The 55,526-nt window shown below is 47.4% G+C and overlaps 2 protein-coding genes across 18 annotated transcripts in view; one reads left to right on the top strand and one right to left on the bottom strand.

Moving 5' to 3' along the window:
- Asic1 (acid sensing ion channel subunit 1) overlaps window positions 1-1,269 on the bottom strand; it is a 27,574-nt gene extending 26,305 nt beyond the window's left edge. Inside the window, exons 1-2 of one of the 2 annotated variants that reach the window (XM_076556752.1) lie at window positions 1,121-1,269; window positions 1-239 (exon numbers count right to left, since the gene is read on the bottom strand). The exon at window positions 1-239 is cut by the window's left edge and continues 139 nt beyond it. In XM_076556752.1, coding sequence (XP_076412867.1) covers window positions 1-223 — 223 coding nt within the window. In that variant the 5' untranslated portion in view covers window positions 224-239; window positions 1,121-1,269. The remainder of the gene's footprint in view (window positions 240-1,120) is intronic. The other variant, XM_042264602.2, reaches the window with a different exon arrangement.
- An 18,462-nt stretch (window positions 1,270-19,731) lies between these two features.
- Racgap1 (Rac GTPase activating protein 1) lies at window positions 19,732-54,474 on the top strand. 16 transcript variants are annotated; one of them, XM_076556809.1, is made up of 17 exons: window positions 19,732-19,914; window positions 29,206-29,293; window positions 32,326-32,531; window positions 34,303-34,439; window positions 36,009-36,078; window positions 37,763-37,816; window positions 39,671-39,751; window positions 40,244-40,361; window positions 41,174-41,304; window positions 44,904-45,068; window positions 49,148-49,243; window positions 49,322-49,520; window positions 51,434-51,539; window positions 51,700-51,832; window positions 52,114-52,237; window positions 53,150-53,255; window positions 54,273-54,474. In XM_076556809.1, the coding sequence occupies exons 2-17, from the start codon at window positions 29,209-29,211 to the stop codon at window positions 54,346-54,348; spliced, it is 1,887 nt and encodes a 628-aa protein (XP_076412924.1). In that variant the 5' UTR covers window positions 19,732-19,914; window positions 29,206-29,208; the 3' UTR covers window positions 54,349-54,474. The 16 variants fall into 16 exon arrangements, with proteins under 16 accessions (XP_076412924.1, XP_076412931.1, XP_076412926.1 ...); XM_076556816.1 differs by having other exon boundaries at window positions 19,735-19,914; window positions 32,340-32,531; XM_076556811.1 differs by having other exon boundaries at window positions 19,756-19,914; window positions 29,209-29,293.
- The last annotated feature ends 1,052 nt before the right edge of the window (window positions 54,475-55,526 follow it).

Raw genomic sequence — 55,526 nt, 5'->3', positions numbered from 1 at the left:
TGACGTGGTGGTAGCAGAAGTAGTACTGAACACGCTCGGTGCACACACACAGCAGGACGGCCAGGGAACTCAGGAAGCACAGGGCCCACAGTGCTCGCTTCAGAGACAGCCGCTCATAGGAGAAGATGTGGGCAAGGCCGTGCAGCGTGGAGCTGCTGGCGAAAGCCTGGATGCTCACCGGCTGGACACCACCCACCTCCTCCTCCTCGGTCTTCAGTTCCATCCTTGCCAGGGGGATCCTGGGGGAAGGAGAGGGGAGACGAGAGTCTGTCATTGTCCTGAGAGGAAGGTACATACAGGGCCCTTCCAACTATGTCCATCCAAAATCCTTTTCCGGAGGTCACTGCTCATCCAAGGGAGGACTTCCCCGGTGTGCAGGCTCCAGGGCGGCTTGACGGAAGAACCGTCCAAGACGATAATCATTTAAACATAAAAGCTCAGGGTGTCAGCTGAGGTCGGGAGAATGCTCTGCAAGGGAGGCTTCCCAGACTATGGGAGACCCCAGATACAGTCACTAGAGTGACTGAGGGAAGTCCTGATGCACCCAAAGGCAGGCACAGGAGTTCCCTCCAGATGTGAGGTCACTCTGGGACAGGAATGTACCCTAGCCGAGATCAAACTCCCCATGATGGGCTGAGCCAGGGGTCAGGAGCTCTTCTCTTAATCAAGGGTATCCCCAGGAACAGGCTGTCACCCTAGGAGCAAAACCAGGGCCAGAAAAATCTCCAGAGGTGGGCACATCTGGGGAGGGGCCCAGCCTGAATCCTCACCTTCTGTGTCTCCAGTTCTCAAACAGGCACAGGCGCAGGCTGTGTGTGTGTGTGTGTGTGTGTGTGTGTGTGTGTTTGGGAGGGGGTGGCAGGCTGCCTGAGGTGGATGTATGAAGGAAGGGGGGGCGCGGTTCCCTATGACAGCCAGTTGTCCCCGCCCCGAACGCATCCCCCTCCAGTCCAGCTTCTCGTCGCAGTCAGATTCCCGGCTAGGCACCCCCACCTCCCCGCGCCCCCTCCCCATCCGCCTAGCTTCTCCAGAAGCTGGGGAAAGCTACAGGGGAGGAGAGTCTCGGCTTCGGGGCGCTGGGGAGCCCCGCGGCCCAAGGCAGCAGGATCGAAAAACCCACCTGAGGGGGCTGGGGAAAGCCGGCCGCCGCTGCAGGTCCTGGGGCGCAGGCCGTCCGTGGGCTCAGCGCCGCGCCGCGGAGGGGCTCATGGCCCGGAGCCCGAGGCGCCGGCCACCGCGGCACCCGCGCAGAGCCCTGCAGGGAGCGGCCCGCCCGGCCGGCTCGGCTCAGCTTGGTCCGCCGCCCGCGCGCGGTTGCTCGCTCGGCTCGGTCCGCCCCGGGCTCGGCGCGCTGGCGCTGCGCGGTGCTCTCAGCCCCGGGATCTGCAGGGATCCATCGTCCGGCCGGGAGGCGGCGGGAGGGGAGGAGGAGGGGAAAGGGTGCGCGTGCGCGCCTACGAGTGTCTGCGAGGGTGTCTCTGGGCCGGTGTGCGCGGGTCCCCGGGCCGGGGAGCGGAACCGAGGGCTCCCCCCGCTGGCTCGCCTCCTCCCGCTGCTCTCAGCAGCGCTGCCTCGCTAGGATCCTGGAGCCGGTTCTCTGCCTGCGAGGCCCTGTAGCTTGTATGTGTGTGTGTGACTATGTGTGTGGTGTGTGTGTGTGCGCGCGCTCGCTCGCTCGCGCGTGTGCGCGCAGGGAGGAGGGTGTCTGCCCCCAGCGTCCCCCTCCCCACGCTGTCTCCTCCGGATCGAAGCTCTTGCCTCTTGCTGCTGCTTCCTCGGGGGGCACATGCACACGTGTACACACACACACACACACACACACACACACACACACACGCTCGGAGTCACAGTCACACTTGACTGATTCAAGCACTTGCCTGTGTGGAGATACAGACACATAGAGACCAGAGTCTTATCATGCCACTCAGCCATCCACACATCACATACGCCCACACATCCCTGAACCCTGATCCACACAGGAGCATTTACCTGTTTGTACACATTCACTCACCTGCTCTTGTTCCTGCTTCCCACCTACATGTGACGTACACACACATGCACATATATAAACACAGCCTTCAACACCCAGACTCCCTGGATTGCTTAAGGAGCGTGTGTGAGGCGCCTCACTGGCAGATCTCTGAAGCAGGAGAGAAGGAAAGAGACATACCCAGAAGTGGGGGCAGGTGAGACAGAAGTAGGGAGAGGGGGGAATGGAATAAATGGGTATAAGATGAGGAAAGCCTGAAAGGGGTGCCTACTCTGGGACGGAGCAGAGATCTGGGCACTGAACCTAGGCCTGGGGGGTGTTCCTGCAGCGGTGGCCTCTCTCCTTCCCAACCTCCTTCTTTCTTCGAGGCCTTGGGGGGCCCTCCCTATCCAATTAGCAGAGAAGGAGCAATCAAGGGGAAGTTGTTAATTTGCTGATGCTCATTAGGGGCTCTTAGCACTGAGGCTGTTGAGGTCTGATGGTGTCAGATGATGATGGTGTGTGTGTGTGTGTGTGTGTGTGTGTGTGTGTGTGTGTGTGTGGTGCAAGACCAGAATTCTATCTGTATCGGCTCCTTTGCTCCACTTACAGGCTGGTGAAGCCCTGAGAGAAGGAAGGCAAGAAGCAGGTCTTGGGGACATGGCTCTGGGTTCAAGTTGGAGGGATGAACCTGCAGAGAGGAGGAGCTGACAGAGAGGGGAGAAGTGGATGAGAACTTGTGAGGGGTTGGGAGTAAAGGGTACCCCGGGAATCAGTGAAGAAATCTGGAGATTCCATAGAGAGAGTGGGGCTTGCAGCTGGGGAGAGATTGAAAACCATTCAGCAGGATCCAGAGCACCAAGCTGCCAAAATAAAGATAGAATCTTCCATTCAGCCTGGGGAGCTGTCCAGCTTCACAGGCGGTGCTGGTGGGCTGCCATGCCCCTGGGCAGCCACTGGGTGCCAGCACTCCCCCAGATACTTAAACTCCGCTCAAAGGAGATGGGGGGGGGCTGGCATTTGGGAGTAGGAGTTGCCCTAGGAGGGTCGCAAACTGGGTCTGAGGAAGCAATGACTCTATCTAGCACTGGGTCTAGTCTGGTTCCAAGCTCCCAAATGTCCTCGGGGGAGGGGAGGACCATCTTGGAACATCTGTAATTCCTCCACTCTCCAGCCTTCACGAGCTGGGTGACACGTGGAGCCTCTTCTAATGGCTGCAAATTGCTTCAATCACCTGGGATGGTACCGAGGGAGCTGGGAGCGGCGGGGGTGGAGGGAAGGTGATGAGGTGAGGTGGAGGCAGGCGAGGACTGATTGAGGCCAATGAACAGCCTCAGGAGGAGTCTGGGGCAAGATAAAAGGCATGAATCAGATTTCTGGGCTCCAACACCTGCTCCTGCCCCTCGACAGCACAGGCAGGACCCTTGACCTCTCTCAGCTTCAGTTTCCTCATCTGTATGATGAAGAATGTATGGATGTATGTCAAGGACTACATTAACCACTGAATGAAAAATGCTCAGTATATTGGTCCCAGTTAGTCATCCTCAATAACAAATGTTACCAGCAGTCTGATTTGGATCGGCAGGTAAAACCACCAGTGCAGCCACACCAGGACAGCTTTGAGGTGGTTCTTAATTAGTTCTTAGTTAATTCTTAATTCAGGTTGCCGGGGAAGTCTTCCAAATGGACCCGCCTTAGATCACTTACATCACACCCTCAGTGGGTGGGGTGCAGATGCCCAAACTTTTTGTTTTCTTTTGAGACAGGGTCTCATTGTGGAGCCATGGCTGGCCTAGAACTCACTATGTAGACCAGGCTGGCTTCAAATTCAAAAAGATCTTCCCTCTTCTGCCTCCTGAGTGCTGGGACTAAGGTGTGAGCTGCCATGCCTGGCTAGTCATGGTCAAAGTTGTTTTGTTTTGAATTATGTTCATTTTGTGTGTATGGGTGTTTTGCCTGCATGTACTTGTGTGTACCACATGTCTGCCTGGTGCCTGTGGCGGCCAGAAGAGGGCATCAGATCCCTTGGAACTGGAGTGGTAGACAGTTGTAAGCCAACATGTAGGTGCTGGGAATTGAACTCAGGACCTTTGGAAGAGCAGCCAGTGCTCTTGGCCACCACTGAGCCATTCTCCAGCCCCAACCAAACTTTTTAAGACCTCTAACAGCGGTCAATCTTGAGAAACTCCTCAGAATCAGCAGGTCTGAATCAAGACTTCATGCGATGACCACAAGCCCCAGCCTCGGGAGTTTGGTTCTTACACCTAGCCTAAATTCCTCACTCTGTCATTTGCCGAGATGAAATGTAACCCTGCACACACCCCCTCCCGGCCCTGTTCACTGCATGGAACATCCGCTGAAGCTTTTCCTGGGTCAGACCTGGGGACAAAGGTAAGCAATGGTATCGTCCCCGCCTTCAAAGCTGCCTCTGGGCAGCAAAGCAGTTTGCTGAGACCTGACTCCAGAACAAAGGTCAGCTGTGGCATGGGGGTGGGCTGGCCTGCAGAGGGGTAGTTATCCTGACCGGGCTTCAGGGAGCAGGACGTTGACGGTGCCGAGGCCTTGTTGGGTGACACTGGAGGGATCCAGAGGGGGTGATTAACGAAGACACCCTAGTCCCTCTGCTTCTCGGAGCCCGCCCGCCCGCCCGCCCACCTGCTCTCACCCAGACCCTGACAGACCCTGCTCCACACTGGTGACATCTACTCCATGGCCTTCCTAGACCTCATACCTCTTTGCCCCTGGAGCGCAGGAGGGAAATGGGTTCCTCCCTCCACTAGAGAGGATCACCAGCCTTGGACCCATGCAAGGCTTTGCCATCTTACTGACCTGGGTCCCAGTCTTAGGTGTGTTACACCAGTATTGTGTGGTCCTGGCCCAGAAATGTGGTCTGAGCCCCACTTCCCCCCCCCATAAGCTATAAAAGGCAGTGAGCGCCTAGGCTGATGGAACAGCGTGTGCCTGGCTAACAGTAGGTGTCCCATCGATGGTGCCAAGCACCACCATCATCCCCGAAGGCTGATGGGGCAAATTCCCCACGGACCCTTTCCTTGCGTACGGCCCCATCTGCTCTGCGTACAGAAGCATCCTCCAGCCTGTCAGAGATGGGTGAGGAAGGGGGGAGGGCAGAGGGGGGACAAGGCCCCCTGGGACTCCTAGGCAGCTCTTCTCGCTCCCCCGTGCGTGAAATCACACACGCCCCAATCTGTCCACATCCACTTCGTTTGCTAGCTCAGCAAAGGCAGAGACGATTAAGAAGTTAATTAGCAGGCAGTAAGGAAGGGGCTAGGGACCCATCCTCACACTCCTTCACCCTTCTGTGCCCCCCACCCATGACTTCATCCCCACTCCGTTGTCTTGGTTTTCTGGTTCAAATGCTCCTTTTGCCCCCTCCCCTTTCTAGGCTTCTCTGCCGCCCCTCACCCTTTCTAGCTCATGCTATGCTCACTTCTGACCTGTTCCTCTCTCCTGCTCCTCTTCCTCCTCTCATCCACGTCCCAGCCTTCTCTGCGGTTCAAGGCTTGCTCTTCGCCCCCCCTTCTCCTCTCTCCCACCTAACTGGTTCCTGCCCCCACTTGAATCTGGGACTCATGAATGCATTCCACATCTACCACAGGAATCAGCACGGTTGCCTGCCGGGTCCCCTGTCTGCCCCCACAGCCTTGGAGGATCCTCCTCTGTCCCTCATTTCTGACTTCTGGCTCACTGGCTGCTGGAGGGCTCTGATTTGTGTCAGTGCCGGGGGCAGGACGGGACATGGGGCAGGAGGTGTGTGTCGGGGGTCGGGGGGTGGATTTCCCCCATACTGCTGCCCCCTGTCTGCACAGCCATGGTTAAGCTTGAACTTTTCTTGCCCCCTCCCCGCCCCCTGGGGGGCGGTGGCCCGGAAGATGACCACCTCTTTTCTGCCACACATTCTGATTTATGTGTCAACATGTCATCTTCTGAAGCCACAGCTTTACAAGGGAAAGATCATTAAAGAGAAGAGGTCGGGGAGGAGGTCCCGGTGGCCTTTCCCTGCCTGGAAAGGATAGGTCTTTGAGGAGTGAGCGCAGAAGGGAAACAGAAGACCTCTCGTGCAGGTGCTCTGCCTCCCGAAAACTTCCTTGGTCAATTCCCCGCCTAGCACTGAGTTCCAGGTCCCTCCTGTACCACCTCACCTTCTTTCTCTACTTGAGGTGCTGTGGCTGCTTGGGGATAGGTCTGTCCTCTGTCTTTTTGTATCTGCTTCAGGTGGGGTATCCCCGAATAAGCAAGGGTTGCCCTGATTTCCAGAGGCGAGAACACCGTGGATGAGGTGGGCCTAGAGAAGGATGCTCCAGTCTTTCTCTTGCTGGCCGGCAGTGGGAGCACAGGGCCCAGGGTACCCTCTGGGGGAGGGACTGCATTTCTGACAGTGAGATGCAGAGACCTGGCGTGAACCTGGTAAATGCAGCTGGGGAAACAGCATTTAAGGAATTGAATAAATGAAGAGCATTCTTGGGAGTCCTGGCTGGGTTAGGCAGAGTGTGTGTGTGTGTGTGTGTGTGTGTGTGTGTGTGTGTGTGTGTGTGTGTGTGTGCGCGTGCGCGTGCTCGTGTGTGTATATGAGTATGCCCGTGCGCGCGCGTGCGCGCGCGCCCTCTTTCCCTTCCACCAGCTTGTCCTTGGGGCGCTGGGGTCTCGGAGCTGTTCCCAGCAAAGCACAATCCTCCACCACCTAGCAGGACTTCTCCAGTCCGCTGCCCTTCCCAGCGGGCCCCCTCCTACCCTAGCCAGAGCCCGTGGAAGGCGCAATCTCAGCGCCCAGGGCGGCCAGCGAGCCGGAGGAGGCAGAGGCGGTGAATAATTCATGGGGCTGGGAGGCCCTTATCTCCCCGGCCGGCCCCACCCGGGGGCCCCTGTGCCGGGCTGCAGTCCCTCGGCTCTCCGCTTTATCTCGACGCCCAGCTTGTAATGCAGCCCTCCATATCACAGGCAGAAGGGGAGATTAATTTTCTGGTTTTGCATGGGCGGGGAGGGGGAGAGGGCGAGGGGAGGTGCCGGGGAGCAGAAGCTGGGATCTTTCCGATTTCAGACTCCAGCGGCTTAATCCTCTCCCAGGCCTGCAGGAACCGGAGGAAGAGGGTGTTGCAAGCCAAATTTCATCATCGGCGGCAGCCCCAACAGAGGGAGGAGGAGGCGAGGGGCAAACAGACGGCAGAGGCAGCAGCGCTGGCGCGGAGAGGGGAGCTGTTTGGAAACAGGGTGTCGGGTGGCCCTCAGCCTCGCTGCGCACAAGGCTGCCTTGTGGCGAGCTGGGACTCCCTGCCCATGTGGGGCACGCGTGGGCACACCACATGGGCACACGTATGTGACACACAGAGCTGGGGGCACATGGGCATACCTCTTTGTAAGCTGACACCATCCTGATGTCTGCCTTGCTGTGCTGATAGCATCCAGAAAGAGTCTAAAGAAACGTTGACTGACTGATGTCTGAGGAATGTTGACGATCTGAGCAGACACAGCGCCACATGCTCCTAGAATCTGGTTCTGCCAGCTTCTTGCCATCTGCCCCGTGGGCCCTGGCACGTGCCAACTACTGGCTCCCTTCCTTTTTTTATGTGCTTTCGTGGTCTGCATAGGACAGTGAGGGTCTCTGCTACTTCAAGACCCAGAGCTAAAGGAACCTACCACCTGTTAGCTGAGCACGGGCAGGGCCCTGGGCAGGCAGGCCCGTGCTTCCTGCCTTCACAGAGCTGAGTACCCAGGGGAGATGATTGACACCTGGGTAACTGACTCCGTGAAAGAAAGGATGCGATGCTAGGTAAAAGAGCTCAGGGGAAGGGCCGTTGGTGAGAACCGGGGAAGCATTTTAGAATGTGGTGTTTATGAGAACTGGGGAAGCATTTTAGAATGTGGTGTTTATGAGAACCAGGGAAGCATTTTAGAATGTGGTGTTTATGATATACAGTTCTGTTATTAGTCTGAACTGGTATTAATGGTGTGAGAGGGAGGTGAGGCTTTTTCTGGAAGAAAACAAAAGACAATGATGGGAGATGTCAGGGTGAAGACATAATCGTTTCGTCCATTTAGTGGGTGATGGGAACAGTGAGGGTCAGGGGCTAGGGTCAAGTGGAGGAACTGAGATCTGCCCTGAGGTTGCAGGCTGGCCATTGATGTGCTGTGAGCAGGAAGTGGCTTGGTCAAAATGGTACCCGTGGGAAGGAAAAGACAGGGCAGTGTACTAAATGTCGTGGGAGAGATTATCTCATTGACACCCTTAGACGTCGAGGTCATCCCATTTACACTCGAGAGGTGATGTCACCTCACTGTATAGACGAGAAAACTGAGTCACAGAGGTGTTGGCAATAGAATGGAAATCAATGAAGGAAACAGAGATTGAAACAATAAATTATTTAACAACTCCATGCACTTTCAGGCATGGAAAAAAAAAAGCTCCTTTTTTATACTTTGATGTTCAATTTATTAATATTTATTCAATTATTAACATTCCTCTAAATAGTCTCATACTACTTACACAACCAATAAATCAAAAACTTCTGCAATTAGCACATTTTATTTTTCCAAATATTTAAGCATTGATTGCAAATGAAATCAAGCTCTTCATAAATCCATCAATTTTTCTCAAAAGCTTCAAACATCATTAAAAGCAGAGAAAACATCCATTACAAAATCAACATCGTGCATTTAATTTTCTTTGTATGATGTTTCTAGTGCTACTTCCTTTGTTCTTATTGTATTTTCCCTTTCCTTCCCGGGCAGAGGATTTTCCTAACTTACACTAGAGAGGGCGGGTTTACCTTTTCCTGCAGGCTGGGACTAAGGGATGAGATTAGGCAGATGGGAGAGTTGGGTGGGTGCACAAACCCCAGGGGTGGGGGTCTTTTAAGGACTTTCTTCTGGAGTTCATTATACATCCATTCCCCTATTCCATCAGGCCAATCACAGGCTCTGGTATTTTCATGTATGACCCTAATCTTTTTCCCCAAATGATTCTGGTTCTGAGGGCCTTATCTTTACTGCGCAGCCCACCGGATAGTACCATTCTGAAGGGGCCCTGGTCTGGTTAAGCTGAAAGCCCTTGGTCAATTGGTTAACTGGAACTCCAGCCTTTCCTTCTCAACTGCTAAGACCTCCAGTATTGTCATCCAGGGCGCTGAAGCAAGTTTCTAAGATGAGGTATTAAGGGCTTAAATTAGGACAGCGGTGATGGAAATAAAAAGAACTTAAAAAAATTTTTTTTTTCTTATAGAAAGTCCATGAAGGTAAAATTGACTTCTGCTAACTGGAGGATAATATTTGCCTCATTGAATCAACAAAATGCATGGGAAGCCCTTTGTACCTTCCAAGCACCACTAAATCCTTTTTTTGTTTGCTTGTTTGTTTGTTATCATATTATCATTATGAAATGGCTAAGAACAAAACCACACGGGGTTTGTGCAAATGTAAGTGTGAACAAAAAGAAGGCAGATGAGGTGTCGCAGAGACCAAGCGGGTGGGGGGAGCAAGAAACAGTAAGGTGTGTTACGGAGGCCAGAAGTGGGTAGGCCTGCACTAGGTGGGGCAGTCTGGGTGTGTCAAGAGACAGGGAAGGAAAAGGGATGAGTGAAGAGGTATGGCGGGTCGATAGGATGTGCAGATGGGGCCACAGAGGAGCTGGTGACTAAAGTCGTGACCTTGGACCTGAAAAGATGCAAGACAGGAAGGCAAGGGTGGCTCCGGGATCCTCTGCCGCTCAGGACTAAGGGTCCTTCTGTGGCCAGTGTGACTCTTCCTAGTGAGCAGAAACTGTGTGTGCCATATGGTCCTCAGCCTGCTGGCACAGCAGCCACCGCCTCCCGCTCCATCTCCAGCCTTCCCCGAGATTCTGAGATGTGGAATTGCAGCAGCTTAAGACCAGCAGGAACTCACCCAGGCGTGGTGATACATGCTTGCACTACCAGGATTTGGGGGGTGGAAGCAGGGAGATCCCGTGTTTAAGGTTAGCCTAGGATACAAAGGGAATTCAAAACCAGCCTGAGCTATAGAGCAATATCCTGTTTCAAAGTACCAAGTGCTGGAATTGTAGCTCAGTGGTAGAACACTCCTAGGTTCAACCCCCAGCCCTGAAAAAACCAAACCCAAATCAGACACACACACTGAGGCTGGAGAGTAGATGTCACATGTTTAGGGGGACGAGGCTGGAATTGGGATTCCGAACCCCAAGCTGACATCCTTTACTTATCACTCGGCGTGGAGATCTTACTGCACAAGGCTGTCTGAAAACCCTCTCCCATGTGACGAAGCTTTTGTTTTGTTTGCCAGGCTTAGAAATGCTGGGGCTGGGGAGGTAGTCAGGAGCGGATTTGGTGATGAGGCTTCAGTAAAGGCGAGTCCACTCCTAGGCTTAGCCAGGAACACCTGTGGTGTTGCGGGGGCCAAAGTAATAGGAGGCAGAAGTGAAAGGAGATTGGGGGCTGGAGACGAGGCCCAGCCTATGGCTCCCCTTAAAGTGTCTCTCTCTGTCTTAAAGTGTGTGGGAAGACTGAGAAAGGGAAGATGAAGGGATGGTGGGTGGGAGATGTCTACAGATGAGTGACAGCGGGAGACCAAGGGTGTGAGGTTCCAGTATAGTGTAGGGAGGCGCCTTTGTCTAACGGGAAAGAGCCACAGACAAGCCCTAAGTGCAGCATCCCTCTGTCCGTCCTGGGCCTCTGGACGCGTTGCCCTCCCCCTCTGTCTCCATTTGGTCATGACTTAGCTCATTAATTGCCTAAAGGAGGGGAGCAGCCCAGAGCAGGGGTGACTGGCAGAAGTAATGGATTAGATGGACTCTTGGGGAATGGACTGGACTGGAATGTGGCATGGGCTGGGGTATAGCAGAGCCCATTCAGATCCAGTTTGGAGGAAGCATTTTTCAACTGTAATGCAGACACCAAATGCTTTCACTTCCAGACACCAACCCCAATCCAATCGATACCATTAGCTCCATTTTCCTTCGGGTCGTGGTCACCATTATTGCCATTGTGGTAGACATTCTCTAAGATGGGTCCCAGTGACCTCTGCCTCCTGGTATTTTATGCTGTGTATAATCCTATCCCTTTAGGTATGGGCTGTTATTAACAACTTTCTTTCTTTCTTTCTTTCTTTCTTTCTTTCTTTCTTTCTTTCTTTCTTTCTTTCTTTCTTTCTTTCTTTCTTTCTTTCTCTTCCTTCCTTCCTTCCTTCCTTCCTTCCTTCCTTCCTTCCTTCCTTCCTTTCTTTTTCAAGACAATCTTTCTCTGTGTAGCTGTCCTGGAACTCATGCTATAGACCAGTCTGGCCTCGAAGTCACAGAGGTCCACCTGCCTCTGCCTCCTGAGTGTTGGGATCAAAGGTGTGCGCCGCCACCACCGCCCAGCTAAAAACTCATTTCTACTTGAATTTACTTTTGCATTTATCTATTTATTTATTTTGTGGTGTGTGTGTGTGTGTGTGTGTGTGTGTGTGTGTGTGTGTGTGTGAAGGTCAGAGCCTGCCTCTCAGGAGTCGGTACTCCCATCCTTCTTTACAGGTTCTAGGGACTGAACTCAGGCCATCAAACTTGCGTTCCTGATCTAACTGGTCTTGAGCTTTGTTATTCAATTAAAACAAAAACAAAAACTTAAAAAAAAAAAGCCTTACAGGCTTGCCTATAATCCACTTTTATGGAGGCATTTTCTTTCTCTCTTTTTTTCTTTCAAGATTTATTTATTTATTATGTATACAGTGTTCTCCCTGCATGCCAGAAGAGGGCGCCAGATCTCATTATAGATGGTTGTGAGCCACCACATGATGGTGCTGGGAATTGAACCTGGGTCCTCTGGAAGCACAGTCAGTACTCTTAACCTCAGAGCCATCTCTCCAGCCCTGTGGGGGCATTTTCTTAATTGAGGATCCCTCCTCTCAGATGACTTTAGCTGATGTCAAGTGGACATAAAGCTAGCTAGGACAGGGTGGTAGGGAAGGCCTCACGGAGGAGAAGCGCTGTAAGGCTTCCTGAAGGCTTTTACTCAGGCCTTAAAGGAGCAATACAATCACCACAGGGGACTGGCAGGGGAAGACACTAGACTCCATGATGCTTCAGGTGAAAACTGGAGTGAGAGGATCCAGAGGGGAAGGAAGCTGTGAGAAATGAGATTGGACCAGACAGCAGGCTCTGGAGACACAGCACTTTATAAACTTGTACACAGCTCTAGGCTTCCCAAAGTGCTGTTCATGAGGGCCAGCCTCTTCAATGGGTGGGTGGGAAGGTTGGGGGGGGGCGGTGAGCTGCTGCGGGTGTGGCTCAGTGGTGGAGAGGTTGCCTGGTATGCATGAGGCCTTGGCTTCAATCTCCAGCATGGGGTTGGGATGTGGGAGGCCCACATCCAGCTGGGATAAGTCTGTGCAGAGAGAGGCCTAGATGCTCAGTGGAGACAATGTGGGGCAATGGGATCGGTCGGGGTAACTGGCCTTGGGTTCTTCCAGCTGGTAACAGTGGACCCCACAGTGTTAGACTCTCTGCCAATTTTATCCCTTCTCAGGCTGTTGTGCTGTCCAGATATTGTATGAGAAACACAGTAGCCAGACAAGAAATCCTGATCTTTGGGGCTGGAGAGATGGTTCAGTGGTTAGGGCCACTGGCTGCTCTCGCAGAGGACCTGGGTTTGGTTCCCAGGACCCACGTGACAGCCCACAACCATCTGTAACTTCAGTTCCTGAAGTGTGAATCAATTTAGTCTTAATAAATAAAGACCCGGATCAGAGAAACAGAGCAGCAGCCACTAGAGAGTTCTTACCTCTATGAATCCTCAGACCAGATGGGCAGGATCCTGTCTCCACCTCCCAAATGCTGGGATCAAAGGGGTGAGCCTCCACTGCTCAGCTCTGTTTCTGCTTTAGACTGGTTCATTCTCGTGTAACCCTGGGTGGCCTTGAACTCCTGATCTTCCTGCTTCCTCTTCCCAAGTGCTGGGATGTCAAGTGGACATAAAGCTAGCTAGGACAGGGTGGTAGGGAAGGCCTCACGGAGGAGAAGCGCTGTAAGGGTTTCCTGAAGGCTTTTACTCAGGCCTTAAAGGAGCAATACAATCACCACAGGGGACTGGCAGGGGAAGGCACTAGTCTCCATGATGCTGTATTTGTCAGAACACTAACAAAATATCATACAAGTTCCAGTTTTTCTGATGCTCTCTTCTGGCTTCTTTGGGCAATACACACACGCAGTGCATAATCATATGTGAAAGCAAAACCACACACATAACATAAAAACAAATGTATCTTCTTTTAAAAATGAAGAAAAAGAAATCTAGATCCTGTCCCCTAGCCCCAGCACCTCCAATGTCCCTGGAGGCTGGGTGGAAGTTGTCTCATTCCATATGAAGGTAGGATGACTCCAGAGGGAGCCAGGACCCTGTGCACATGAGGGCTAGGTGAGTTGGGAAGCATTCACAAATACCAGCTCCTTCTAAGACCCCTGCCTCTGGAAGATCTTTCAGGGTCTGTGGGAGGCGAGCTGATAGCTGCCCCCTTCAGCATAGGACTGTTTGGCAGAGAAAGGACCCAATTTCAGGACCCTTTCCTCAGAGAGACCATGTCACTACGGAAGACCAGGCCAGAATCAGGGATCCTAGGACCGGCAGGGCCCTCTGGAGGCGTGGTGGTGCCCAGGCCAGTCTCTAGCAGGAGCATGTCCTAGCTAGAGTCCTCACGATGTTACCCCTTCCGTATCACCTTCTAGATACTTCCACCTGAGTTCACCCAGCTCTTGATCTCCTTCAGCCCCATTTTACAGATGAACAAGTGACAGCTGAGAACGAAGACTGAAGCCGAGTGAGGCTTCTCTGACCCCAGGTCTCTGGGTGCCAAATGTCATCTTTTTTTTTTCTTCTACTCAGTGGTCCCTGGCGTGAAGTCTCAGTGACTGTCCTGGGCTGAGAGGCCACGGGAAGTTGGAATCCCAGCCTCCCCTCCAGGCCCCAGAGCGCTGTTCTTTCTGCTTCATCACACCTTGCTGGGTAGAAAAACTGCTTTGGGGAAACAAGTTTGGCAGAGGAGAGGGAGCAAGAAGAAGGGGTGGGCGGGAGGAGGGAGCTGGCAGCCTGCGGGTAACTGCAGAGAACAGGGTCGATAAGGATATAGGAGGACTGGGACACCGGGGTCCCCAGTTGGCTGGGGCTGGGACCAGCCCTTCCCACTGTCATGCCCAGGCCTGAGGCTGCCGGCTGCCAGTGTTCTCTCAAGACCCCTGGAGAGCCCGAAATCAAATATTCCTCCTCCCCTGCTCAGGCAGCCTTATTGCCATTGACAGCAAATGTATTGCTCTAATCTCTTCTCATTTGGCCAGGATGGGCTCCATTCTGACCTCCCGCCCAGCCTCGGAGGCTTCACGGAGGTGGGAGGGAGGTAGAAAGGAGCAGAAGGAAGGGTGGGAGGGGGACAGGAAGGCCTAGGCTGTCAACGGGGTAGCTGCAGTGATCCCAGACTCCTCGTCATGGCCTGCTCTCCAGCATGCTGAAAGCTCCCAGGGAAAGCCAGTCCCTCAACCCAAGGGTCTCCCTGTGGAAGTAGGGTGGATAGTGAGGTAGCAAGCCTGACACGTCAGGACAGCAGACCTCTGCAGAGCACGGTGTGTGTGTCTGTTTGTCTGTCTGCCTGCCTGCCTCTCTGTGTGCCTGTGTCTGTCTGTCGGTCTGTATCTACATGTGAGTACGTGTTTAAGGGATATCTGTCTGCCTGCCCCACTGTCCTCTGCCGCCCAGAGAAGCCTGGCCAAATGTGTGACTTGCTGCTCCTTTGCCGGTCTGTCCTTCTGGTCTTCTCCGTTGAGGCATTCTGTAAGGGTCAGATGTGGGGTGAGGATGGGACACATAGACAGGAGAGTGATAGCCTGGGGACTAGAGATGGTATCTGAAGCCCAGATAAGGGGTGGAGAGGATTAAAGGGGAGCCAGGCTGGGTGTGCTGGCGCACATCTTTATTTCATTCTAGCTCCTGAGAGGCAGAGACAGGTGGATCTCTTTAAGTTCAAGGCCAGCCTGGTCTACACAGTGAGTTCCAGGCCAGCTAAGGTACAGAGAAAGACCCTGTCTCAAGAAAAACAAGGAGCATGCATGCACACGTGGGTGAGGTTAGACAGAGTGATTGTGGGAAGAAACGTGTAGCTCAGAGGCAGCAGAGGTGGGGTGCTGGTGATGTATGAGGCAGGAAGAGCAGATGAGCGAGGTGTGGTCATAGATGTGGCCTGGCGGCAACTGAAGAACAAAGGGGAGCAGGCCAAGTCGGTCACTTGCTCTACCTGGAGAAGCTGGAGGTGGGGTGGTTGGGGACGGGAGGTCTAGGCTTTTCATTTGTCCTGCTAAAATTAAACCTGAGCTTGTGTGTATGTGCGCGCGCACATCTGTCTCTCCCAGCACAGTGTAGAGTCCTGTCCATCTCTTCGTGGATCTTTAGGTTGGGTTGGAATGTTTTCTGTATCCTTTTAGTTTATTGGTGAGAGGAGGCCTTCGATCTGTGGTGTGTGAGTATACATACCAAAGTCTCTCTTTGAAGTCCCCTGGCCCCTTCCAAAAGAAACCTTTGATGGAAATGGCCGAACTGGACCGGAACCTGAGGGTTCAGCAGCAGAGGGAGGGGAATAGAGTCCTTCTGGCTCTAAGCTGTGCCTCTTATTGCCAGGCAAGCGTGTTTCCATTTTCAGAAAGGCATCCCTGGCTTGTTACACAGCTTTCCAAGTCCTGTCCTCCTTCCTTCCTTCCTTCCTTCCTTCCTTCCTTCCTTCCTTCCTTCCTTCCTTCCTTCCTCCCTCCCTCCCTCCCTCCCTCCCTCTCTCTCTCTCTCTCTCTCTCTCTCTCTCTTTCTTTCTACACTCCCCACACCATGGTCTCTCTATTATGTAGTCCTGGCTGTCCTGGAACTCACTCTGTAGATCAGGCTGGCCTCGAACTCACAGAGATCTACCTCCCTCAGGCTTCTGAGTGCTGGGATTAAAGGCTCTCAAGCCATGCTTCTCAAGTTCCTTCTTGTCTGAGGATGGCTGAGGTGGAATTTGAGAAACTCTACTTCCCGGTTTCTGAAGTCTAATCAAAGGAAGACAGAGACACAAGGTAATAAATAGCTGGAGCCGAGTGGCGGTGGTGGCACATGCCTTTAATCCCAGCACTTGCGAGCAGAGCCAGGCGGATCTCTGTGAGTTTGAGGCCAGCCTGGGCTACCAAGTGAGTTCCAGGAAAGGAGCAAAGCTACACAGAGAAACCCTGTCTCGAAAAACAAACAAACAAAAAACTAGCTGGGCTGGGGCTGGGGTTCGTTTGGTGAAGTGTTTCTTTAGAAGAGGCCCCTGGGTTCCGTGCTTAGCAAGGCCTGAGATGGGTTGTCCAAAATCATTCTTGGCTGCCTGTGAGTGAGTTCAAGGCCAACCTGAGCTACATGAAACTGTCAACAACAACAACAACAAACAAAACCAACTAATATTCTTGGAACACAGTGGATGGTCAATTTGCATCTTCGGAGACCCAGAGAAGGAGCCTGGAAAGAGACCGAAAACAAAGGAGAAGGAATGGAAAGGCACAAGCCAGGTTTGGCGGGGGCGAAGTAAAAAGACAAATATGGGAGGCAGAGCCAGGCGGATCTCTGTGAGTTCGAGGCCAGCCTGGGCTACAGAGTGAGTTCCAGGAAAGGAGCAAAGCTACACAGAGAAACCCTGTCTCGAAAAACAAAAAAAAAAACAAAAAACAAAAAAAAGTCAAATATGCACTGACCACAGCCCAGCATGTAGGCGACAGTGCCTCTGTCTGGGCTCCTGGCCTGGAGGGGTTCGGGGTGGGGCGGGATGGGGCTGCCCACAAAGGTGATCCAACAGGAAGGACTCGGGCCCCACGACGACGCTCTCCCTCACCCTGAGGCCCCTCACAGACTTAGCCACCCACCATCGCACCACTGTGGTCTCCAGAGGCTGAAGGACCAGGTTAAAAGCCTGTGCCTTCAATAAGTGGCAGAGCCAGGATTGAACTCTAGGCTTCCTAGAACCAGAACCTTTGTTTTTTCCGGTCCAAGTGGAGCCCAACATGCTCCCTATGCAGAAAACTAAGTGGGGTGAAAGGATTTTAACAAACCCCTAGTCCCCCCCCCCCCCGCCTCCCCCCGCCCCCTGCTCGCTTCTGCCCCATACCGGCAAACACACACACACATTGCATTTTTTTTCTCAATACACTGGTGCAGCAGGCAAAGGGGGTTGAGTGGGACAGTGCCGGTGGAGAGGACCCGCCCCCAGGCATCCTTTGGACCATGTAGACTGGGTGGTGGGGTGGAATACTGCCACCATGTGGTTGAGCTCAACTCACCTGCACTCGAATGACTGTTTATTGGGGCTGCCCACAATGGGAAATGTGGTTAATCAAAGGCGTACTGTAGCAGGAATCCTAATTGGTCTTAATAGTAAAAACCTGGAGCCAGATATCGAGGTAAACGCTGGAAGATCAGAGACACAAAGGAGCAAGCCACAGCCACCTCTTGCCTTGCCAACTCCTCAGCCTAAAAAGGGGCTGAGCTCCTGTCTCTTCCCACCTTATATTCCTCTCTCCGCCCAGCCATATCACTTTCTGTCTCCACTTCCTTAGTGCTGGGATTAAAGGTGTGTGCCTCCCAAGTACTGGGATCAAAGGCATGAGATCCTAAGTGCTGGGATTAAAGGGGTGAGCCTCCACTTCCTGGCTCTGTTTCTCTTTGAGACTGGATCAATCTTGTGTAGCCCAGACTGGCCTTGAACTCCTGTTCTTCCTGCTTTCTCCTCCCAAGTGCTGGGATTAAAGATGTGTGCCACCATGCCTGGCCTCTATTGTTAATTAGTGGCTAGTTCTGCCCTCTGATCTCCAGACAAACTTTATTTGTTAGAGCACAAAGTATTACCACAGTGTACTACTGCTGTCCTTCTGAAGCTGATGGCCCAGAAAGCAAGGTAAGGGACACTTACTGAGCACTTACTCTATACTTGGATATGTGCTAGGTTTTACAAGGACATCTGAGTTATTCCTCTGAATGATCCAATGAGATAAGACTTAATGACGACTGAGGCAAAGCTCAGTTAGCACGTGGGAGGCCATACAAAAGTAACTAGTAAAAAGAACCACACAAAGACGAGGTGACTCATATGGGGGCACAGTGCTTATAGCAAAGGAACAGAGGCAGGTAGCATAGATTCCTTTGAAGAAAGCAATTAAAGTTCAAACCACCCGAAGAGTAGGTGGAACTTAGTCAGATGGGGGGGGGCAGGAAGAGTGTTGGGGCAGATGGAACAACAAAAGTAAAGCCCTGGATGCTAGGAGTACTTGGTGAACTTTGGGACCTGTCATTGGGAGCAAGTTAAGAAGGGTGGCTGGAGATTGAGGAAGGGCTCTGCTCTTTAGCAGGGAGGAGAGGTGAAATGAAGCTATTAATGTTTTTTTTTTTTTTTAAAGATTTATTTATTTATTATGTATACAGCATGTATGCCTACAGGCCAGAAGAGGGCACCAGGTCTCGTTACAGATGGTTGTGAGCCACCATGTGGTTGCTGGGAATTGAACTCAGGACCTCTGGAAGAGTAGTCAGTGCTCTTAACCTCTGAGCCATCTCTCCAGCTCCACTATTAATGGTTTTAAGTAAGGAAGAGTCGTAGTTGGATCTGCTGTTTGTTTTAGGCTGGTCTTGATCTCTCAGCTTCCACTTCCCAAGTGTGGGGATTATGGGTGCATGCCACCACGCCCATGCTGAACTGCCTTTTTAAATGTCACAGTTGTAGAGAGCTCAAGGAGGGGTACAGTTTTCCAGGTTAGACTACCAAAGCAGACCAGGATGGTTACTGTAGAGAAATTAGATGTGGGCCATCCTGGAGCTCACTATGTAGACCAGGCTGACCTTGAATTTACAGAGATCCTCCTGCCTGTCCCGGGAGTGCTGGGATTAAAGGCGTGCGCTATCACAGGGACTGGCTGTTTCTAGTAAGCTCTATCTTGCCAGTATTATGTCAAATTGCTGGTAGCCATTCCTCCTTGATTAGTAATTCAGGAAGGAAGGGACTCCAAGACAGAGAAATAACAAAAGAAGAAAAAAAAAGATAGAGAGTACATTAACAGATTAAGAATGAATAGTTTGCTGATACTCGGTCGTAGTGTAAAGTGCATTTCTGATGTTGGGTCCAGATCTTTTCAAAGTTCCAAAGCTCTGTACCAGCATAATGCCAGATTTTAAGTGCATTTATTATACGGGGATTATAACACTTCGTTTTGTATTTCTGTTTGTTTCTTTGAGCTGTCTCCCCCCATTCATAGCGACTGGAAAGCAGAGACCACATGATCAAGCAGAGTGTTTGCCATGAAGTTGGCATACTTACTGTGCATCAAATAAAAGTCTGAATGAATGCTTGAATGAATGAAGGGATAATTATAGCTCAGAAAATATGGTTAAAATGATTGCTACTCTGTCTCCTTCTGGAATTCTTCCTATTCTACAGTAAGACCCGAAACTATTCAGTTATTAGTTTCCAAGAGCCCTATTTGCCTGCCCGGGGAAAGAAGGAGGCAAGAATAATATGCAATTAGTCAACAGGTCATTAGAATAATTACAGGAAAGGGAGCCGGAGCCAAGGGCGGGGAACCTACACGGACCACAAAACACCCCCTACCCCCGCAAAACACATCACAGCGCCCCCACCCGAACTGTGCCCTTAGTCAAAATGGCCCCCTTTTGGCGTCTCCCTAACGTCACGCGCATGCTCACTTCCATTTTTTTGGGCGCCCGCCCCCTAGCCCCGACGCGTGCGCCGTCGTGAGGCTGAGGTCGGCTGTGATTGGTCGGTGCGCGATTTTGAACCGGATCTGGCGGCGCGGTTCCACACTGCCGTTAGCGAGGCGCGCCGCGAGCGGACAGCAGCCGTCCTGGGGCGCGGCGGCCGGAGAGTGAGCGCCTCGGGCCGGTCGGGGCTGCGTGTGCGCGGGACCGGGAGCCTCGGTAAGCGGGGCCGAGGCCGCGAGCGGGCGGGCGGGCGGCCGGGACGGGGGCCGCGCTTGGCGTGGCGTCCCGAGCCCAGTCAGGGGCGTCCTATCGAGGCGTGGCCGCAGGGGCGGGGGTGTGGTCCCCCTCCCCCGAGGTGGTCTTCGCGGCGGGCACCGGGCTGGGGGGTGGCTGGCGTGGAGCGCCCCCTCACCCTTTGGGAGGAGCCGGGTTCTCCGAGGGAGAAGGCCCTGGGGTTTGGGGGGGCGCCTAGGCGGCCCAGAGCTGTCGACCTGATTGTGGAGAATCGGAATGCTGGAAATTCGGACCCTTGACCGTCTCCGGTTGTCTTTAGTCCGCCCTTCAATAACAGCCCATTGCCCAGCGCCGCCACTAATCTGCCATCCTGGAGCAGGTCTCTGATGCTGCCAGATAACCGTCTTGGCTTAGTCACAGCTTCCCCCAGCAGGAAAGCTAAGGCTGTGATATCGGGTAGCATCCCAGTAGTGTGTAGGAGGGTCACTGGAGTCACCTTTTCAAGTTCTGTCACTCCTAAGCAAACTGTACCCTATGTGAGTATATGTGACGGGTGTCTCATGTAGCCCAGGCTGGCCTTCTGTAGCCAAGGGTAACTTTGCACTTCCGGCCCTCCTACCTCTGGAGTGCTGGGATAGCAGCCATGACAGGGTAATTTGGGGATTACAAAGTGTGGCTCACCATTCCCCGTATTTGCTGTGCTGAGGACAGAAGTCAGGCGCTTATGCATGCTAGGCAGGCGTGGTCTGAGCTAAAGGCCAGCACAGCTGCACACTTCTTTAAGTCCAAGTAAGTTTGACTTCTGCTTCTCCTTAGAAATGTGTTGACTGATGAGGCTGCTGTGCACTTCAGGCCAGTGGGCTGCAGTGAATCAAGGAAACCTGCTGTATCAGTTTTCAATGTTGCCTAGTGGTGATCTTTAGCTTTTGGGTTGGTGAAAGGTGGTAGTCTTGTGTCATGTGTCCGTGTCCCCCCCCCCCCCCCCCCCCCCCGTCCCTCCCCAGATGGTTTTTCTGTGTAGCCCTGGCTGTCCTGGAACTCACTCTGTAGCCCAGGCTGGCCTTGAACTCAGAGATCTGCCTGCCTCTGCTTCCTGAGTGCTGGGTTTAAAGGCATTGGCCACCACGTCCAGCTCAAAGGTAATAGTAGTCTTTTCATTCATGCTGAAATTTCATCTGATGTCACAAGGAGGTGCTGGTGAATTAGTGGAGCTAAACATCACCTGAGATAGTTTGACTCCAGGTCTGAGACAGTCTGTCTGATGCTCCACAAACACAGGAGTTCTAATCAGCCTTATAGAATCCTTAACGTTGGCTTTAACCCCCTGGGAATTTCAGTTGACAAAAGTCTTGCTGTGTTGTCCCAGCTGGCTTCCAAGAAGGACTCTCCTGCCTCAGCCACCAGAGTAGCTGGTTATAGAGGCATGTGCCATTATGCTTGGTTACTCCAGTTTTAGGAAATATTTTGGCAGTATTTATCAAGAGCCATTTAAGGCTTTTATACCATGATACATTAATTAAAAACCTGTTCCAAAGACTCTCCTTAAAGACCTGAAGAATACTGGTCATGAGGTTCACTCATTCAGTGAGTGTCAAATCACCTTCCAAGTATCAGGCTGTGTTCTAGATGCCAGTCTCTCTGCAGCAAACAAAACAGACAGAAGTCTTTGCTTTGCAGACAGTAAGCTGAGTATATTAGATGGAGACAAGTGCTTTGGAGCCAAATAAAGCTGGCATTTCTGGAAAGTTGCAGTTTTAAATAGGGTGGTTAGCAGAGACTTCACTGAGAAGTTGTGAGGATTCCTGAGTGTGTGTGGGGAGGAGGGTTGGGATGGGGGTGGTTATGACGATGCATGGGACGTACCATGCTAGAGACTGCAGCAGAGAGTAACTGAGAAGCTGTCAATTATCTAAATCCAAAGGGAATGACAAGACATAGTAGCCCACCAACTCTTCAGTGCTTAATTGAAATGAAGTGCTAATAATCAAAACATGAAATCGTGTGTGCCTTGCAGTGTAGCTTTGATAGTGTATGATGGACAAAGGGTGGAGTCTGGGGGGTAAGGTTTTTGTTTCATGTTTAAAAGGTGTCATCCCCCCAACACATATTACCATCATGAGACAGAGTTTTTATGTTTGCCTGAGTGTTACAGATAACGAAGTTGATTGAGATCATTAAGGCTTTGGGAATTGGTGAGACTTGTAGACTCTAGACTTGCAGACCCGAAAGACCTAGTGGGAAATGGAACACCAGTGTGCTGAGCTGAAAACATCACAATTCAGTTTTCCCTTCCCTCACTTTAGTCCTTACTCAGGTTGAGCCCAGGACATTCTGTTTATCTTCCTGCAGTTGATTTGTTCATAGGAACAGCTGGACTCATGGTAGTGTTTCTTTGCCTTTGATATGAAGCAGAAGCTGGACACTTAGGGAAATGAATTGTTCTGAAGTGCTGTTGAAGGAACTCATCCTCTGTCGAGCTTGTCTTTGGGAGTGCTTTTCCTTGGCAGCAGGAAACCTACATTGTTGATTTCTTGGGAATCTCTAGAACAGCAATGTGTATAATAATGTTTTTCATTAAAACACTTTGTTGAAAAGAAAAAAAAACATCAATTGCTTTGTCTAATACTACATAACATCTAAAAAACCTGATATATAGTTTTCTTAATAATATTGTTTGTAGGACTGGTATAGATGCTTTTCCCAGGATGCCCTGCAGTAAGACCTGTAATGTCTCTTCTTCGCTGGGTGATTGAAATTAAATTGGGGCCTCAAAGCAATAACAGCAAGCTGAGACTTTTTCTCCTGGTGTTGCCAAATTGCTCCCTTAGGGATCCTCACAGATTGGGACTGTAACACCATGACTTCCCCACCTCTGGGGCTCCCCATCAGTAACAGCTGAGACTCTGGGCACCTTTCTGTTTAGAGTGCTCTGTAAACTGATTTCCTTGCTCCCCACACAGGGGCCGTTGCTGCGTTCTCAAAGGCAGCAGCCGCTGCTGTGGGGGTGACAGCTGCTTTACAGCTGAGAGCAGCGCTCTGCACACGACTGTTTCCTCCCACATTAGTGCGTCTCCTAGCCGTGAAGCTAAATCATAAAGGGGGAGGAGACACACAGGAGGAGGAAAATGTGGCCCAGCAGGAAAATTAAAACCATTCTCAATTGACACTGAGAAGGACGAGTAAGCTTTAGCTCTCCGAGTTACAACTTGGCTGAGGTATTGAGAGTTAGTAGTGATGTAGTGAGATATTTTTGTCACCTATAAATAATTCCTGAGAGTCGCTTCTGTAGAATGTTAGAATATAAGACCCCCTAGCATATAAAGAGGAGTATATTTTACTGGAACCAGATTTTAGTTCCCCTAAGCAAACCTATATGGGGGGGGGGGGGGAATCAACTTTATTTAGAAGTAAGAGCCTCATCAAGAGCAGCTTGGGTGACCCCGTCAGAAGTTTGTCATCTTTTTTGGTCTGGATTCTAGCTGACTTCTGTGTTTACACACATATACACATGCTGACTGACATCTGTGTGCACACACATATACACATGCTGACTGACATCTGTGTGCACACACATATACACATGCTGACTGACATCTGTGTGCACACACATATACACATGCTGACTGACATCTGTGTGCACACACATATACACATGCTGACTGACATCTGTGTGCACACATATACACATGCTGACTGACATCTGTGTGCACACACACATACACATGCTGACTGACGTCTGTGTTTACACACATATACACATGCTGACTGACGTCTGTGTGCACACTCATATACACATGCTGACTGACATCTGTGTTTACACACATATACACATGCTGACTGACATCTGTGTGCACACATATACACATGCTGACTGACATCTGTGTGCACACACATATACACATGCTGACTGACATCTGTGTGCACACATATACACATGCTGACTGACATCTGTGTTTACACACATATACACATGCTGACTGACATCTGTGTGCACACATATACACATGCTGACTGACATCTGTGTGTACACACATATACACATGCTGACTGACATCTGTGTTTACACACATATACACATGCTGACATCTGTGTTTACACACATATACACATGCTGACTGACATCTGTGTTTACACACATATACACATGCTGACTGACATCTGTGTGCACACACACATACACATGCTGACATCTGTGTTTACACACATATACACATGCTGACTGACATCTGTGTGCACACACATATACACATGCTGACTGACATCTGTGTGCACACACATATACACATGCTGACTGACATCTGTGTGCACACATATACACATGCTGACTGACATCTGTGTGCACACACATATACACATGCTGACATCTGTGTGCACACACATATACACATGCTGACTGACATCTGTGTGCACACACATATACACATGCTGACATCTGTGTGCACACACATATACACATGCTGACTGACATCTGTGTGCACACACATATACACATGCTGACTGACGTCTGTGTTTACACACATACACACATGCTGACTGACATCTGTGTTTACACACATACACACATACTGACTGACATCTGTGTTTACACACATGCACATACTGACTGACATCTGTGTTTACACACATGCACATGCTGACTGACGTCTGTTTACACACATATACACATGCTGACTGACATCTGTGTTTACACATATATACACATGCTGACTGACATCTGTGTGCACACACATATACACATGCTGACTGACATCTGTGTTTACACACATATACAATGCTGACTGACATCTGTGTTTACACACATGCACATGCTGACTGACATATGTGTGCACACACATATACACACACTGATGTCTGTTTATACATGTATACAGGTCTCTGCTCTGTGTGACTGTTGTGATTTGCAGGTGTCTGAGAAAATCTGCAGCATATATGGTCGATACTTTATGACATTTAGTGTGTTAGGGTGGAAAGAGGATAGACTTTGACTCCACACCTGCCTTTCATGTGCACCCAGTATTTAGTCACTTCTTGTTTCTAAGTTGTCTATAAAGTGGCAGCTTAGTTAATTAGATTCATATGAAGACAGATGTGGAATGTCAAGTTTAGTACTCAATTCACAGCAAAGGCATATATTAAATATTATGTAGCACTATTTTAAAAAATAATCTTTGCTTCTGAATTTAGTGGAGCCTCATGTGGAGACAGTCTAGACTACTTAGGGGGAAATAAATGGAGTTGTGAATCACTATCCCAGAATCTAATTAACAACTATCAGACCCCAAACAACACAGTGATACACTTCATATTTTTATAAGCTTTATTTTTATTTATTTATTTATTTATTTATTTAGAGACAGGGTTTCTCTGTGTAGCCCTGGCTGTCCTAGAACTCATCCTGTAGACCAGGCTGGCCTCAAACTCACAGAGATCCACCTACTTCTGCCTCTTAGTGCTGGGATTAAAGGCATGCGCCACCACTGCCCATGTTGCATTGGGATTTTAAACCACTATCTCCTAGTACACATGGAGGAGACCAGCCTGAGACTGCATACACCAGCTACAGTGTCTTGTAGAGTGTGTTTTTGGAATTGGGTTTGTTTTCAAGAGACTGCCTCTTTCTTCAGCTGGGCAGAGTGGCTCCCACCTTATAATATCACCACTTGGGAGGCTGAAGTAGGATTGCTGTGAGTTCAAAGCCAGCCTGGGCAGTCTCAAATAGCCCTCCTCAAAACAGTACACCAAAAAACCCACAGCCAACCAGCTCTAAACCTTACTCCTTGGAGTATACACTGAACCCAGAGTAATCATGAACTAAAGAAACTTGAGAAAACATAAAGTTTCTTTTTTTATTTCTGCTGTTGTAACAAAGTACCGTAAGCTGTATAATTTATGAAGAACAGACATTTATTTTGTGTGCGTGCACACAGGGACCAGATGTACCTCTAGTGTTCTCTTCAGGAGCTGTCCACTGTGGGTGCTTTGCTTTGTTTGTTTGAGATAGGGTCTTATATGTACCCCAGGCTGGCCTTAACCCTGAGATCTGACTGCCTCTGCCTCTGCCTCCCGAGTGCTGGGACTGAGTGATGGAAGGAAAGGTATGCACCATCACGCCTGGCCCAGTGTTTTAGTTTTGGGACAGGGTCTCACTGAGACCTGGGGGTGAGCTCTGAGGGTCCTTCTGTTGCTTCCCCAGTGCTAAGATTCTAAATGCACAGCACCTGCTCAGCTCAGAATTTTTTTCTTTTACATTCTGTGTGAGTGTGTGTGTGTGTGTGTGGGGGGGGGTTGCGCGTGTGCCATAGCATGCATGTATTTAACTTCATCGTATGTGTAGGATTGAGCTGGGGTTGTTAAGCTTGTGCAGAAGGGTCCTTGTCCTCTGTGCCACCTTGCTGGCCTTACATGGCTTCGTACGTGGTGCTGGGGACCAGACTCAGGCCTGCATGCTTGTGCAGTGAGCGCTTGATGGATGATGGAGTTATCTCTCTAACCCCCAAACAGTCATCCTTTCTTAGAGTTTAGAAAGTCCAGGATGGAAGTGCCCTCAGATTGCTTGGTAAGGATTTCCTTTGTTTCCTTGATGCCTTTTTGTGACCTTATGGCAGAAGAGCAGTAGGCCCACCAATTCCTTCAGGCCCTCTTGCGGGGCACACTAGTCCCGTAGCATTCTAGTCCTGCTGCACAGGGGATTCAGCTTCAACATACACTTTGGTGGGGCACAAATCATAGAGAGGCTTAGGTCAGGTCAGGTCTTATTGTCATTAAAGACAACATTTTTGGTTGTGTTTTGAGACAAGACTTTGGCGTATAGCCTCCTGGCCTGGAGCTTGTGGCCATCCTGCCTTTATCTCTAGAGCTGAGCTTGTAGCACAGAGCACCACGCCTGCTTGAAAATGCGGTTTTGCCTGGTGTGGTGGTTCACACCTTTAATTCCAGAGGTAGGCAGCTCTCTGGGTTCCAGGCCAGGTCTCAAAAACAAGACCCCCCCCCCATTTTCAATATCATAGTTGCTAAAGAATCTACTCTCCTGAACCCCTTTGCAGGAGTTTTCATGTTCCGAACTGCAGGATATACTTACGATGCTGAGATAGGAGAGATCAATATCCTGTGTTACAGCTGCTGACTAGTGGCCTCTGTTTTTACTGGGAGCCAGAGGAGATCATCATTTGAATCGATCCCGAGTCTTCTTCCTGCTTCTGTTCTGCAGCACCTGTGTGTGGACCTCTCCGTGACTTCCACATGCCTTCCTGCTGGCCGCAATGCCACTCTTATTTTGTTCTTCTTTGGAGGAAGATGTTTGTAATAAGTCGCTTAGTCTGGTTGCTTAGCAGCTTGCCATGGTTTGTTGCTTGGAACCAGATACGTTGCCGTTTGAAGAGCACGGTTCCAGCCCTATTCAGGTTACACTGCAGACAGGCTTGGGACTGATAGAATTTTTATTTTATTGCTATTAAAGCGGTTGTTTCATGACTACAAATGAATATTTCTGTACTGTTTAATGGAAATTATTTTTATGCTTCTGCATTCCTTTGTTTTATTGTGGGGTTGTGTTTGTTTCTTCTTTTCTTTTTTCCATTTCTTACCGTCGTAGCATGGTACACTCTTACAAATATTTGCAAAATCACTAAAAGTTCTATTAAAATAGAGTTCTGAAGTTTTTACTTAGCTACATAGAGTAACTACCTGGACAGAGTATCAGGGGTGAGAGGAGCGTGAGAGTCCTCTAATGTGTTTCTAAGAACATTTCATTTTCAAGTCAATAAATTTGACATTTTCTTCCCTTAATAATTTTGGTCACATTTAGAAATGTCTTTCCTGACAACTAAACAAAGAACTTATTTTCTAATCTATTCCTGTTGAAGTCTATTTGGAACAAAGCTGCCTGGAAGGTGGCCTAAGTTTTTAATGTGATATTAGCAGGTCTTTGGGAGGAAACACAAAGCCTGAAATTACCTATCCAGAACCCACTAGCAAATGGTTTTTCCTTTGCCCTTGTCGTTGTGAAGGTGGCTATTGTCTCTCGGACGCCAGAGTGGTATAACATAATCTTCACCTGTACTTAGTATGAATTTATTAGACACAGTCCCTGCATGCATTCCAGCAGAGAACCCACACTACAGAAATAATTCTCGTGCTGCTGAGCTGGCAGTTTCCCTACTTAATCACTGTGTGATGTCACCTGTGCCATTGGTGGGAAATGTGCTGACCATGTCCTGCCTTTTAAGAGACAGTTGTGACAGGATGTTAGCTAAAAGTGAGACCAAAAATAAACATTTCAAGGTACATTGTAGGTTTTCAAAGTCTGAGAGATTAAAGTAGCAAAAAAATGTTGTTCAATTAGATTTGAAGAACCACATTTTGTTTGTGGTTGGTAGTGTTTATAGTCCACAGACATGTTCCTTCCTACTGAAGGCAGTTAGCACGGCATCATTGTAAGGAATGAGGACTGACCTAGAAGTAGACAGACGGAAGATGTGTGTTGTCAGTGGTTTCCAACGGTTTTCTAGTTCAGTGCAGCTCGGGCACGTGCTTGCAATCCCAGCATTTAGAATGTTGACACAGGGGGCTGGAGAGATGGCTCAGCAGTTAAGAGCACCGGCTGTTCTTCCAGAGGTCCTGAGTTCAATTCTCAGCAACCACAAGGTGGCTCATAACCATCTATAATGAGATCTGGTGCCCTCTTCTGGCCTGCAGGCATACATACAGGCAGGCAGAACATTGTATACATAATAAACAAATAAATCTTTAAAAAAAAATAGAATGCTGACACAGGAAGATTGTGAGTTCAAGACCATCTCAAAAAATAAATAGGCAGCCAGTGGTGGGTGCATACCTTTAATCCCAGCACAGGTGGATCTCTTGAAACAACCAGGGGGCGGGGGGTCAAAAAATGAAACAAAACAAAGACAGTAACTTTTTTTTTTTAGATTAGGATCACAAAATTGGTTCAAGATTCTTGAAATGGCAGCTGGGAGGTTGTGGTGCACGCCTTTAATCTCAGCACTCGGGAGGCAGAGCCAGGTGGTTTTCTGTGAGTTTGAGGCCAGCCTTGTCTACAGAGCAAGTTCCAGGACAGTTAGAGCTGTTAAAACAGAGAAACCCTGTCTTGAAAAACAACAGAAACCAACCAGCAAATAAACAAAAGATTCTTGAAATGGTGGCTGCATGTAGGAGGGCCCAGGTATTGGTCACTGATAGGTTTACTAGACTGTTAGTGAACCTTTTGTAAGGGGGGGAAGGCAGCTTCCTAATGTATATTTGATTTCTTGGCAGAAGATGGATGCTACAGTGGTGAATTTGTGGACTCTGTTTGAGCAGCTTGTGCGTCGGTTGGAGATTATCAATGAAGGAAATGAAAGCAGTAAGTCATTCTGCACTGGTCTGTGGAGGGTGGGGAGGGAGGGTGCGTGATATGAAAAGGGAACCCGGCAAGTTTCAGCATTTGGTTTTTATAATGCTGGATTGTGTGGAAATCTGAAAGTGGGTGTTCTTTCAGGTTCCCTAAAAAGACAGTGATGGCTACAGCTGGCCAAAGTGTACTGAGCACTCATTCCAAAGGACCATTAATATTTATTCTATATTACTTTTTTTTAAAAAATTTTTTATTCTGGTGTGATCAGACACCTCACAGCCTGGGAATTGAACCTGGGTCCTCTGGAACATCAATCAGTGCTCTTAACTGCTGAGCCATCTCTCTTTCCCTCTATATTACTCTTAAAAAAAACAAAACAAAACAACAAACCTGTGTATGTGGGTACCCGTGGAGGCCAGAAGAGGGCATAGGCGTCTCTGGAGTGGCAGGTACTGGTGGTTGTAAGCTGCCTGACATGGTGCTGGAAACTAGCTCAGGCCTTCTTTACCACTAAGCCATCCATCGTGGTTTTTTGTTTTTGTTTTTAATAATTATTTTTATTTTATGTGCATTGGTGCTTTGCTTGCATATATATCTGTGTGAGTGCTAGATCCCCTGGAACTGGAATTACAGACCGTTGTGAGCTGCCCATGTGGTTGCTGGGATTTGAACCTGAGTCCTCTGGAAGAGCAGCCAGTGCTCTTAACTACTGAGCTATCTCTCCAGTCCCATTCATCATGTTTTTAAGTGAAATTTACCCAGCCAGCTTGCTTGATTGCTTGTTTACCAAGGGGCTCTTTCCATAGAATCGTTGATATTAATTACCAGTTTCTTATTTATTCCATGAACTGGGGAAATCTGGATTTCCAAGCATGTTGCTTTCTTGTTTTACTTTTTTAAGAGGGTGGGTCTCATACTGTAGCCCAGACAATTGAAATCATGGCAATCCTCTTGCCTCAGATTCCTGACCACAAGCACAAAGCTGTCTCATACATCTCTGTTCTTACTGCTCCCAGGCAAGCTGGCCTCTGTAGCTAGAGTTTTCCTGCCTTGCCCACAGTCAGGACAAATCTCTGTCACCCGCCAGTCCCACAGCCACTCAGACCCAACCAAGTAAACACAGAGACTTATATTGCTTACAAACTGTATGGCCGTGGCAGGCTTCTTGCTTACTGTTCTTATAGCTTAAATTAGTCCATTTCTATAAATCTATACCTTGCCATGTGGCTCGTGGCTTACCAGCATCTTCACATGCTGCTTGTCATGGCGGCGGCTGGCAGTGTCTCCCTCCGCCTTCCTATTCTCTCAATGCTTCTCTCTGTTAGTCCCGCCTATACTTCCTGTCTGGCTACTGGCCAATCAGTGTTTTATTTATTGACCAATCAGCAACACATTTAACATACAGACCATCCCCCAGCAGGCCTCCAGTTCACTGACTGTCACAGGTTTACCTAAAGTTCTGTTCTTCCTGCCTCAGCCTCCTAAGTTCTGGCTGTCCTGGAACTCACTATATAGACCAGGCTGGCCTTGAACTTACAGAGATCTGTCTGCCTCTGCCTTTAGTTCCCAAGTACTGGAACTAAAGGTGTGTACTACCATACCTGGCTTTAATTTATTTTATTTTTTAAATATTTTAGTGCATTGATATTTTGCCTGTATGCATGTCTTTGTGAGGGTGTTGGATCCCCTGCAACTGGAGCTATAGACGGTTGTGAGCTGCTGTATGAGTGCTGGGAATTGAAACCGAGTCCTCTGGAAGAGCAGCCAGTGCTCTTAACTGCTGAAACATCTCTCTAGTCCTAATATTTGATTCTTGACATTTTCTTTGCCTAAGATAACTTTCATACTGTCCTATTATGCTACTGATATAAGTTCCCTTATGACTCAGTTTCCCTCCCCGCCCCGCCCCCCAGGATTTTCTCTGTGTAGCCCTGTCCTAGAACTCCCTCTGTAGACCAGGATGGCCTCAAACTCACAGAGATCCATTTGCCCCTGCCTCCCAAGTGCTAGGATTAAAGATGTGCACCACCACTGCCCGGCTGACTGGGTTTCTTTTGAATGAATTGGTATACCAAGTTGGAAGTTTAGTCAGATTAAAATTGCTTGCATGTTGTATATTTTTGTATATCGTTTAAATTTGTATAGGAAAATGCCTTCTCTAACTCAAAATCTGCTGGCTTTAGGTGAGTGTGGCTTAGTTTCACCTGTAAGCAGGGTTTGACCAGCAGTAAATAGACTCACATGATGTTGGTGGAGACCGATGCCTGGGGACAGCTGAGGTCAGCCCAGAAATTGAAGGCACTTGTGCACGTTGTAGAGCAGTCGACAGCACCAGCCAGGGATGGACACAAGCTCCACGCTGCCTGGGAGTGAGGCTGTCATCTTTGCTCACGTTTGAACAGAGTCCCCCTTCTGCTTCCAGTGACTTTCCAAGAGCTAGTGTGATCATTTCTGCTTTTACACTGGAGTATTTACTTCCCCTCAGGGCATTGTTAAACAGCAAAAGCAATCGGCTCTTTACTTTCTGGTCAATATTTGTATAATTATCACTGAATAGAATTACAGGCCTTAGATATCCGTAATATTTATCTATATCTACTAGAGCATATTGTAGCAGTGATACCTGAATTTGCTGTTTAACTCAGGTTCAGCAATGTATGACTGTAAAGGAGGCTGGTTTTTGTTTTATGTGACTGTCCTGGTGTGTGACAGCTGCCCCAAAGGTATCCCTCTTTGATTGCCTTCTGTTCAGGAGCTTTCAGCATTGGTGACATCTGGAGCCAGGTGACTAATGAGTTACATACTCCATAGCAGATGCCCTGGTGAAGCCTAAAGTGTATAGCCTATTGAATCAGGAATTGCTTCCCACTAAGCTCTCGTCCAAAGTGACAAGACAGGGTTTGTTCCTGGTCATTTTCAGCCCTGTTTGACTGTAGTTCAGACTGTAGACTTTCTATTTGGGATGAAGCTAACTGTAGACCTGTTTATTTGAGCAGTTGAATTTTTGTTGCTTGGATTATTAAGTTTTTACCTGTCCTCAGTTGAATTCATCCAGGTTGTGAAGGACTTCGAGGATTTCCGGAAGAAATGTCAAAGAACCAACCAGGAGCTGGAGAAATTCAAAGATCTATTGTTGAAAGCAGAGACTGGGCGTAGCGCTCTGGACGTCAAGCTGAAGCATGCTCGTAACCAAGTAGATGTAGAGATCAAGCGGAGACAGCGTGCTGAGGCTGAATGTGCAAAGCTGGTGTGTATTGCTTTGCGTATTAGACTGGTGATGGCCTGGGAAGACAGTGTTGATAATGTTTTTATTTACCCAGTTCCCCCTTATGTAAACAACTGAAAATTGTTTGGCATCTTGCCTGTGATTAGAGATGAAACTGTAGCCTGTGGCCTCTGTTTTTTTTTTTTTTTTTTTTTTTTAATTTTTTGGGGTTTTTTTTTTTGTGTGTGTGTGTTCTTTCTTTCTTTTTTTTTTTTTAATGAATCATTTATTTTTATTTTAGGTGCATTTGTATTTTGTCAGCAGGTATGTCTGTGTGAGTGTCAGATCCACTGGAGATGGAGTTACAGACAGTTGTGAGCTGCCATGTGGGTGCTGGGAATTGAACCCAGATCTCCTGGAAGAACAGCCAGTGCTTTTAACCTTTGAGCCATCTCTCCAGCCCCTGGCCTCTGTTTTTTTTAAGTTTGAAATTAATACTTATTTTTTCCTTTAGACTTGAAACTGGTTTTCACTAGACAGATTTCAAATGAGAGTTAAAACAAAATGGACAAGGATGTAGTGCGGTTGGTAAATTCTTGCCTGGCACGCACAAGGTTCTGGGTTCCAGCAGTCCAAATTTTTTTTTTATAAGAATTAAAGTGGGGTTGGGGATTTAGCTCAGTGGTAGAGCGCTTGCCTAGCAAGTGCAAGGCCCTGGGTTCAGTCCTCAGCTCTGGAAAAAAAAAAAAAAGAATTAAAGTGAGGGAGAATAATAATGAAATTCTAGAATAGTTATGTATCATAATTTATTTGCTATTCTGCAGGGGTGGGTGGGTATCTTTTGAGACAGGATTCTGCTGCATAATCCCTGATGGCCTGAAATTCAAGCATGATCCTCCTGCCTCTGCTCCCTGAATACTGGGTTTAGAGGTGTATGCCATCATGTGCAGGCTATATTGTTTATTCTATTTTTTTTTTTTTTTTCTGAGACAGGGTTTCTCTGTGTAGTTTTGCGCCTTTCCTGGAACTCACTTGGTAGCCCAGGCTGGCCTCGAACTCACAGAGTTCTGCCTGGCTCTACCTCCCAAGTGCTGGGATTAAAGGCGTGTGCCACCACCGCCCGGCTATATTGTTTATTCTAAATACCAAGAATATTGCTCTCCTTTTTTGAGTTGGTGGCACTGGCCTGCTGTCATTGATACAGCCAAAGCAATGCTAATGCTTCATCACTTCTTTCTAGCTCCTGGTAAAGGGCTAGATGTATTCAGTGAGTTGAACAGTGTGACTGGTATATATGTTATTTTGATGTGACAAGATGCGTCTTGGCGCAAAGGAGAGCTTTACTTGAGGGGACTAATCCATCTTAACTCAGTGTTAGATGCCTCGGTAAGCCCAAATTGTCTGCATTACAGCTTTGTATTTATTTTATGTATTTTGTTTCATCATTTGAAAAACATGTGACTGCTTTGATCCATAAAAGAAGCCAATAACTGTTCGGATAAAATAATCCTTGAAGTATTTCTGCTGTGTGGACTCTGTTCTGGAACTCTTGTTCTATACCACTCTCCTCTTGGATTAGCAGTAAGATCTGAAAATCTCATAGCAGACCCCCATTCTATATGGAGTTGATTTTACTCATCAGAAACCAGCCACAGCCTGAGCTTGATGTGAATTAATATTCTCTTGCTGTAAGGCCTTCCTGAAGGCACATTTGCATAATGTTGTATTTTAATGTCTTCTGTCTAGCCCATAAATTTGAGGTGAAGCTTCCTTCCCTGGCTAGTTACGATGTTTCCTCTGCTTTGGTCTGTAGGAACAACAGATTCAGCTGATTCGAGACATACTCATGTGTGACACATCTGGCAGCATCCAGCTAAGCGAGGAACAAAAATCAGCTCTAGCTTTTCTCAACCGAGGCCAAGCATCCAGTGGCAACCCTGGGAACAATAGGTGGGGGACCGCATCTGTTGTCACCTGATCACAGCAGCCCGGCTGTCACAAGTCCCATTATCTGACCTCTTAAATGTACTGCTTCTGGAGTGTGTGCTGAGCCAAGCAGAAGCGCCTCGGGGTGGGCGGGGGAGGGAGGGTGCAGGCCTGCCCCCGCCCGCTCGCTTTCATTATTTTTAAGCTTTCCTCAGGCTGCTGTTTCACCATGGGTACAGTTTTGGTGTTGGTGTTAAATTACACATCAATAACTAATCCTGTCCATTGCGGAGACAGCAGAGGTGAAAGTGGCGTTTCAGCAGTGCTCACAGTGTTTATTCTCCAGAGAGCTCTGCAGCTGCTGGGGGCTAAGGCCAGACAATCACTTGGGGTCCATAGTGTCGCTAAGATAGTCTCAGCCAGGCTTTGAGTGAAATGCTCCCACCCGGTACAGTAAGTAGGAAGAGGCTTACACTCTTAGGGTTGTTTGTTTTGTTGGCTGATTGGCCCATGGGGAATCTTGTTTGGTTTGGTGAGATAGGGTCTTATTTAGGGTGTAGCCCTGGCTGGCCTGAATTTCCTGTTTATTTCAGGCTGCCCTTGAATTCATAGAGCTCTACTTTAGCCTCCTGGGTGCTGGGGTTAAAGCTGTCATGCCACTATGCCCAGCTCAGGTGGGATCTTTAGAACTAAGAAGATATGTGAACTTGATTTCTTTTCTTTCTTTCTTTCTTTTTCTTTTTTTATAAAGATTAAAAAAATTATGAGTATGTGTGTGTGAGGATAAGCCATGTGTGCAGGGATACCCATGTAAACCAGAAGAGGATAGTGGATCCCCTGGAATGAGAGCTGCATGTTGTAGGTAGTGTGAGCTCTTAATCACTGAGCTATCATTTCTCACAGTCCCCCCAGCCCCTCCTATTTTTTGAGGTAGGGTCTTTCATATCCCAGGCTGGCCTTGAACTCCTGAGCTTGTGCCTCTCAAGTGCTACATTATCTGCATGGACTACTATATTCAGGTTAGGCTTAATGTCTTAAAAAGTCAGTGCTGGGGCCTGGGGATGTAGCTCAGGTAATAGAGAACTTGCCTAGTGTGCTTCGGTTCCCAGCACTTTGTAAACTGGGCTTGGGGGTACACCTGTAATCTCAGTGTTTGGGATGTGGGGGCAGGAGAGTCAGAAGTTGATGATCATCTCCAGTTCCATAGGAAGTTCATGGACAGCCTAGTCTAGAGGCTAGTCTAGTCTCAGACAAAAATATCAAACCTAAAGTCCAGTGCTGGGTAATACTGTAGGAAGTGTCAGACTTGATAGGAATCGAATCGAACCTCAGTCTGCTTCCTTGTAGTACAGCAAGAAAAGCCCCCATAGCCCTGGCTGGGATCCTCACTTGCTGCTGACGACACTGTGCTTTTCTGCACGCACAGCACTCTGTGGAAACCATGGAGAGCAGCTCCCTGCAGCGAGGACTGCAGCTTGTGCGTGTCTGTGAACTTGCTCATGTTATCTGACCAGTGGGACTTTTCAGGGGACTGGTGGCTTTTCTGTTTTATGATGTTCTGTGTCTAACATTGTGTTATTGTTTTTAATCCAGACTGTCAACCATTGATGAATCTGGTTCCATTTTATCAGATATCAGCTTTGACAAGACTGATGAATCACTGGTAATAAACATTTGATCTCTGGAGTTATCTGCTTTTGTTAACCTGCCCTGTAGGAGCGTCTCTGCTCCTGTCCTTGGCCATCCTTTATGACTCTTTCATTGTTGATTTGTTACAGATTCTGAGCTAGCAATTTAAAATATAAATCCACCCAAGCTATAAGATACTGACTTAAATATTTATTTTCTGGAAGTGAGAATGTAAAATTCAGGATTTGCTGTGAAGTCCAGTTTATCTGAAGGGTCTCTGTGAGGTACCTCTAGTAATAGATTATGTCTTAACTTGTTAAAGCCCTAGCTAGGGGTAAAAATCAGCAAGATTGACCAGGCAGGGTGTTCTATTTTTAATTTTTGAGATAGGATCTCACTATGTAGTTGTAAGCTGTCCTGGAGCTTGCTGTGTAGACCCAGGTTAGGTTTATTTGCTGCTGCTACTGCTGCTGCTGCTACAGTGAGTAGATTTGTACTTTATTTCCCAATTAGTGTGCTTCTTGAGGGAAGCTTAGCCATCCTTCATAGAAGGACTTGAGCCAGAAGGATGGGAATTTAAATTTCTGGGCAGTGTGTTATTCTTTGATTAAACAATGGTTGCCATGTCTAACTTGTTACCTTGCTTTTGTCGATAGCAGGACTGTGAAATTTCTGTATAAATGGTAATGTTGTTTCATATACTACTGGTAGTGTAGTCTTTAATGCTCAGGAGACTGGTAGTCGGCTGGCAGTTCATCATTTCTGTGGGAGTCTGAAACCAGCAAACAAACCAGAGCACAGGACGTTGTTAGTGTTTGTTTTTGATGGCAAAGCAGGTAGCAGGTACTTAGTACAGTCCCAGGAGTCTTCGCTCAGGGTCAGTGTTTAACCAGAGAAGCAAATGGCCATTTTAAGGATATAAGTGTTAGGAAGCCACCTTTGAAATAAAGAATTACATAGAGTAGGTCTGGGGTATATAATCAAACCTATCAGGTGAGTTTTGAGGAAAACCTCTACTGTGATAGCTGTTATAGTTGGGGCTGATCAACAGCAGCTAAATTATTTGAACATGAGTTGGGGAAGTTCAGTTCATGTTGCCCTCCTGTTTGTTGTATATGCTGTTTCTAGGTACTGTGTTTGTAGGGTAACCAGGAGTAAGGGAAGCACAGGTAGATAGGAAAATGAATGCCAGTGATTACAATAACGGAAGTGAAACTAGTCTGTAGTAAAAGGCATAGAATTCAAAGGTAAACTACCTTTTAGGATCAAGAAAGAGATATTGAGGGTTAAAAACTGTGAACTAACTTCTTAAGTGGGACTGTTGGATGGAATATCCTACTAGACTGTAGCAGTCACTTAGGGCACGAGTTACATCTGACATGGTCTGTACAATGTCTTAAATTCTCTAAGTTCTAAAAACTAATTAGAAAAATAATCAGGAATAAAGGACCAGGCACCTGAAATAATCACGACAGCGGTTGATTCTCTAACCTTTCCCTGTCTCTGTGGCATTGGTTCCTGATTCTATCACTGTTGCTTCAATATTTGAAGGAAGCCTGCTAACTGGAGCTTTGGAGCAAACTCCGAAGACTGTTTTAATTTCTCTCTCCTGGGGTTTTAAGTTAGGTAGTCTGACTTGTTTGCTGTAAATTTATTTGCACAGGATTTATGATCAACCTAACCAAAGAGAGAGATTAACATGGTCTAATTGTCAACAGGACTGGGATTCTTCTTTGGTGAAGAATTTCAAAATGAAGAAACGAGAAAAGAGGGTATGTATATGTTCTCCTTGCCCCTCCCTGGGTGGTGCTTGAACCCACAGTCCCATGCACACTTGGCAAATGCTCTCTCACTGGTCACTTGTCACCCAGGATGTCCTTAACTTGCTGTGTAGGAAAGCCTTAAATTTGTGATCCTTCTGCCTCAAACTTCCAAGTGGTTGGGATTATAAACTTAGGCCATTAGGCTCAGATGTTTTACCATTTATAAAATAAGAGTTCTCCCTAGGCGTGGTGGCGCATGCCTTTTAGTCCCAGCACTTGGGAGGCAGAGGTAGGCAGATCTCTGAGTTCAAGGCCAGCCTGGTCTACAGAGTGAGTTCCAGGACAGCCAGGGCTACACAGAGAAACCCTATCTCCAAAAACCAAAACAATTTTTTTCTTTCCTGGCATCTTGTCCCACAGTTGTGATCCTAACACTAAGGAGGTTGAGTCAGGAAGATCATGAATTTGAGGCCATCCTAGGCTATTTATCAAGTTTGAGACCAGGTTGAACTACATTGTAATATCCTATTTCAAACAAACAAACAAACAAACAAACAAAACAAAAGCGGGGCTGGAGGACTTGCTGTTAAGAGCGCTTGCTGCTTATGTAGATGACCTGGATGATATTCCCAGGTGGTGACTCACAAATGTATGTCACTCTAGTTTCAGGGGATCCAATGCCTCTTGTAGCCTCCTTGGGCATCAGTCATACATGCGGTGTTCATATATACATGCAGGCTACTCATACACATAATATAAAAAAAAAAAATTTTAAGAGAAAAACCAAACAAACAAAAAATCCCATTAGTAATAGTTTTTCTTTTTGGGAAATTTGGATACAAAACTATATTTCTGACACATCTCTAGACATCGTTAAACAAAAAACACAAAGTGTAGCTGTGGTGGTGCACACTTTTAATCCCAGCACTTGGGAGGCAGGGTCAGGTGGATCTCTGTGACTGGAGCCTAACCTGGTCTACGGAGCAAGTTTCAGGACAGCCAGGGCTACATAGAGAGACCCTGTTTCAAAACAAACGAGCACAGAACACAAATGGATTAGTGCTACTGGGGCAGTGCCTTCTTGATTTAAAATGGTATTTATTACTGTGTGTGTGTGTGTGTGTGTGTGTGTGTGTGTGTGTGTGTGTGAGAGAGAGAGTGTGTGAGTGTGTGTGTGTGTGTGTGTGTGTGTGTGTGTGTGTGTGTGTGTGTGTGAAAGAGAGAGAGAGAGAGAGAGAGAGAGGGCCACGTGAGGACAGGCACATGCATACCTCAGTGCATAAGAACTGGTTCTTTCCCAGCCACTGTAGGTCTGGGAATTGATGAGACCGTCAGTCTTAACACAGTGAGCACCTTTCCCTACTGGTCTCTCCAGTCCTCCAGGGGCCACGGTGATGTCACTTGAAGCAGTGACTGAGGGCAGGATTCTACTTTAGTTCATGGGCCTGGGCTACATCTCCATATCGTAGGAAAGAATATATTTAAGTTTGTTTTGAGTTGTCATGAATTTTCACGCAGGACTTTTGTACTCTAATACAAGCTCCAGATGCAGTGTGTGTAGAATAGGATGTGGAGCTCTATCTGGGCTGACGTGCTTAGGGTATTTGATGTGTTTCCAAAGACTTCATGTCCTTAGATAGGATTATGGTTCTTCTTTTCTGATGCTGTCTCCAGAGCTCGTCTCTTTTCTATAGCACTGAAAGCATTTTTGTGTTTGTTTAACAAATAGGCCACAAGAAAGAGCACATTATTTATGTAGCCCTGCTTCTTAGGACGTGCATGTCGTTGCTGATAGGATTATTGTGTTCTCTGGGTTCAGTTCTCCGTGACACATTAAAGCTTTGGTCTTTACTCCCTCTGTAGCGCTCCAGCAGCCGACAGTTCATCGACGGCCCTCCCGGGCCTATAAAAAAAACCTGTTCCATTGGCTCCACAGTAGACCAGGTAAGAGGAGTCAGCCAGAGAACTGGGGTCCTAAACACACCAGGGGTTAGTGGCCCTGCACAGCACAGTGACAGTCAGTATTACTGCAGTGTTATTTTGAGAGAAGTTTGAGTGTTTTCTATGTAGTAAGATCCTCTATTGTCCATGCGAGTGGGTGTTGATTAAGAACTATCAGTGGCGCACACCTTTAATCTTAGCGCTCTGGAGGCAGTGAAGCTGGGGCCAGCCTGGTCTAACATAGTTCCAGAACAGCCAGGGCTACATAGAGAGATCCTATCCCAAAACAAACAAGAAAAAAAAATCAGAACTATCAGCTATAGGTTTGATTGTATTTCACTGTATGTATCACCCTGCAGTGTATGAGATTTCGACTTAAAGGCTTAGGACCAGAATATAAGTCTTAACTCTGGATTTGGGAATTTTTAGCTACTGGAAAACACCTGTCTAGAAACAAAGTTTGTCTGTCTGTCTTTCCTTATGGCTCTGTTTCAGGCAAATGAATCAATAGTTGCAAAAACTACCGTGACTGTTCCAAGTGATGGCGGACCCATTGAAGCTGTGTCTACTATTGAGACATTGCCATCTTGGACCAGGAGTCGGGGGAAATCAGGTCTGATGGATTTATGGCTAAATGTCATCAGTGTCTCTGCAGAGCTGGCTGTGGAGGCACACAGCTATAATCTGAGCACTTGGAAGCATAGGTAGATTGGAATCAATCTAGTCTTCATAGTGAAGGGCAGCCTAGTCTTCATAGTGAGTTCAAGGTCAGCCCGTGGATACCTGGTGAGACCAAAAAACAGAAGGGGGGCTGGTGAGATGGCTTAGCACTAGCTGCTCCTGCAGAGGATGCACGTTTGGTTCCCAGCACCCACATGGTGGCTCACACCATCTGTGACTCCAGACCCAGGGAATCGGACATCCCTTCCTGGCCTCGTTGGGCTCTACACAACGTAGTACAATGTGGTACACAGATCCATTCAGGCAGACACTCACACACATAACTAATAAAACCTAAAAAAAAAAAAAAAAAAAAAAAAAAAAGGGAAAATTAAAAAGAAGGAAAGAGGGGCTGGAGTTGGCTCAGCCTTGGCTACCAAAAACAAATATAAATAAATGAAAACACTGGTTGAAATTGAGAGTGGGTGTCTTAGAAGCCTCTTGAGACAAGGCTGAGCCGTAGTGGGGAGATTCTTACTAGCTGCTTGCTGCGGTCCTGGTGTGTTTGCGCCGTCCTCTACTTCTGGGTGGCCAGTCAGTCTGCGTGTACCACTAGTGGAGAATTGGAGCTTTTCCTGGAAACTGTGTGTGTGTGTGTTCACTACTACTAGTTATAGTAAAAGCAAAGTTAAAAAGGGAAAAGTAAAATTAAAATCCAGAAGGGTGGATTTTTAGGACAGAAATTTAAATTTGATTGTTTTCTAGGTCCTTTACAGCCTGTGAACAGTGACTCCGCTCTGAACAGCAGGCCAGTGGAGCCAAGAACCGAGACAGACAATTTGGGGACCCCTCAGAATAACGGAGGCATGCGCCTCCATGACTTTGTCTCAAAGACGGTAAGTCCGGGAGGGCTTCATTTTCTTTGAGGCAGTTAGTTTGTTTTTGGAACAGACTCTTTCTTGGTAGCCCAGGTTGGCCTCTAACTCCATCGTTCCTCCTCTTTAACGTCCCGAGTGCGGGATGACAGCCCCTCTCCACCACTCCTGTCTGTCCTTGTATCTGGAGGCAGCAGGGGCACTGTTTCTTTTTATTGAGCTTGTTTGTTTTCAAGACAGGGTTTCTCTGTGCAGCTCTGGCTGTCCTGGATCTCGTAGACCAGGTTGACCTCAAACTCACAGAGATCCGCCTGGCTCTGCCTCCCGAGTGCTGGGATTAAAGGCATGTGCCACCATCACCTGGATAAATACACTGATTTTTATTAAAAGAAATTATTTATTTTCTGTGTGCATTGCAGAGGGTGGGGGACATGCATATGCCATAGTTGGTTTTCTTCCATCACGTGAGTCCTGGAGACTGGACTCAGGCCACCAGGCATGGCAGGCACCTTCACCCACTGAGCCATCTTGCTGACCCCCAATAGACAGGGGTTTTTTTTTGTTGTTTTTTTGGGTTGTTTTTTTTTTGTGTGTGTGTGTGTGTGTGTGTGTTTCAAGGCAGGGTTTCTCTGTGTAACTCTAGCTTTCCTAGGACTAGCTCTATATACCAGGCTGGCCTTAAACTCACAGAAATCCCCCTGCCTCTGCCGAGAGTGCTGGGATTAAAGGCGTGTGCCACAACTACCTGACTAATATACAGATTTTTTTTAAATTAATTAATTAATTTATTTTTTTATATATATATTTTTTATTTTACAATACCATTCAGTTCTACATATCAGCCATGGGTTCCCCTATTCTCCTCCCTCCCACCCCCTCCCCTTACCCCCAGCCTACCCCCCATTCCCACCTCCTCCAGGACAAGTCCTCCCCCGAGGACTGCGATCAACCTGGTAGACTCAGTCCAGGCAGGTCCAGTCCCTTCCTCCCAGACTGAGCCAAGTGTCTCTGCATAAACTCCAGGTTTCAAACAGCCAACTCATGCAATGAGCACAGGACTTGGTCCCACTGCCTAGTTGCCTCCCAAACTGATCAAGCCAATCAACTGTCTCACCTATTCAGAGGGCCTGATCCAGCTGGGGGTCCCTCAGCCTTTGGTTCATAGTTCATGTGTTTCCTTTCATTTGGCTATTTTTTTTCAATAATTGAGTAAAACTGAAATTTATTATAAGCCACAATTGTCCTAGGGACCTCCATGCTATATATATAGCCTCTATGGTTCTATGGGTTGTGGTCTGAGTGTTCTTTATTTTATATCTAGAATCCACCTATGAGTGAGTACATACCATGACTGTCTTTCTGGGTTTGGGTTACCTCACTCAGGATGATTTTTTCTAGTTCCATCCATTTGCCTGCAAATTTCATGCTTTCATTTTTTCTCTGCTGAGTAGTACTCCATTGTGTATATGTACCACATTTTTTTCATCCATTCTTCCGTTGATGGGCATCTAGGTTGTTTCCAGGTTCTGGCTATTACAAATAGTGCTGCTATGAACATAGCTGAGCATGTATCTTTATGGTATGAATCAGCATTCCTTGGGTATATGCCCAAGAGTGGGATAGCTGGGTCTTGAGGTAGTTCGATTCCTAATTTTCTGAGAAACCGCCATACTGATTTCCACAGTGGTTGTACAAGTTTACATTCCCACCAAGGGTGGAGGAGTGTTCCCTTTGCTCCACATCCTCTCCAACATTGACTGTCATTGGTGTTTTTGATCGTAGCCATTCTAACAGGTGTAATATACAGATTTTTAAGGGTACTTTTCATCGAATTTACCAAACACATAGCTCATGTGACTCACATCCTAATCAAGACATTACACATTGTTTTTATTTCCAGAAAGTTACCTTGCATGATATTGGTGACCTTAATGTGGGGTATCAGCTCATTTGGAGCTAGAGTTAAAAGCAGTTGTGAGCTACCCAGTGTGGGTGCTGGGAATCGAACTTGTGTCCTTTGCAAGAACAATAATCACTGAGTTGTCTCTCCAGCTCCACTGGCAACTTGCATGCTGGAATTACAGGTGTGAGCCACCATTGCCTGGCTTCATCCGTCCATTTAAATCCAGTGACATTTAGTATATTCATAGAATTGGATATTTGTCACCATTGTCAACTTCAGAACATTTTCACCACCTAAAAATGAAACCCTATACCTAATAGAATTTCCCCCACCATGCTGTGCTACATCAACATCCAGTAGCCAGAGGCTACCACCATCCACACCACTCATGGGTATGGATTTGTCTGTTTAAGACATTTCATGTACATATGGCATGAGTACCTTTGTGTCTGGCTTCTTTCATTTACTCAGCCATGCTGGAGCCTGTGTGTTTCATTTTTTTTATTTGGGGAATGATGTTCCACTCCGTGGAAAGCATATGCCACATAGTTATCCGTTTATCAGTGAATAGACATTTAGGGTTTTCCATTTTCAGCTGCTAGAAAGAATGTTGCCGGGCGGTGGTGGCGCACGCCTTTAATCCCAGCACTCGGGAGGCAGAGGCAGGTGGATCTCTGTGAGTTCAAGGTCAGCCTGGGCTACAGAGTGAGTTCTAGGACAGGCACCAAAACTACACAGAGAAACCCTGTCTTGAAAAACCAAAAAAAAAAAAAAAAACAACCCAACAAAGAATGTTGCGTATGTGCACACGTTTATGTAGGCCATTTTCATTTCTCTTGGATATGTATACCTAAGTGGAATCACTGGGTCATACAGTAACTATGCTTAATTTCCTGAGGGTTTTCCAGACTTTTCCCTTACATTCCTATCAATGATATAGAAGAGTTTCAGTTTCTCTATGTCATGTCAACACTTATTATTAGCTGCCCTTTTTTTCTTTGGTTTTTAGAGACAGGGTTTCTCTGTGTAGCACTAAGGCTGGCCTCAAACTCATAGAGATCTGCCTGCCTCTGCCTCCTGGGTGCTGGATTAAAGGCATACGCCACTGCTGCATGGCTATTAGCTGCCTTTTAACAGTATGACATTGTTTATTCTTTGAGAATTTTAGACATTCATGAAATGTATTTTGATCATGTTCAGCCCCTCTACTACCCCCCGAAACTCCTGGTCTACCCTCAATGTGCACCAGTCTCAACTTCGTGTCCTTTTTTTAATTTTATTTTTTTAATAACTAACTGAGTCTAATTAGTGCTTCCAGTATGTGCATGAGTGTGAGGATTTATGCACTGGAACACGAGCGACTTCCCAGCGGCCACACCTCCAGGGGAAAATGACTTTCCCCTCCAGCAGCATGGATGGAGGAAGGGCTCACAAGAACCCACCCTAACTGAGGAGAAGGTTTCATTTTGTAGCTCTGGTTGGATTTGAGCTCACAGAGATCCACCTGCCTTGTCTCCTAGGTACTGGAATTAAGGCATGTGCCACTCTGCCCAGCATATCCACTTAAAATGAAGCAAACAAGACCTGTTTTTGTTGTGAGAATTACATTAAAATGTGTAATGGTCTAAAACGTTGTTTTGTATGTACTGTGTGCTTAATGCATGTGGTTGACAGTAATTCATATCATTCTGTTGCTTCTGCCCTGTTTTATCTCTAGGTTATTAAGCCCGAATCTTGTGTTCCATGTGGAAAGCGGATCAAATTTGGCAAGCTGTCTCTGAAGTGTCGAGACTGTCGTTTGGTCTCCCACCCAGAGTGTCGGGACCGATGTCCCCTCCCCTGCATTTCTCCCCTGGTGGGAACGCCGGTTAAGATTGGAGAGGTAAGACTCCATGGGAGCCAGCCATCCTTTGTCTGTTCTTTAGTCTTTCCAAGACATAGTTAATCAGTTTTTATTTTAAAATTACTGATATCAAATAAAACTTCCCTTCATGAAAAATGAATAGAAATGGTAAAATGTTGACCTGTGGCAGAATCTTGTTTGGGTTACCCTGTTTAATAGCCTTTCTACATAAAGTCCCTCTTCCCCCCTCCTTTCCTCCTCCTCCCTCCTCCTTCCTCTCTTTGCCTCCTCCTTCCTCCCTTCCCTTCATCTTTTTTCCTCCTCCTCCTCCCATTTCTTCCTCCTCCCCTAGGAAGACTGCACATGCACAGCAGACATTCTCATAGCTAACCCCGGCTCCGACCACTTACTCTGTAATTGTGGACTCACAGCCGTTCTTGTTTTGTAAGTTCTCCAGTCTCCTCCTTAGTTCTTACTTTCTTTCTTTATCTTTCGGATTTTCCAGACAGGGTTTCTCTGTGTAGCCCTGACTGTCCTGGAACTCCTCTGTAGACCAGGTTAGTCTTGAATTCAGAGACCTGTCTGTCTCTGCCTCCAGAGTGCTGGGATCAAAGGCGTGCGCCAGTCTGCTTGGCTTGTTTTATTTTTGAAAAATTATCAGTTTATTTAGGTCCAGTCTACAAACTGAAAGAGTCTTGTTCTGTGTCAGTTGACCAACAATGACAAACCACAGTTTTTTTGTTTTTTTTTATATCCATTTATGTTTTGCCTGCATGTGTGTCTGTGTGAGGGTGTCAGATCCCCAGGAACTGGAGTTACAGATAGTTGTGAGCCGCCATGTGGTTGCTGGGAATTGAACTCAGGTCCTCTGGAAGAACAGTCAATGCTCTTAACCACTGAGCCACCTCTCCAGCCCCCAAACCACAGTTTTGGTGAAAGCGTCCTTGCAGAGTTTTAGCATCAGGACACTTATTGTTAGCATAGATGTTAGGCAGCACATGTGTGACTTGTATGTTTTTAACTGTAACATATTAACATATGTGCTACAGAATTATTATTATTATTATTTTTTTTTTTTTTGGTTTTTCGAGACAGGGTTTCTCTGTGTAGCTTTGTGCCTTTTCTGGAACTCACTTGGTAGCCCAGGCTGGCCTCGAACTCACAGAGATCCGACTGCCTCTGCCTCCCGAGTGCTGGGATTAAAGTTGTGCGCCACCACCGCCCGGCTACTACAGGATTATTTTTAAAGATCTATTATATTATTATGTATATGTTTGGTTGTATCTTGAGTACTGAAGCCTCTCCAGCTAGAGTTACAGGCAGTTGTGAGCCGTGTGACATATGTGCTGGGAATTGAACTTCAGCCATCTCCAGCCCCACTATGAAATTCCTTAACACTAGAAAGACTATTTGAGACTGGCCCAGGGTCAAACCTGTTCCCTGCCAAGGTACAATTTGTGTATTATCCATGTTAACTCTGGAAGTCCTGTCTGTGCTCATTCCAAATGTAAGCCTATCATCTTCTCCTCTTTAGAAGTTTCCCAGGCTGATTTTTTCCCCTGCATGTAATTCTCAGACAGTAGTTTTTGAGACCATAGTCAAATTCTGTCCTCACCTCACGTAAGGTAACCACCAACTTCTCTGTCTGGCTTTAGATGTTGACATGGAACTGGATGCAGTGAGTATAAAGCTAATGTCGGCCCAGCCAAGATAGGAGAGGGAAGAGACTCGTTACCTGTAGCAGGCCAGGCCAACACTGGGGTCAGGTTTTCTCTGAACAGAGGAAAATGGAGGTTCTCTTTAGGGAGTCGATACATATTTACCTTGGGGTCAGCTCATCCAGAAAGCATCCTGAGTTAAGTACATTCCTGAGCATGTTCCGCTTAAGGAGAAAGGAAAGGAAAGAAAACACATTTTTGGGGTGTGCTTTGTTCAAAGTTATGATGCACTTATGTAAAAGATTAAAGCATGATTAAGAGCTCACAACTGCCTATGCTCCGGTTTCAGAGGCTCTGGTGCCTCTGGCATACCTACACACAGATACATGCATACATACACATAATTAAAAACAATAAAACTAATTGGGGGGCGGGCATTAAAGTGATGGAAATGCCTCTGGACATGCTTGGTTTGCACTGTAAAGGTTTAGCTGAAAATAAAAGAAAAGGGGACTTGAATGTGCATCTAACTGATACAGGAGTAAAGAAAAGGGGACTTGAATGTGCATCTAACTGATACAGGAGTAAAGAAAAGGGGACTTTAATGTAAAAGGGGACTTTAATGTGCATCTAACTGATACAGGAGTTTGCCCTGTATCAAGTGTGCCTGCCTTGCTCAGTTACTAACAAACGCAGGTTTCTGTGACTAAACATGGCTCTGTCACTTTGTTATGAATGCATAGGGCCTAAGCCCAAGTTTTTCTTAGTAAATGTTGTTCTTATCAGGGGGCTGGAGAGATAGATGACTCAGTGGTTAAGAACACAGGCTGATCTTCCAGAGGACTCAGATTGGATTCCTGGCACCCACATGGCACCCACAAGAATTGTCTGTAATTCTAGTTTCAGGGCAATCCAGTTCCCTCTTCTGGCCTTTGAGCGTACTGCATGCACATGGTGCACATACTTGCATGAAGGCAAAATACACATAAAATAAATCTAAAAAGTATTTGAAGAATTCATATCAGTGCACTTTTGGTTTTTCTAGACAGGGTTTCTCTGTGTAGACCTGACTGTCCTGGAACTCACTTTTATAGACCATTCTGGCCTGGAACTCAGATCTGCCTACCTCTGCTGGATTAGAGTCTCTGCCACCACACCCAGCCTATGGCTATAATGTCTTCATTGCTTGCTTTCTCTTGTCTTTAAGTAAAAGAAAAGGAAGTACTTTTTTTTTTTTTTTTTTTTTTTTTTTTTTTTTTAAGATTTATTATGTACACAGTGTTCTGCCTGCATGTATGCCTTCATGACAGAAGAGGGCACCAGATCTCATTATAGATGGTTGTGAGCCACCATGTGGTTGCTGGGAATTGAACTCAGGACCCCTGGAAGAGCAGCCAGTGCTCTTAACCTCTGAGCCATCTTTCCAGCCCTGAAAAGGAAGTACTTATAGTTGGTGGCGTTATTACTTGCTCATGAGAAAGTGCAGTTTGTATAAATCAATAACAGCGTAAGGGTGGGAAAAGTGACCAAGACTCTTTTTTTTTTTTTTTTTTTTTTTTTTGAGACAGGATCTCTTGTAGCTGAGAATGGCCTCAGACTTACTATGTAGCTTAGGATGACCTTGAAACTCTGGTCCTCCTGCTCCTGTCTCTAGAGTGCGGGGATAACAGGCGGGAGCCATCACGTCCAATGTGTATGAATCGGTAGGGACCAGAACCAAGGCCTCATGCATGCCAGGCCTGCACTCGACTAACCAAGCCACACTTCATCCTTACAAGATTTTATTGATTTCATTATTATTTAAACTATGTATGGGTTGGGATATGTGCACATGAGTTCAGATACCTCTGGGGGCCAGAGATGTCAGATTGTCCTGGAGCTGGAGCTATGAGTGGTTGTGTGCCACCTGGTGTGGGGGAGCTGGGGAGTGAACTCAGGTCCTCTGGAAGACAGTGCCTGTTCTTACTGCTGAGCCATCTCTCAGCCCCTGTGGTGGTTTGAAAGGAAATGCCCCCAAAGGGCAGGGCACTGTTAGGTGTGGCCTTGTTGGAGGAAGTGTGTCACTGTGGAGGTGGGCTTTGAGGTCTCATATGTGCTCAAGACACACCCAGTGAGACAGACCGCTTCCTGCTGCCTGCATATCAAGCTGCAGCCAGCACCATGTCTGTCTGCACGCTGCCATGCTCCGCACCATGATGATAACGGACGGAACCTCTGAAACTGTAACCCACCATTTCAATTAACTGTTTTCCTTTGTAAGAGTTGCTGTGGTCATGGTGTCTCTTCACAGCAATAGAAATCCTAACTAAGACAGCCCCAAGACTGTTTTAACATGTATTTTGAGAATAGAAATGATATCAAAAGCTGATATAATTTCCTTGTGTTTAATGGCAACTCTTTGCACGCGGTCTTCCTCTCTTGGTCTCAGTGGTGTAAATAATAAAGATCCTTTTTCCCCAGGGAATGTTGGCAGATTTTGTGTCCCAGACTTCACCAATGATCCCTGCTATTGTTGTCAGCTGTGTGAATGAGATTGAGCAGCGAGGCCTGACTGAGGTAAGCGTGGACTCCAGCAGGTGAGCTTGTTGTTTGTGTTAGTGGTTGGGGAGTTCCTGACTGTTGTCTGTATAACAGGCAGGCTTATACAGGATCTCAGGCTGTGACCGGACAGTAAAGGAGCTGAAGGAGAAATTCCTCAAAGTCAAAACTGTGCCTCTCCTCAGCAAAGTGGACGATATCCATGCCATCTGTAGCCTCCTCAAAGACTTCCTTCGAAACCTCAAAGAACCCCTTCTGACCTGTTGGCTAAGCAAAGCTTTTATGGAGGCAGCGGGTAAGGGCAGAACTTAATACTTGACTGTGATTCCAGACTTGAACTTGGTTCACATTTTACTACTTTGCTGTGCCCGATACAGTGTCTGAAGTGTAGTGGGTACTCACGTAGTTGGTGGGTGAGTAACTGGACACACCGCTCATCACGCCTTGTTCTTCCCTTCACTGTATAGAGGGGCCAAGAGATGGCTCAGTGGCTGAACACTGGCTGCTCTTCTAGAGAACCTGGCTTTGATCTCAGCATCCACATGACGGTTGGGTCAGACTTTGCCGTGTAGGCAAAGCACCCATGTCCGTAAACTAAGGGAAGAATTAAACTAAATAGGACTTAACGAGGTTTGTTGTTTGGTCAAGTTTTAGGTTGTCCTTTTGAATCAGAACCATCTTTGATGCCTTTCTTTACCACAGCAAATCTTGTCTAGCCTTGTAAATACACCTTAAATTTGATATTTATCACAACTGTCTCTGGAATATGCTGGGAACCTGCTAACAGATTGTCCTGTACCTGCTTGTGTCCTCTACAAGATAGTCTTTATACGGGAGCTGGCATGGGCCTGTCACATGATAACCCTATGCAGGAGCTGGAGTGCTCCTTTTACACTCGAAGGTAGTTGATGTCCCTTTTGTCATCGATCCATCATTTTTATTTTATTTTATCCTATTTGTTTGGTTTTTCAAGTCAGGGTTTCTCTGTGTAGTCCTGGCTGTCCTAGAACTCACTCTGTAGACCAGGCTGGCCTCGAACTCACAGAGATCCACCTGCCTCTGCCTCCTGAGTGCTGGGATTAAAGGCGTGAGTCACCATGCCCAGCTTCCCCATCAGTTTTAGACTGAACTCCTCCTTAACACGATTGAAAAGACTCTCTGTGACTTAGCTCCTGGTTATGCCTCCACGCCGCTTTGCTTTATACCTTCTTCCTCTTTTCAAACCTGGAGTCTTGGGTCCTTTTTATTTTATCTTTCATGTCTGTAGGTGTTTGCCTGTGTGTCTGTGCACCACATGTACACAGTGCCTACGGAGGCCTCAAGAGGGTGTCGGAACCCCTGGACCTGGGGTGACAGTTGGGAGCCACCATGTGGGTGCTGGGAACTGAACCCAGGTTCTCTGCAAGAGCAGCCAGTGCTCAGCCACCGAGCCATCTCTCCAGCCCCAAGCCTTGGGTTTCTTAGCACACACCCACCTCATATTTGTTATAGTCTTAGCCCCAACTGTTTACCCTAGATCTCTTTGTAGTTTGCTCCTTTACAACCTCCCCCCCCAATTCCTCTCTTCAGAAACACCTTTCCTAAGCCAGGATGATGACAGTGATCCCAGGTGTGGGAGGAGAGGCAGGATTGAGACCAGCTTTGGCTGCGTGGCGAGTTTGAGTAGACTAGGCTACCTGAGACCCAGTTTCAAAAACTAAGCAAAAGCTGCCACCTTGTGTGACGACGTAGCGGCTCCCGTTGCTTTCCAGCATCCCGCCTGCCTGTCTCCTCCATCTCATGTCTGGCCCGTGGTTTGTTGTTGTTTGTTGACCACTCTTCCGACAGAGTGTTCATTCCAGGAGACAAGGCCTGTGTTGTTTTGCTTTAGCCCCGCGTTTAAAATGGTACCTGGTGTCTGGTAGGCCCTTACATGTCAGGCGACTGAGTTCCTTGTGGATAGTCCACACTGCGGTGGTGTGTCTTCCCAGCAAATGGCTCGCCAGCTGCTTCCTCTAACAGCAGTGGTGAGTTTTAGGAAGTTCTGACTTCTCATATTGAACTGTTGGCCAGTGTCCCACTTGGTAATGAAACTAGAGTCCGATGCTGTCATGAACCTCCTCAGAAGTTTCAGAAGCTCAGTGTATAGATGAGCCTGTGGTCGATAACCTGGAAGGCGCTGTCAGGGGAAGGAAGAGTCGGCCTCTCAGTGTGTTCTTGTCATTACAGAGATAGCGGACGAGGACAACAGCACAGCCGCCATGTACCAGGCTGTGGGCGAGCTGCCCCAGGCCAACAGGGACACGCTGGCCTTCCTCATGATCCACTTGCAGAGGTCAGCACAGCAGGGCTTGTCTTGGGAGCTAGAGGGTTTCCCTAGGAGATGATGTGGGGTCTGGGAAACGTGGACTGGGAATGTTGTCCTGCAGAATTTATATTTAGTTTATGATTAAGGGAATAATATGTTTGTTTTAACATTATACTCCTTTGTTTAGAGTGGCTCAGAGTCCGAACACTAAGATGGACATTGCCAATCTAGCTAAAGTCTTTGGCCCTACCATAGTTGCCCATACTGTGCCTAATCCAGACCCAGTGACGATGTTCCAGGACATCAAGCGTCAGCTCAAGGTAGGGGTGCAAGTGCATGTACACACACACACACACACACACACGCAGAGATACATAAAATACGAGCTTTTGCAATGCCCTAACATGACATAATGACAAAAAAATAAGCCTTGCATGCTGGGCACATGCACTGGCAGGCGGTGCCAGGAGGATTGCCACAAGTTTGAGGCCAGCCTGGTCTACATTTCAAGCTGTAGGCCGGCCTAGGTTGCCGAGTAAGAAGGTCTCAAACACAGTAAGAAGGAATTTCTGAAGTCAGCCTTGACTCTGGTGCCTGCTAGGTGGTGGAGCGCCTGCTTTCTCTGCCCCTGGAGTACTGGAATCAGTTCATGATGGTGGAACAGGAGAACATTGACGTCCAGCGTGGCAATGGAAACTCAACCCCGCGGACACCAGACCTTAAAGGTCAGTTCTGCACCGTGCTTGCTTCTCAGGGGCTTGGCCGTGGGCCTTTCCCTTAGTTTACGCCAGTGGTTTGCGATGTATGGGGCTAGGTGTGGTGGTGAGCACTTGGGAAGTGAAGGCAGAAGGACAGAGTTCAAGGTCATCCTCTGCTACGTCCTGAGTTCAGGGCCATTCTGGGCTATACAAGACCCCTTTCTCAACCCCCACCAACCCTTATAGTTATCTTGAAAATTTCAGCAGTTTCATAGTTACCAATAGTACTTCACCCAGCATAATGAATATACTCTAAGGGTTAATTCCCATTTTAGGTTTGTTGGTATGTTTTACTGATCAGTTTTATTTTTTGAAAATTGTTAGTACATTTTATTTTATGTCTGTGGGTGCATATGCCATGGTACATTTGTGGAGGTCAGAGGACAACTTGAGGGAATTGGTTCTTTCCTCTCACTCTGTGAGTCCCAAGGATCGAACCCAGATCATCAGGCTTGGCGGCAAGTGCCTTTGCTCAGGGGCCGTCTCCCTGGCTTCCCCTTTGACTCTTATATGGCAAAATTTGCCGTTTATGCAAATTCATGTGAGTTTATGGCAATTTCATGTGAGTAGAATCATTTATTCCCACCACACAGACATATTCAGTTTCTTTTTAAGGAAAGTGTCTTGTTTCTTCTAATATCGCTAAAAGTCAAATGTTCAGATATTAGATGTATGAAGTTTGGTGCTTGAAAATGTTCTGAATCAAGTAGATGTCAGCTGTTCATTGAGTATTTGCCTGCGTAGTTCGAAAGATTCAGGAGTTACAAAACAAGGGCTGAAGTGGCCTGTGAACCTGCTAGAGGTCCAACCTTTAGAAGGTAGTCGCGTGAACGTCCATCATGACAGACATTTTCTTTCCCCCATTCTCTTAAAATTAAGTGAGCTTGCTGGGGCCGGTGACCACTCCTGAATTCCAACTTGTCAAGACTCCTTTATCAAGTTCTCTGTCACAGAGATTGTATAACCTCTCCAAGAGCACTCCCAGGTATGCAGAAGTGTGTGTGTGTGTGTGTGTGTGTGTGTGTGTGTGTGTGTCCGTCCGTCCGTCCATCCGTCCGTCCGTGTGTGTGTCCGTCCATCTGTCCATCCATCTGTCTGTCCATCCGTCTGTCCTCTCATGTGTGAGCCACAGCAGCTTACCGAGGTTGAGCACACCCTGTAGGAATCAACTCTCTCCTGGTGTGTGGTTCCTCGGAACTGAACTCAGGCCTTTAGGTTTTGGAGCAGTAGTTTATTGAAGCTAGACACAGTGATATATATGCCTGCAGTCTCAACAATCCTAGCATTTAGGAGGCTGACACAGGAGAATTGCCATGAGTCCAGGACCAGCCAGGGCTGTATAGTGAGGCCTTATCTAAAAAAGTAAAAGGAATAATTGAACTAGAAGTAACTAGACGTTAAAGGAAACGTCTACAGAGGCTGATGAAGCGCTCCACTGTGATCCGTCATATTGGGTGATCAATAGCACCTTTTTTTTTTTTTTTTAAGATTTATTTATTTATTATGTATACAGTGTTCTGCATGCATGCCAGAAGAAGGCGCCAGATCTCATTACAGATGGTTGTGAACCATGTGGTTGCTGGGACTTGAACTCAGGACCTCTGGAAGAACAGCCAGTGCTCTTAACCACTGAGCCATCTCTCCAGCCCAATCAATAACACCTTTAAATAGCTCTCTGGAAGTTTCCTATATTCACTTCTTTATATCAAGTAACACTATAATTGTTTACTCAATATTTTTTACAGAATACTTCTTTAAAAAAATATGTATTCGTGTGCATGTGCATGATATGTGTGTGGGTGTGTGTACCATGGCACCCATGTGGAGGGCAACTCCGTGGAGTTGGTGGTTCTCTTCCACCTTTATATGGGCTCCAGGAATGGAACTCAAGTCTCCGTGTTTATACAGAGCCTGCCTTCCTCATGGCATCATCTCACCAGCCCCTGTAGAATACTTCTGATTCAGTCTCTCTAATTTGTTTTGTTTTGTTTTTTGTTTTTAGATTTGGGAACAAAAGCAAGTCTGCCACCAACTTAGGTCAACAAGGCAAATTTTTCCCTGCTCCGTACCTCAAGTGAAGCCGTTTCTGTAGTGTCCAGTGTTTACTGACCCAGGACACTGTCGTTCTTCAGCCTCCTGTGTGGTCAGTGCTTTAGCCTTCTCCAGGCTTTAAATAAAGTTGACTGTGCGTGAGTTTATCATTATACAGCTCCTCTCACTCGGTGACTTAGCAGCACCTGTGTTAGTTACCAGGGTGGAAGGGTAATAGGTATTGGTTGGGACTCTTTGGGGGGAGGGGGGTATCCATCCCTTTGGCTTAAAGCCAAATACCGCTCATAAAATGACTTTCCTTTGGTGTCACTTAGACAGTGACAGAAAGCTGACCTCTTGGGTAAAACAGTTGTGTCTCACAGCAAGAGACTGCAGGGTAGGACAGAGCTGGACAGAGCCCAGTCCCTGTCCTCCTGAGCTGTGGCAGGGAGCCCTCAGTGGGGTGGCCTGAGGCTCTGACTTGAATGTTCTCCACTTTCATTTGGGTTGATTAGGTCTGCGTTGTAGAAAGGGCCGCAGCCTGCGATACTGCACCTCAGTCTCTAGCCGGCCTCTGGCTGGGCTTCTGGAGTTGATTGGGGTCAGAGCCAGATTGATCTAAAGCTAAACTCATTCTGGTGACTGACCTCTTGTTTTATTTTAAAAGTCAGTGTTCAGTCAGCTAACAATTCGGAAGACTGTCAACATTTTCATATGGCAAAACTAGTTGCTTCTGTCTTTGCACTTTGGGTGGTGAGCTTTTCCTGTGAAGCAGACACGTGTATGTGAATGTTGGCTTTTTGGTTAGCATTTTTCCAGTGTCCAAATGGCTTCCTTCCCTAGGATGTCTTCTGACTCATACTAACTCTTATCTGTAAGATACGTCTTTGGAATAGGATGTGGAAAAAATAAATAGTTTTTTTCAAAATGAATGTGATGTTGGTTTTCTTATCCAGGATGATAATGAAATCTTCAACGCCTTTCAGAAGATGTCTTTCCTGAAAGTGTTTAGAGTCTTTTGTTCATCTCTACTTCCATCTGAACCTGTAGGACATTGTTTCTCCTTTTTTTTTTTTTTTTTTATTAAGTCTGTTTTTCTAAACTGAAGTCCTAGATTTGTTATCTTCTTGTTTGAAGAAAGCATTTTAGACAAAAAATAAACTTTTTAAACTAGTCTTCAGGGATCAGAATGGTGCAGATTTAAAGAAAAAAAAATTGCCGCTGG

Source organism: Peromyscus maniculatus, chromosome 20 (genome assembly GCF_049852395.1).
Source record: "Peromyscus maniculatus bairdii isolate BWxNUB_F1_BW_parent chromosome 20, HU_Pman_BW_mat_3.1, whole genome shotgun sequence".
Lineage (NCBI taxonomy): Eukaryota > Metazoa > Chordata > Mammalia > Rodentia > Cricetidae > Peromyscus > Peromyscus maniculatus.
Note: the sequence above shows the minus strand (reverse complement) of the source record. Positions and strands in the feature narration are given on the sequence as shown.

Bases quoted from the DNA above. Each gene is read 5' to 3' on its own strand.
- Racgap1 (XM_076556804.1), top strand. From the start codon at position 20,319: ATGCTGCCAGATAACCGTCTTGGCTTAGTCACAGCTTCCCCCAGCAGG. The intron at 49,244-49,321 runs GTAAGCGTGGAC...TCTGTATAACAG, and splicing joins AGCAGCGAGGCCTGACTGAG to GCAGGCTTATACAGGATCTC. The intron at 52,238-53,149 runs GTCAGTTCTGCA...CTTAAAATTAAG, and splicing joins GCGGACACCAGACCTTAAAG to TGAGCTTGCTGGGGCCGGTG.